Consider the following 72,089-nt stretch of genomic DNA (forward strand, 5'->3'; position numbering starts at 1 on the left):
TCACTGGAACGATTATCTTACCCTGTGTTTGTGTGTGTGTGTGTGTGTGTGTGTGTGTGTGGTTGTGGTGGGTGGGTATGGGTGTGAGGTTGTGTGTGGGTGGTTGGTTGGGTGGTTGGTTGTGTGTGGATGTGGGTGGGGGTGACTAGGGGTGGGTGACCGGGTGAGTGTGTGCGTGCGCACAAATGTGTATAAGCACATCTCCAACCTTAGACCTAATTCGCAGAGGTCACGAACGTTGCGACACCTCCTTTCGCTAGTGTGGCTCTCCGACGAAATTACAATTCTTACCCATGATTACCAATTTTTTCGCAAGAGCGTTTCTTATTGAGTCTTCCGGTATCACTGCCAATGTCGCAGAGAAAAGGCACGGAATGAGAAGAAACTGATCGATGGACTGCTCCAGAAAAGACGTCAAGCAGGTCCGGAAATTGGCAAAGTGCCTGCATAGCGGCATTCATATCGGAACGTTAGCGTTCTCTTTTCTGTGTGTGATGTTAAGGAAACTCACAGCTCATTCTCTCCATTCTATAGTTATCATGATGGCATTCGATGACTTTTCTGTCTATTGCAGGAACCTTAGCGTTCACCATGTTATATTTTCCCAACAACGAGGATCTAGTAAAATGATTTGTTTTACTCTGATTAACCTTCTGTACCTAATTTTTAGCAGCTAAGGAACGGTTCAGCTCTTCTTTGTGTAATACAATACTTTCATTTTTTCGTAGGATAGCGAAAAATAGTAAATAACTGACAATTAAAATTTTGTTTCTTTGAAGGAACGGTGAACGTTGCTCGCAGAAAGAATGGTAAAGTTTTTGAAACTGTTCCTTTCAATAGTATATTCAGCAAAGAGGGAAGACGGGAGAGCCTTCTGCGTACGACATTCACAGTTCCCCGACACGGTGTCAGCAGAGCACAAAAGCAACGCGACTACAACGCCCTCGCCTACAGCTGTGACATGGGCTACCGATAGCATTCTGTTACCACTCGCTATTCGGGAGCGCTGCATAGCCATTATCGTATTCATGATTAATTTTTTCTTTCCAGTTCCAGGCGTAACGCAGCCTCCTAAGAGTAAGTTTTCTTTCTCAGAGTATTAGTGTAACTAATACTGTTAGAACTATTGCTGAAACGACGATGCTTCACTTCGAGAATGAAGACATAAAAAAAGATTGTTTTATCATGTTTCAGATACCGAGGAAGACTTTCGGTTCTGCTTGATTTATTGCTTTTCAATTAGCGCTTCAATTGCAGGTACTGAATTTTCTTTTCTGGTCTCAGCAACATGTTATGAGGAATGCTGAGTAACGATTCCATTGCAGTCTCTACTCTCCATTTTCGCATACCCATACATCTGGCGATAAATGTGCCACAATGTTATTACGCATATTTATACTGTAGGTCACGTACGTCGTCAAGGTAACTACATTGTTATATGTTCGTATATCTGTTAAGCTTAGGTACGAAGGATCTGGTTTAGGAAACTGTTAACGAATATTGACAGGACTTTCCGAGTAAACGGAAGTATCCACACACAGAAAAAGATCACGGGTGTCAGAAAAAATGCAAAGTGGTTCCTTCATTATTGTTGAGATTTCTTGTGTTACGAGCGTCCTCTTAGACGTTTGTCATAAAAAAAAGGAATACAGGCGAAATTATAATGCACGGACATATTAAAATAAATTTTTAAACTGAAAATATTGCCTTACTAGTGTTCAGTTATCTCTATTACAAAATATTTCCTTTTGTAAAAATTTTGATAGACAGCTCCGGATACAAAAACAAAAATCATGCACCGAACGTTATTTTCAGTCTTAAAAGATTGCTCGAATTAATGTGAAAGGCGTGAATTATCTGTACTTGTAGACATAGATGCGCCGAGAAGGCTCATGGCATACGTAAAACAAAACATGGTATACAGTATTACAAAAATGAAGAAAAAACCTGAATGTCCTTCTACAAGTGACAAAATGATTTCAGGCAATTATTCGAGCATTCTAGGGCACAGAAACCTACACAGAATAGAGCCAGAGAGGAATATTCCCAATGAAGGGAACGGAGGAGGATGTGTACGTGGCCCAACTCACCTCTCTTTTTGCTCTGATGCTGTCCTTTCTCATACAGGAAACTACCAACTTCAAAAGATTAACCAACGCTACTATCACTTACACACATCGACTGTCATATGTTTCTCGGTTTTGTTCTGCGTTTTCTCTTGTTGTAGTAGTGCACTAAAGGCTTTTTATTTTATTGTCCTATGAATCTGAAAGAAGTTGTTTGGAAGTGTGTGAGCTCCCACCCACGCTTGTGTGTGTGTGTGTGTGTGTGTGTGTGTGTGTGTGTTTGTATTTGTGTGTGTGTGTGTGTGTGTGTGTGTGTGTGTCTCAGTCAAATCAAAGGATCAAAATTTCTAAATTCCATGCATTAACATAACACTATACTGCTTGAAATTAAATAAATCCCTGAATGACCGCGTTAAAGGAAGCCTATATTCAGTATCGCAGTTACTTACCTTTAATGAGCACTGTTGTGTATGGAACGTAACCCACTTAATTATCATATTGAAGCGACAAATACCTAAACAAGTAAGTCATTCACGTGGCTGATTGGCGTTCAGCCGGCGACCGTACACTTTGAATGAGGTATTCATGAGCTTTCATTAGCGTCATAATCACATAGCAAAAACGTCGCCTCAGTAAAATATAGCTGTGGAACTGAGACGATGCCTGCTGCGACAAAGATGCTGGAAGTCGTCATGGGCAGGACGTTCATTCTTCTGTAACTTCAGCTCATGAATAGTCCACCATTAGCAATTCGCGATTTGAAGATGACACCAAATAGTCGTTCGCTCCCGTTTCAATTTTATACTACTGAATGCATATAGAGCTTCTTTAACTCGTAGTTCGAAACAGATAACTAGCGTCGGGTATTGTATTAAGGGAATAAATTAGTCGAATAGTGGTGTCGCAATTTATGAGTAGTCGGCCTTGCAAAGAATCAATACCTGTCAATTACTAAATGAATGTCGCTTCTTACTGACGAATTCTGATAATTCGTATGTAGCACAACCAATGAGTTTTATTTAATTCGAGAAAATTTTAGGTTTTAATTAATAATTTTGTCGTTACTTAAATAGTGACATAATTTTGTTCAAAAAAATCTTTTGCTACTTTTTAGAGACAAACTATTCACGATTATCTGCTTGAATCAAAAGTTTCACACGCCTCTTAATATAGAAGGCTCGTTAACCTTCCACAGAGAACCATTTACATAAACTTTTTTCTTTTTTTAAAAATAACGAATCATCTGATCAGAAGTTCCTGCGATCCTTAACATCTCCCTTGAAGTCTTGCGTATCTGTACTTGGCACTTCTGTGACCTTACTTTCATCCCTCCAGAACGTATATTCTGTATTTTATATGCACACGCCCACTTGATGAATGTTTGAAAATGTTCTGTACTTCAGTTATGTACATTTGAGCGCAGCAGTGTTATACGACGGTGAAACTGATCTTGCTGAGATTCACAGAGGCCTTTCTTGTGGGGAGCTGTACAAATGATGAACTTCATGTATGCCGAGGAACTGACGTGAGGATTAGAATTCAGCGGTTACTAATGATTCCTGACGTTATTCCTTCTGGAGGCTGTGTAAAATTTTTTCTGTGGAGCCAATTAAATTAAGATAAAAAAATTTTTCACAGAAGGAATCCTCTGCCGACTGATATCCCAAGAAACAAATCAATATAAAGATACAAATCATTATAAGGCGCTAATTCTAAACAGCAATTTAATTCCCACGGCCGCTGACGGTCTTTTCTTTACAGCATACATATGTATAGTTTGACGCTTTTCCTCGCGTGTTGATGATTCGTACATGTACCATGTACAGAGTCACGCGATTATGGACAAGAAACCTAAATCTTCATACAACGTACTTCTACACGAGGCGCAAATTTCAGTAACTCAGTTCGGTACATGTTTGTACTTTTGTAAATTGTAATTCAGAATTTTTTCGACGAATATCCTCTACATGTAGCCAAATGGCATCTGTCATGTCTTTGTAATACTCATCGAGAGTTAGCCCCATAACTCAAGAAATACAGCAGCCACAAGTATACAGCGTCAAGTGAGGAACTGAAAAAAGAAGTAAAACAGTTGAAAACATCGCACTGAGAAGTCAGCGGCATCTGGCCTTCACAAAACGAGTCTTTTGAGGTGATACAACGGTTGCTTCAGATCTAATGTACTGACCTTTTTCTTGTCTCAAATGGTGCATTCGATTATTTCCGATTCAGGCAATCCGATAAGGATAAATAGAATGATGAACCTTTCATTACGTGACAGATACCAGACAAATGCACGAGGCGATCTCAACCTTCGAATTTTGCATGGAAAATGGAAAACATTTGTACAATTGAAAAGAACTCTCAGTACTGAACATTACAGATTAACACGTTTATTTGTGATTTGCTCCATTTCCATGACATCAACATAATATCACGCCACGCGAGTCAACCAAAACGAATAAGAAGTGTTGATGTTTGATAGTGTAGCTTGCAATTCCTTACTACTGGTGCCATTATGCCCATCCTGCCATTACGCGCGTCTAACAACGGCTGTCTTGGGTGGTACACTGTTAAAAGTTTCTGTGGTACTCTTCCGATTGCCTAAATTATTCGTTCCGTAGTGGCATTTGCTAAAAAAGAGGCATTTGATATGCATAATGTACTGTGATAATGGCGCTAAAATTATCTACAAACAAATCGAGTTTATGCAGAGTGACATCAAGAACTTACACGTCACCACAAGATGTTTTTCTCGGCGACTGAAGACACGGTTGCAATATATCTCGACTGATTAGTTTCTGCACGAAGAATAGGACGAGATTCTGGGACAAGGACAAGCAGAAGTACCGTCTGCATACTTCTACATGAGAGTGATTTTGGTTCTTATCACATCCAAGTTCATCAGATACTGAGCGAAGACAGTTTCCTGAGGAGAATCATCTTCTGCGTCTGATTTCTAAAACAAAATCTGGAATACACAACTGGGCTGATGAAGCCACTTTCTGATCTGATCTGAATGTCCATAAAGTTCTCTATAGGTCAGAAGAAAACCCTCACTGATTACATCAGCTGGTAGCCGACACGTCTAGAACACAAATGCCTGCTGTGGATTCATAGTTACCGGAACTTTGTTGAACTATTGGTCAGCTACGAAAAGAGAAGAAGAACAGTCCTTGATACTCAGACAGGTGGTCAAGGTGCAGCGTTAATCCTTCAACTCTTGCTGTCTCGTGGAGCTAGGCATGGGATTCTGACAAATCCTTCGAATCGTGACCTTTAGCTTCGCAGCGTTCTTGGTATTATTCTAAAGACAATGACTATGAGCCGGCAACAGCTCTCATCTTTTTCCGTTTTTCGTTTTTACAACCATCAATAATAACACTGCAAAAGTTCTCATCATTCATCAACATGGGAAAGATATAAACATGAAGAGTACGGAAAAAGGAAGAAGAAGTGATCCTCCTTAGTATTTCAGTACGTCTCACTATCATACTGGAAGTATAGTCACCACACTCGTATTTGAACAAATGACATTTCAGAGCGTATTGTTGTCAACTCAGTTTGGACACGATGATTTTCATGAAAGTTATGTAAAATGTATACATCCAACGTGTAGATGATGAAACATATACACCCAGGAAGCAATGTCAGACTGATACTATTATACATTTTGAAGAACTGTGTTCCGTCACTTGAAGATAAGAGTAATCCTACAATAATAGTTAGTGGAAGTCATCTGAAAAGGGTCTAATCGCCAGAAGAATCCACTGCTGAAAATATTATTTCGTTGATTTATAAGCCATATATTATACTTCAAACACGGCCTTGAATATTTCCTAAAAGCATGTGGCCTTTTGGTGGAACCAACGTCTTGAAAAGTCATGTAAATACGTTTAGAAACTTGGATGAAATTACTTTAAAATTTCTTTCCTTCTACGGAAAGGGCTGTGTACATTTGTGTTGGTTACGTTCCTGTGACAGAGTAGTGTCGCTTCTCGTTTAAAATGTTCGAGCTGGCACGTAATGTGACAAAATAGCTACCTGTGGCAGTAAAGACACCACTGATTATCGACCGCTATTAGATAACTGTGGCATAAGGCGGCGCTCCGCTGCGGGTGTTGCACCTCTGGCGTCGGATATTCGTTCAAACATAAATAACAGCTGCAGCAGCACCGCAGTCATTCTACATACCACTATGTAGACATCTTGCAATCTGGAGTACAGTCTATAGGAGTCAGAAAGACATCGAGATCATGATCGCTCAGCAGCTCAAGGATGGTGCAGTACGTTGTGACCTCGCTGATCCAGCCGCGGATACTTACACCAGCAATCCTGAAAGTTGTATTTTTAAAACTATATTGGTTCACAATGACTCAGGAAGGTGGCCGTACTTTGCTATCGCGCTTTAGGCTACTAGATTCATAAATGCTCGAGCTTCTTAGGCAACCCGAAAGTGCGTAACGTTAGTATTTCCCGACAAGGGAACGTTTTTGCACGGACCAAAAGTTCAAAATATAAATGAGACTTCAATTACGGATTTTAATGTGCTCGATCCGGAAACAATAATTACTTATCAGTAAAAGCCAACATTGATACGCAGTGAAAATAGCTATAGGAATGTTCTTCCGCGTTACAACTAAGCTGCACCGGAACTGTTCAACGAAAAGTCTTTCAATAGATGTTTTTCTTTATAGATGATGACTATATAAGAGGATGTGTTCCTGCTTACAAAAGAAATATGGTACATTTGGGCCAAATGACAAAATATACAGAAAATCTGCTTTCTCGTACACACCTTAGTGCTAGGTAGACACCTTGGAATATCTTTTAGACATATATCTGCAGAAAACATTGATAAAAGAGCTTTTCTCCTACTTGGAAGAATCAAAGTATGAATGTGTGTTGAATAAAGCTTATCTGATAAAGGGACAAGGACGAAATGGGTGCACTTTTCTTTTCGTAAATGGAGGTATATATAAAACGAATACTTGTCAGTTTTCAGTCTGAGCCTACGTCAACAAAAATTCTTGAGGCAATTTTAAAAACTTTTTTTTCTTTGTTTCAGGTAAAATGTAGACACTGTTTTGTCTATACCGTTCAATAATTCCATTGAAAATCGCCGCCATTTCCAAGTAAATACCCTGGAATAAAGTTTCTTCTGTCATTACTACCGTCCCATTTGGTGTGGGATGGCGTCGCAGCACAAAGCCAACGAAATCTCTCCTCGGCCTTTTGACCAGCTTACTCTTTCTCTGGAGCTTCTACTCAATTTCCATTAATTTCACACAGCACGATCGAGTGCTCTCTACAACACTTATTTGCAGTAACAGTCTTTGTACTCTATCACCATAAAAGTAACGTACAAACAATACAGTTTCCGCTACGGTGTTTTTCCACATTCAAGGTAATCAGTCCTCAGATCTATCACTAACCGGTTGTTTACAATTTTAAGCATTGTACATAGTTAACATGGGAAAACCTACATCAATGCAGAAATGTCAAAAACAGTGTCATGGGTTTTTCATAATTTGACATAAGAAATTACAATAACCGTATTAGCAACATGTTGGAAGAGATCACAGCGCAGAATGACGTTATTTTTGTAAGAAAAACACTTATTTTCTGACGAATTTACGTTGACTAGAGTTTCACAACCAAACGAAAAGCATTATGACTGCACCCACAAATGAAGGAAGTTTTTCCTGCAGCGTTACCAGGAATTTGAATAAATGGAAAAGTGGGCTAATCTAGCGGTGTCATGATTCCGCTGTATTCATTAAAACTTTAAACACAACACGTTCTACGGATGGATTTTACATATCTCCTTCCCAATGATAGGTATCTAGTGCTGTAAGTCTGAGCGATTACAAGACATGGGCTAGTCTAACAGTATCACGTCAGCCGCTGTATTCATTAAAACTTTAAACACAGCCCCTTCTGTGGACGTAATTTGACACAGTGTGAGCGACAACAAAACCAGAAATTACAGAAGTTTTCAACATCAAAAGAAAATGGACTGTCGCTGTAAAGAATAACAACGGACAAAACATAATCTGGACTGAAACAGCCTAACGTCACTGAGAAGTTTTCCTTACGTAAGTTTCACGTAGTAACACACCAGTGCGAAATGTCTGTCCTTTCACAAAAACACGAATATTATATTTGTCAATAAGTAGTAACAAAACTATTGAAAAATGAAATGGTGTTAACTGAAAGCATTACTTATAGACTACAGTTTACTGGAATATAGTTTCGCAACCTGAATACTCTTCCGGTATATTCATCTGCTTATTCGCTACTCATAAACTACGTTAATGTGCTCGTATAAAAAATACGTTAGCCGTCTGAAAGATTGTATCAGACGTGAAACACATAGCGTAAAATATTACGCCACGTGCGGCAGTTCAAAAGAAACGACAAAATTTTCGGGTTCGACGCGATATTCGTGTGACACGAAGAGCGAATCGCGAAAGCGTGGTTAGGGGAGTTATTTCAGCCAGTTGGCGTGCTACGAAAGGAAGTGGGTTACAGGAAATCGATTGTACGCGCCGAGCACGTAGAAACCACGGCCGCTAGTACGCTTTCCAAGCACTCTGCAAATGCAAGTCCTGCGAACAGGGAAGTTAAAAGCGTCGAACGCGACACACCACGCCATCCGAGAGTACTCCGTGCGTGACTGCTGAAAATCAAAATAAGCCCAAACATGCGAAACGTAATCATTTTCTTACCAGTTACTCAGGATCCGAGTGATTGTTTTCAGCTTCTTCGTGGATACTGAGATGCGTTCCTCAACATCAGTCTCAGATATTCGTTTGCAATCGATGGAATGTCTGTTGTTACACGAGGCTGTTACCGTCAGCACTTAGGGATTGAAAGTGTTAAATAGTAAATTATCTGAATGGGGCAACGGGTTAGAATACGTCATCCGATCAAATGTCATGATTCATTAGGAAGAACCGGGTGGAGTGGCACGTTGATTAATGCACTGTACATATATTCAAACGAAGTAAAATTAAAGACTGGCCGTTCTCCATCTGACACTGAAGCGATTGCTGGCAGTGTCACTTTAGAAGAACTGCAGTAAAATTCCTGTGCTGTCCTTGCCCAATTCAGCTAGAGCTCCATCTATAGTGATCTCGAGGCGAACTGAACGTTAAGCTCTAACATTTTTTCCTGCGTTTTTTTCTTGAGAAATAAAAAGAATAAGTTTCATTTCAAACGATATATCATCCATTCACGCAGGAGAGAGTGTCAGATGTTTCATAAGTTTTTTGAATAACTCTTGCTTAAGCATATTTTGCCAGTATAAGTGTCTCATTCACAGTTTCCGATTGCTAAAAACGGAGAAAAACAAAAAGAGTCGCAGCGTAGATACAGTTTCAGAAAAACAGACCCTACAATTCAGTTTACGATGGTATGCATCCCAGTGAATCGCGATCACTCTTAACGAGTGCCTGAAATTTATATATATCACTTCAATTAAAATATTTTCTTCCCGTAAAGATGTAGGCCGTGCGGTTAAAGGCGCTGCAGTCTGGAACCGCAAGACCGCTACGTCGCAGGTTCGAATCCTGCCTCGGGCATGGATGTTTGTGATGTCCTTAGGTTAGTTAGGTTTAACTAGTTCAAAGTTCTAGGGGACTAATGACTTCAGCAGTTGAGTCCCATAGTGCTCAGAGCCATTTGAACCATTTTGAGCCAAGATGTAGGCCTTTGATGCACTTCGGCTGATTTTAAACAAATATATGTCTCATTTGCCTGCAACACAGACACAAAAAAGCGGGAAGATTAAAGTACTGAGAGACAGAGCACATCGGGGAATGAAATCGACCGATTCTTCACTTTAAGGGAAACCAGCGAAAGCGTAAATCTGGATGGCCGGAAGGGGATTTGAACCGCCGTCTGCAGGAATACGAGTCCTGTGTTTTACGATTGCAGCACGTTACACAGGTCCAGAATTTGCGTCACCAAATACACTTAATCTTCTGCTGACAACGCTGGACTCTAGAAGACACAACGTACAATCCCCCATGTCATTGTAGGCCTTCCATTACCCGTCAGTTTTCATTAGTATTCCTTTCCTGCACTCGGCTATTCATAAAAATGATATGCCATAAAAAACATGCTTTTTCACTCGTCCTCGCACCTGCATTTCCATTCTTTCGAGCATTACATTGGAGCCATAACGTGATGTAATGTTACTGTGTTCTTGAGCATCAAGTATGAGACACGAAGCAGTAGCGCACAAGACAGGAAGAGGTGGGAATAAGGTAAGATCTGAAAACGAAAACATATTCCCGTTTCATTGAAAAACTGACCACATGGCAACATTTACTGGAACACAGACCTCCCAGACTGTTGCATGTCATAATGTTCTTGAATCATAATACCTGTGCTCTAGCAACGTCACGCGTGTCATCTATTTTGATTTTCTGTATTACTTTAGCGGACTTTATTTTTTGCTTCTCAGCAAGTAATATATGTACATAAATTTTCGAACTTTGTTTATTTGATCTTTCTACTTCAGTATGGCAATTCTGAAGACGTCATCATTTGTTATTGCATCAATCCACGATGTTGGGAACATTCATGTGGCTAGTCACAATTAGAAAGTCGCTAGTCTTCTTAGGGTGGACGGTCGATGTAAAATTTTACCTGAAGTCATTTGGGTTTTATAAATGAGCTCAACTTTCACCAAGTAACTCTGACATCAAGATTCGTATTGATCTTCAATATTGTCTACTATCATTTAATTTGGTTTACACGCTCAATTTTCTTGATTTCGACTTGATATAATCATGCTTAGGTCTCATAAATATCATTGTTACTTTTCGTTGCCGTTCTGAAGGGTAACTATTCCAATTCTCTAAGGCGAATTTCACTGAGCAGCTCTTATGAGCCTTCAGTTGATACGCAAAGATTCAGCGCTTGATATTATTAGTCATTGTTCTATTAACTTTCACACTTACACAGCATCTTGGAAAAACAACTTTAAAAAATTACGAGTGTAGAGAGTACATAGCGACTTAAAAATCTCGTTTCCTTTATGAGACAGTCACCTACTATTGTACTTCATTTTAGACAATACCTTAAATTTTCCATTATGCGTATTTCCATGTATTAGTTTCTCATAGACTATCTATAACCGTTTTCGGCGTTTTACTGTGTTAAGACCGCCTTGGATATATGAGACGATGACCATCAGACTGACTGTTTGTAACTCAGAAGAAATGCAAGTCGATTCCACATTGATTTCTTGCGTTCGTCAACTACTGCGAACGACTTTTGACTGTTTGAAACATGCTACATTGTCACAACATATAGTATCCCCATTCCCAGCAGCCTCTATAATTTATTTGTTAGTTTATTTGTAGTTTAGTAAACAACTGGTTTGGATTTTTTTTCTACATCGTCAGCATCGTTGCGCAATTCATGAGACACTGCAAATACCAGGCTGTACGGTATCCGATCCAAGGAGTCTTGGCTATCTCCTACAAGTTAGAATACACTGACTGAGAGTTTTAATGATATCTAAAACACCGCCGTAGTGAATGGAGTTTGAATAGCTGCGTTAAAATATATAGCTCCGTGCACGTTATTCAGACTAACAGGGAAATGGCACGTCGTGTTCTACCCTCCATGCACTCCGGATTGCGTCCGTTATAGCGTGTATCGATCTCTCGTTATCAACGAGTTGCGCACATACTACAGATAACGACTACTCTCACTTGTGCGTATAGAGGCAAAGAAAAAAACAGTGCAAGATTCTGGAACTGAGTAAATCTACTACTGAGGGGACAGTATTTTTGTGATTGTACTGTTCGAAAGAGAGATTAACACAGATATTATCCATACGTTCTTTAACGCGTAACTGGACGTATTTTGTGAGTTCACTCGTTCTTATTCGAAACCGTAAAGAATTTATTTCAGTGATAGTAAACGCTTGAAGGCCGTAAACCTTGTCATTTCCGGTAACATTCAGAGTCAAGGGTAAATTTGGTATAGAAGAAAAACATATTTCGTTTATACAGAGTGAACATTAATAGGAGCCACAAACCGCAGGGACGGGTTCCTGACTGGTAATGGAAGAAAAAAAGTCCTATGAGCATGTGCCCGGAGATGCATCGTAGTCACGGTAGATAGCGCTGACCAATGAAAGTCCCTCTGACCACGTGCCGTATTTTGCTCACTGTGTGACTGACACAGCGTACTCTAACAAGCGTCACTCCCCATCGCATCCCCCCTGATTTGGTGGTAAGATGGCCCAGTGAATAGAGCGCCAAAAACTGAACACAGATCAAGCATGAAAGCAGGAAAAAGGTATACTGAACTGTGAAAAAAGAAGCAAAACAGAAACAATGAACGGTTCAAGCTCAAGATGTGCAACATCGAGCGAACTGCAAGAATTACGGCGTCGTGGTTGTGTGTTCACTGTGTTGGATTGCAGAGCGGGACATTCTTGTTCAAATCTCTCTCGTGCCCATTTTCTTTCACAAAATTATGAACTTTCCTTCCTGTCATTGACTTGTCTGTTCTCCTTCTGCAGTTCTGGTATTTGTCATACTACATATTGGCATGGAATAAAAGTCTCTCCTTCTGCAGTTTTGGTACTTGTCGTACTATATATTGGTATCGAATAAAAGTCAAGTGGTAAGAATATATTACCGTCGCAAGTAAATATGAATAGAGAGAGCAGGCGAAATGCCACATAGACCCCCCTCAGAAATGAAAACAACAAATAACCGGGTGCAAAGTATGTTACAACATAGGAATCCATGAGTCAAAACTTCCAATAATGAACGTAAGAGTCATAACATATGGTACTTGTGTAGAAGAAGTAGGAGGTACGAACATCTGGATATCCCCTCCATACACTTCGCACCGGCCGCTGTGGCCAAGCGGTTCTAAGCGCTCTGTACGGAACCGCGCGACTGCTACGGTCGTAGGTTCTAATCCTTCCTTGGTCATGAATGTGTGTGATGTCCTTAGGTTAGTTAGGTTTAAGTATTTCTAAGTTCTAGGGGACTGATGACCTCAGATGTTGAGTCCCATAGAGCCATTTGAACCATACACTTCGCTGCTGCAAGTTACACCACGACATGGCCGCAAATCAGAATACAGCGAGTAGATACGTCAATGATCGGACGGAAAGTTCATAATTTTGTGAAAAATGGGGCATGTGAGAGACTTGAACACGCTATGCAGTCCAACCCATGAGCACACAACTTCGACGCCGTGACTCTTGCAATTCGCTCGATGTTGCACAGTTTGAGCTTGAACCGTTCACTATTTCTATTTTGCTTTTTTTCATAGTTCATATACCTTCTTCCTGTTTTCATGCTTGATCTATGTTCAGTTTTTGACGGACTATTCACTGGGCCATTTACCACAAAATCAGAGAGGTATGCGATGGGGAGTTTTCCTTGTAAGTAGCAGAACGGTCCGGTATTTATGTCGAGAACAAGTCGAGACGGTGTTTGTGTACGGCCAAGCAGATGGAAATGGTCGAGAGGCAGCACGACTATACCAAAACAAGTACTTGCACAGACACGAACCCTATCACACTACACATCAAGCCTTTTTGAAGCGTTTGTGTGATCATGGATCGTTTCAGACAGACGAACGTCCAGGGAGGAGGCGGACTATGCGTACACCAGATCTGGAGGACTGGGTTCTGCCTCTCGACTGTTCCTATCTGCTTTGCCGTACACAAGCACCATCTCGGCTTGTTTCCCATATAAACAGCGGAACATTCTGCTGACTACAGTACGCTGCGTCAATCACACAGCCTGGAACACACGGCACGTTGTCATAGGAACTTTCATTCGTCAGCGCCGTCTACCGTGGCAGCGATGCAGCTCCGGACATATGTTCATAGGACCCTTTTTCCTCCATTTACAGTCAGGAATTCGTCCCTGCTGTTCGTCGGTTTTACTAATACTCACCCTGTATACAAAAGAGAGAAACGTCTATCACTCTTTTTTTATTTGCGTATTGATAGAAAGGAAGAAACTGAAAGAAAATTTGGAAGCTCCATCGATAGGGAAACAGCTAAATATATTAGAGTGCATAGGTGATATTGCCTTTCCAGGAATACATAAGGTGATATTCGAGAACTGAAATGAAAATTTTGCGGAGAACTCTAGGGATATGAGCCAAAGATAGCTACATATATTATGAAACAGCACACAAGTATTTGAAGAAACCGAGTTTTGAGAGTAATAATAAAAACTAAAAGTTGTTTGTTATTTAGTAACTGAAACCATTCGAAACGTCTGAGGAAGAAACAAATGAAAACATACGTGGCATTGGACGGCCTTAATATCTGAAATATGCGTCTGTGTTACCACAATACTCAAAATGAAATGTAGGGATGATAAAGAAGAGGGGCGGTAGCATCTTGATGTACTGCAGAAGAATGGACGACAAAAATAATGGTTTAAGAAAGACGCCTGCACAAAATTTATCCACCAAAGCATTCTGATAGTACCTATCATAATGTATTCAGGATTAATTAATTTGGTAAAAGAGACCATAGAACAATAAATGGGACTGAGGACAGGATCTGCTGAGTTTACACTTAACGGTTTATCTTTCCATCGCAGAAACTTTTCCGGGCAGCAGAAAAATAATTTTAGAAAGAAACCGCTCCGCCAAAAATCAATACCTTTATCTGATACTTAGAAGGTAGTTAGCTGCGAAGTATTACATTGTTTGACAATAATGTTATATTTGCTAAAATATGTACCTACATTATAAGATGAGTGAATCTGATTATAAGAGTTGTAGTTTCATGTCGATTTTCAATCACTGAACCTTAAAAAAATAGCAATATTTCTTCCTTGTTCATTTACAAGTAACAAGTAGATAATGCTTAATCCCAAACAACATATGTCAGAAAATAAAAGTTCGAGCCATGCGAGTGCAGAAGCGGAGCTTCCACGAACGAAGATGTAGTATCGAAATGAATGTTAAAAAATGTCACTTGCAGTGCAGAACAACATAATGTAGTTGTTTTAGTGCAATACTCATATCCGAGAGGAGCAGAACGCGGATCTATATTTCAGATTCCGTATGTACAGTTTCCGTGGTTTCCTTAAAATAATTAAGGCGGTTGGTTTCTTTAACTGCTTCCTTCTCCAACAGAACTAGTTCCAGGCTGTAGCGACCTTGACGTCGTGAGTGCTTTAAACAGTAACCATCCTAGTTTTTTTTTCTCGTTATAAGTTGCCGTGAACTACATAGTAAATGTGGAAATGCTTTGACCACACGATAAGAGTAGCGGGGATTATTGTTTAGGGTTAGAAGAGTCTCATATTCCACATCAGAATAATGATATAGTGAAGGAGGTCTTTTATTGGTTCTTGACGTTAATGTCCTCCATCTCGCTACTGTCCTCACTGCGTCATGGATCTTACCTGAGAAGCACCACTTTTGAAGACGTTCCATGCGCTCAAGGCTCACCGCGGTATGGAGCAGTTTCTCTCATCTCTTTAGAAGCACCACTCCTGATGTCGCCCTCCCTGCAGAAATTGTGCAGCAAACAGAAAAAAAGGAAAAGAAACGGGAGGACATTGAAATTACGCAGATTCCTACGAGAGATGTATGGGAACCACATTATGACAGCCGAGGACAGAAAATACCTGACTTGTATTTGGGCCGGATGGGTAGTTTGAAACTGCCAATGCCTGCAAACAGTATTGGTTACTCGGGCCGCAATGTTTTAATTCTCTGTACGAATTAAATTTGTTTCTAGGGCGTACTACGTGTATTAGTAATTGTGTGTACATGGAATTATAGTCTCTTTCCGTTCATTGCTGAATGTCACGTCATTAGACCTCAAAAGACGTCGGACTGTCGATATGTCGAAAGATTGAGCCCGTCAAACAAACTAAGCCTCGTCGTAAGCTGCTTACAGAGCAACTGTTTGAAAGGTGGAATGACATGCATACAGAGGCCATTTAATTTGAAATGTCGAAACATATCGTAAGGAAAGAACATCCATAAGCGAAGTTGTGTGTGTCAAAGAGAGTTATAACATTGGCGCCATCAGTTTTCTACGAGGTTGCGCTGCTTTAATTGAAATCAACACTCACTGAGAGAGACCTATGCAGGTTCCTTGATTTCTTAAACGTCCAAAACTTAAAATCTCCTTACAGCATAGATGAGTCACAGTTTTGTGATCTTTGTGATGTCTGATTCCAGCTTGTCCTTATATCTCTGACTTCAAGTGCGTTCGATTTTAGTGTGGATTTTTTTCCCTCTTCATACTGGAGTACTTGATTTTAAAGGGTTTCATTGCCTTATACAACAGCTATTCTTAATTTTATTCAGACGGCTGGCCGGGGTGGCCGAGCGGATCTAGGCGCTACAGTCTGGAACCGTGCGACCGCTATGGTCGCAGGTTCGAATCTTGCCTCGGGCATGGATCTGTGTGATGTCCTTAGGTTGGTTAGGTTTAGGTAGTTCTAAGTTCTAGGGGAGTGATGACCTCAGAAGTTAAGTCCCATAGTGCTCATAGCCATTTGAACCATTTTTTTTTATTCAGACGCTTTGCTTCCCACCATCGAGATGTACGATTTCATCGAATTCCTTAGCCACTCACAACAGGGTTTACTGATTTCAGTGCATCCACTCTTCTATCACACAGGGGTACTTGACTTCATGCCGTAATAGTGGTTGATTTCCCTCAGTTTGCTTAACTGTCATCAAAGTGGTTCTTGAATTCAGTAAGTTCCATTGTCTCCTGTGACAGGCACGGACAATTTGATTTTTTGCGCTACTTATTTACCATAGGAATATTTTTTTTAAGGAAACTATTTTGCCTGACACTTGAGGGATGGTCGATTTCAAAGATTTTACATGCCTCTCTCTAGAATTGCTTTATTTGATCAAAGTTACTTGGCTGTCATCAAACGTATACAGTAGTTCAGCGACATTCCTCACCTCGCAACACACAGTTCCTGAATTTCAATGACTAACTTTTCCTCTTACAATACGATTGTTTGATTTCTCTGACTTTCGTTGTCGTTCAACGTAGGTATGATGGATTTGAGTGAATTCGACCCAGTTCATAAGCCCTTGGTTTTAAATCCTTTGCCTCTCAGCACAGAATGTTTTATTTCAGTGAGTTACCTGGACCTTCGCGCACGAGCAGCTCGGTATTAAAAAATGTTTGGCTATTGTGATAGGCGACATTGATTTCTGTAAATATACTTATTTCACGAGAAAGGGTTGTTTGATATCAGTGCGTTACATTGCCACTTAGCACGGAGAATGTAGATTTCAGTGAATTGCTTGGTGTGTCACCGTATCGATGAACTTTCTTGACTCCCACCAAAGTAGCTCTTTATTTCAGCGATGTCCCTTGTCTTCCGCCACACAAGAGATCAGTAGATCTTAAATACCTTGTTTTCTCCATGATGCTGATACCACTGAGTATGTTTGTCCATTGATTTCTGTGGCCCACGTTTGCTACTCACTACAGACGAGTCTGGGAGTTACCTGGCCTCTTACGGCATATATTCACTGAATTTCGTAGGGAAACATTATTTCCATTAGATACACTGCTAATCTTTAAAAATGTAACGCTATGAAGGACCCATGCAGCAGATATAAAATTGCCGCGAGCTGTACTACGCTTTGGCTATGCAAGTGATTAAGATCACAGTGCAAATACACAATAAAGGTGGGAGCGATGCCATCTACAGCAGATATAAAGAGGGTTCATTTTCATTTGGGACAACTAAACATCTCGAAAGAAAAAATATTCCAGATGAGAAGTTATTTTCGAAGGACGCATCTGTGTATGTTAAAACTGGCCACGCCCTAATCCCCTCCAACCCCCAATTAGAGGTCCCGTCAACTCTTTATTTTCAAATGGGAACATCCCCTCCATTTTATAGCAGATTCGGATTCTGCGCCGAAAACTACCGAGGGTTTATCTGAAACAATTTTTTTCCATTCGTAGTAGACTGCTCTGTAATAGGTGCTAGAGTTACGGTTGTAGGACGGAAGAAGACAACGAAATTAGTCACCCTGATGATAAGATTCGACGAGACTCACCGAAATCAAACATTCCTGATGGTGTCGGGACTCCCAGAAATCAACCCCGAATGGAACACAAAACTACATTACGTTAAATGCGGCTTATTTGCCAATCTTTTAAATACCTGAAAGTAAAAGATTTGCTCCTCAATCAAAGTTACAAAACTATATTAAATTTTTAACAATAATTTGTACTTTTTGGATAAAAATGTTTACTTTTTTCGAAATGTGAAGTAAAATCAAACGAGTCAGTTCTTAATGTGTCAGAGCTTTTTCCCTCTTTATGCTGAAATGCATACTGTATGTTTACTATACGTTCAGTGTTCATTCATTACATACCGTCTAGTCGTAAACGTCTTTGAAGATTTCATTTACGTTCTTTAATCGGGATTCTAGTGCTTTACCAGTGACAGTGATGTTGTTGTCATAATCAAAGACAACTTTTTCTCCATGTCTCCTACTGACGGTAAAATCACTGATATGTACCAAGAATAGAAATGGGCCATATACCCTACTCTAAGGGACGCCTATGTTTATATGTTTCTTGTCTGACAATTGTTTTACTAAACTTATTTTGTCAGCAGTCATGTGAATTGTCTATTCTTTTTGAACGTTGTTTTCGAGGCAAGATAGAAACCACAAGGTTGTTATTCATCTTATACATAGTGCTCCTAGCTTCTTTAGTAGTACTTTATGATCAACGGCGTCAAAAGCCTTGGACAAGTCTAAGAATATGGCGATAACGCAGTCATAGTTGTCAAGAGCTTCAAGTATCACTTTTGTGAACTCTGTAATGGTCGATATTCTATTTTCCCATTTATGAAACCAAATTGTGCTTTGTTAAAAATTTTGTATTCATTCATGTAAATCATTAGCCTATCTTTCGCGAGTCATTCAATTAGGTTTAAAAATGAACACAGTAGTGCAACTGGCCCGTCGGTTTCAGTATTTTCCTCATTATCTTCCTTTACAGGACTCATTTATTATACACTGAAGCGCCAAAGAAACTATTATAGGTATGCGTATTCAAATACAGAGATATGCAAACAGGCAGAATACGGCGCTGCGGTCGGCAACGCCTATATAAGACAACAAGTGTCTGGCGCATTTGTTCGATCGGTTACTGCTGCTACAATGGCAGGTTATCAAGATTTAAGCGAGTCTGAACGTGGTGTTATAGTCGGCGCACGAGCGATGGGACACAGCATCTCCGAGGTAGCGATGAAGTGGGGATTTTTCCGTACAAGCTTTTCACGAGTGTACCGTGAATATCAGGAATTTGGTAAAACATTAAATCTCCGTCATGGCTGCGGCCGGAAAAAGATACCGCAAGAACGGGACTAACGAAGAGAATCGTTCAACGTGATAGAAGTGCAACCTTTCCGCAAATTAGTGCAGATTTCAATGCCGCGCCGTCAACGAGTGTCAGCGTGCGAACCATTCAACAAAACATCATCGATGTGGGCTTTTGGAGCCGAAGGCCCACTCGTGTACTCTTCATAACCACATGACACAAAGCTTTACGCCTCACCTGGGCACGTCAACAGCGATATTGGACTGCTGATGACTGGAAACTGCTGATGACTGGAAACATGTTGTCTGGTCGGACGAGTCTCGTTTCCTTATGCTTGCTGTGTAAGTCATTATGGGTGCTACATGTGCTTAAGGAAGATTTCATTGCAAGTTCTCCTGAGAATTTTCTATTGTCCAGCCTACAACTTTGATTTATATTGTTATTATAGTTATGCTGTTTCCAAATTCATGTTTAATATTATCCCTTCCCTTTTTGCTTTCATATCCTGCATTATGTATATAACTAAATAAATTTATTTTTAATTATTAATATTAGCTAACTATTTGATTTCTTTTCTTCTGCAGCAGACAGTGCCCTCCAGCATATTTTGTAACCTGTGATAGTAATCTAAGAACTTTGGATTACTCTAGTGCTTTTGTAAAGAACTAAGAAATTTAAGTTTCTAGGAGGGCTTTCTAATACCCGCAGTTATCTATCTGTTTGGTTTGGCTGCTGCTGAAGTTACTATTTCTGGAAAAGTCTCCTCTAAAGGGAATTTAAATAGCGTCCATTTACACCCCCGAGTTGAGTTTCCAGTTCCCTAGAAATGGTATGTATTTTGCATTCCAAGAAGATCCTTTTGCACGTCTACAATTTGTGGAAGATTGGTTGCTATTATTCTTCTGTGTTTTAAGTTAATATCTGTAAGCTTGATATCGCTATTTAGTACGTTTCAAGTTAGTAAGTAGCCAAGGCCGCCAAATACTCAAAGTATTTATATGATAATACATTTTTCTCAATGTTAAACTACCGATTTGGTGATGAAGTATGTATGAACTGGTTGAAATTAATGTTTAATTTGAAGCGAACTGAAGAAATTTAGTGGTTAAACTTCAGAGACGTAATTTTAAGTACCATAAAACGGTTTTCAGTAACTGAGTACTTTAAGCGAAGAATTTCACAGAACAGACAAATTGAAACATCAGAGATATTTTACTTCCTGAGGTATATCTTCACCGGCTATCTTCACTGTCGTAATATGCTCTAAAAAAGTGATGCATCGAGTATGAAGTTTTCATAAATTTCTGCAAGCGGTGTTGGAGAACAGGGCTAACCGGACGACTTAAAACCATCGTGCTGGGAGACTGTTTGCGTGGCGCAGACTCTGCTTCTGTATTCCTGGCGGCAGGCTCAGATTTCCCCCTCCTCGAGTTGCTTCAAAGTATTTACCGGACACACAAGGAGACGGCAGGGGATTTGTATGCCCTTGAAGTCGCTTCCTTTGTACAGTTGCGTAACACCCTCAACCGACCGGCGACCTTTTGTGAAAAAGAAAGCTCCATTCCCAAGCACCTTTGAAGGATCGAAAGCCGTTTATCAAAGCGTGTAATACGGTTTGAAATATTGGATCCACAGAGGATTCTACATCTGAAACATATCACTAGCATATACGCATGAAGCTTTTACATACTGAAAACAAGATTGATCTCTAAGGGACTCACACGATTGCTCTATGGTATGTAGTTGAAAATTTGTGCCATGTACAACTAAATATCATCATACTTTGAATAAAAAATGAAATATCGTCCAACTACTTTCGGCTATGTACAAAAGTGAAACTTACTTTATTTCTTTAAAATCCTAAAATTATGTTAATGTCCACTGTGAGTGGACTAAGCCCGTATAGTCATCTGCTTAGTCCTAAACATCACATTTTACTCTTCTTGGTAGTCTGTTATTCTCTTGAAAGGAATCGCCTTGAACTGTATGTTGCCCATCACTTTTAGAACTGAGGATACATTCCTTTCAAGAGAATCGAAACACGACGATTCTCTTGAAAGGAATGTATCCTCAGTCCTAAAAGTGATGGGCAACATACAGTTCAAGGCGAGAACAGATGTTGGATGATGTTACCAATACATGCATACAATTTTCGTGCTATGTTCTGTGTAGCAAGCACTGACGAACATGCTTGCAATCACACTCCCATTGTACAACAGTCTCTTTTTGACTGTCTATTGGTTTCCTTTGTTCAGTAACATAAACCGAATTATTGCTCCTGCTGTTGCTCTAGGCAACGCCTCAACAAGAGGTTATTTTTAAAGAAAAAGTTAATAGTTTTCAATAACGACATTAACTTTCTACCATCTGAGATACGAAACATATACTCTTGAAATATCCACTTCGCTCCAAAAATTGTGACCTTTACGTTTTTGTGTCGGCGCAAGTAATCTGATAATGTTTGGTCCAGTGCAAAGTTACGTCGAATATGGTGCAGTGAGCTAGGAGGGGATAGTGAAAGGAAATATAAAAGAATCAGCGTGACAGACACGTCTACAAGCGGTTATTTATTTTTTTAACCTGATCTGATTAGAGCCACCAGGCCCTCTCTTGCATCGGACCAGGGTTTCACACATACCGAACCTGTTTTACATTATAGTTTCATAAGAAACAAAGATTTTAATATTACAAATAGTATTAAAATAATTTGAGTGTCTGAAGTGGAAATGTGAGTAAATAGTACTGACTATGAACTAATAAAGTTAACACTGGCAGTAATTGTACCACTGCAGGTGCTACCACTAATAGTGATAATAATAGTAATAATAAAGACAGTAATAATAACAATAACGACAATAATGATAGTGGTACACATAAAAAGAATTTATTGGTGCATAAGATGGAAGTTTTCTAATACAAGGAGTTTGAGGGAAAATAAATTTAAGTAGGCCGCACCAGCCTGAGAAAAGAGGAAGGTCTGTTTGGTAAATAAATGTAAATGTCGTGTGACAAGGCCTCCCGTCGGGTAGGCCGTTGGCCGGGTGCAATTCTTTCGATCTGACGCCACTTCGGCGACTTGCGCGTCGTTGAGGATGAAATGATGATGACAACACCCAGTCCCTTAGCGGAGAAAATCTCCCACCCAGCTGGGAATCGAACCCGGGCCCTTAGGATTGGCGTTCTGTCGCGCTGATCACTTTTTTTTATTTCATTTTTTTCGCTTTTGTTCGTCGCATCTCCTCGGGGCGAACGTCGTAAGACATCCGTTTAAGGTGGTTGTTGATAGATTAACTCAGTTTTTTTTTTTATTAAAGAGGGCAGGTAACCCTCTGACCGAACACGCTGAGCTACCGTGCCGGCTAAAATCATCAGTGGGATCTATAACGCTACAGTTTCGTTAGTTTTAGATTATTAAACAGTTCACTTCGTGATTTTTTTTGTAAAAAAGCAATTACTTGCGATTTGCTGATCTGCGTTACCTCACATCTGGCCTGGAGGTTGCACTATCACTTTTATCACTGATATATAATCACGTCTTTGTGTTCTCGCCTTCCACACACTGTTCACCATGTTTCTCACTCTTTTTTGTGGTGGACTATTGTTCTTTTGTCACTCAATACAACTATATCGTCGTACACTGTTTTTCACAACGTAAATTTGCGACCCCATTATGTGTTTCATCTTCTTTAGTATTTTTACCTATTTGTTGCCAACCTACCGAAGTATATGTTCGAGACTAACTTCGAAAGGGGGTATTCGTGTAACAGCTAACGTATACAGTGCACGTGAGGCAACTTTGGGTTATGGAAACACGAAGCAAATAATCAACCTTATCCGTGGCCACGTGCCTCAATTGTTCAGGGGAACATCCACTTTGCAGCAACGAGCGTCACGTTTTAATGGTAAGGGAAGATACAAGAAACCAAAGATAGCCAAGAATTCCGTGCTCTGAATGGAAGAACATATTTAACGCCACTGATTTCGTGTTGTTGTTCTCAGTAGTGAAGCAGCCCATTCCGAAGACGGTTGTTGTCACACAGACAACGCTAGTTCTTGATGACATGAAAACCTGCTGCTGCACATGCAGTAGGAAACACGCGGCCCAGAATAATCCAACTTTATCGAAAATTGAACTAATTGTGACTGAAGAACATAATGTAACAAAGCACTCACACATTACGACCACCACTGCCTTTCTGCAGTGTAATCTAACGACTGTTGCACACAGCACCTGATGACTTATTGAGGGAACCAAGTAGTGCCTATCCACTCCCATGCCTGTCACCTCTCTTCTCACTTGGGAGGAAATATGGCGATTAAAAGAGACAGAAGAACAACGCTAAGATTATAGTATATGGATTCATGACACAAATGGATGCATGTAAATTTATAATGCGAGAGAGATCTTCAGACGATACAGGAGATACATTCAAAACTTCTTGACACTGATTTGTTAATGTCTATTGTTACCACACGCAGTGAACCTAATCAGGAGGAGAGCTAGAGGCGGAGTGGCTTTTTTAATTTTTTTACTTTTTTTACTTTTTTGAACAATCCGTTCAACATTTCGCCTCTGCTCCTCAATATTAACTCACAAGTAGCTGCTGTGCCAGTAAACGTGCCTCATACAGCAACCACGTTGAATATTATGCCGCCTGGTAGCCATGACGCAGCGAGGAAAGTACAGACTGTCGCTACTTGAGGCAGTGTAGGCGGATAACTATTTACAGTATGGGTAGCCTACTTTATACGAATGATTTCCAGACAGGGCGCTGCGGAACTATCGTTGTTAGTAGTGTTGGTGTCGCCCGAGACTTTCATCGATTGAAGCAGAATTTTCATCTGTGATGAGTCTCGTTTCGAAATGAGCCCCAATGACCAGCGAAGACGTGTCTGGAGGCGCCCCGAACAACGGTCGGATACCAGCCTGACTGTATCCTCCCATTCGGCCCGATATCCAGGAGTGATGGTCTTGGGTGGCCTTTCTTTTCATAGTAGGACCCCGCTTGTCATCCACGGCACCCTTACAGCACAGCGATACGTCAACGATATTCTACGCCCTGTATTGTTGGTCTTTGTGGAAGGCCATCCTAGGCTTACATTTCAGCAAGATAATGTCCACACGCACACAGCGAAAGATTCTACTGCTTGTCTTTGTGCTTGCGAAATCTTACCTTGGCCAGCAAGGTCACCGGATCTCTCTCCAATTGAGAGCGGTTGGAGCATTATGGCCATTCCCTCCAACCAGCTCGGGATTTTGACGATATACTGAACCAACTGGACAGAATTATCACGAATACCTCAGGAGGGCATCCAACAACTCTCTCAGTCAGTGCCAAGACAGGTAACTGCTTGCATAAAAACGAGAAAGAGCCATAGCTGCAAACTGCCCAGCAGAATGTCCCAAAGGGAATAAAACTACCAATAGGTCGGGCATAGGGATGAAATCGTTTCGCTGTTATTAACACTTACAGCAGTTTTATCCAACTTCTTTTCCCATAGCTAACGTTTCTTAAATTTTCTCTTCCACCATTTAGTAGCTAGTTAAATTCGCATTCCCTCTGAAATTCCTAGCACCTCGAAAAATTCTATGCTTCCCGTTACGTTAAGCGGGAAATATCACCGTGTCCCAGCTGCTCGCTGAACATGCCGCTACTCTACCAACATGTTCTTCTTTCCCTTCAGTTTTTCTTCGCTCTTCTCTACATGTCCCAGTGTCACTATAAACTATTAGCGATTCCTGGTCCAAAAATCCATTCGTAAATCAGCTCTTTCTGTCATTTAAGTCTTATTTTTCTATGTTGGCCGCACATCGATACCCACATCATCTCTACCCACTTTTAAGATTCCACCTCCATAACGATCACGTCATAAATTTGTTATAGTCTTATGACAAGGCCCTCATCAAGCGCCTGATACTTTCATACTTTGCATCGCCTGTCTTCTTGTAGTGCAATCCATCAATTTTAGCAGGAGCAGCTGCTTGCACAGCCATTAGACAGCTCCACGTCCTTGTAAACACCACCAAGTGCATTATTACGTCTTTCGCATGTAAATGATCTATTTTGACTTCCTTTATTAATATAAACAATCAAGTAATTTAAAAAAAGGTTACGAAGCCTTAAGAGCGCATACATTGCTACCGACAGCCCGCCCAAAGTGGGACAGTCAAAATTACGAATAAAGAACAATAAACAAATTAATGAATGGAAACACGGTTTGGCGGTACTGCATTCACGTGGAGATCCATATGGTGGAGTGTTTGTGCAGGGGTGAATGCCCGCAATGCAGCCGCTTACGCACGCTGGCGCGATCGACAAAACTGGGCCGCAGATCAACTTGTTACACTCTCAATAACACTCGCCCATCCACTGTGGCGTGCTTGCTCGGGCTAAGCAATTATGTAAAAGAAGAACGAACTGTTTAGAAATCCTAGAGACCAATGAACTATTTCTTCTTCCTACATAAGGTTCCACTGTCTTACGGCCTTTGCATTGAATAGTCAAAGTTTAAGAAGAACAAACTGTTAATTTTGGAAATAATCTACTTCTACATTCTAATCTACATCACTACTCTGCAATCTGTCGACCGCTCCACATTGGTGTAGCACGTGGGGTAAATACGCACCTAAATATTGATTGGAAAGCGCTCTATCCTTGTATATTTAGATAAATTGCATAAATTGGAAGATTTTTGTAATTGTAGTAAATTTACAGATTACAGAAAAGTAATGACATGAAAACAATGCACCTGCTCCTTTACACGGTAACTACGATACGTTTCGTTCCATTTTCATTTAACTTTATCTACTGTATATTGTAGGTTCATACTCCCAACAATTCCTCATAAAGTAATAGCCGCAAACGCATCGACAACCAGTCGGCATAACCTAGACGACAAGGAATCAAATCATTTTATCGCAAATTGATGGCTCACATCAATATTAATCAATGTTTTAGATATTCCAATTCAGCAATATTAATCTAGTGCTATTTTTCGAAACTTAATCTGTATAGTATTAAATATTTTAAAGCTAATAAATTTTGCAAATTAATCGACTTCGTATTATTTTAAGTTTTTCAGTGAATATTTTTGAAATTTTCGATGAAGTTGTGGAATAAATAAAATTATTTCTATCTTGAACTTTATTTATTAAAATAATGAAAAATAAGGGAACTAAGTGGACACGTCAGTAAGAAAATACATTATTTATGACATTCCTCATAAGACTTCACCTGGCAATGTTTAACACAGGAAATTTTCAAGCTACCTTATCATACAAGCAATGGGTCGATCGAAGCCCCGTGTCGCTACACTATGCTGACAGTTTTCACTGTCACACACGAATCATTAAACCTCATATATACCGAATTTTTATGTGTGCTGCAGCAGGAACGATTGAGTCAACGAAGTTAGTCGGATAACGACACACCAACTCGCTTTCTAAAGACTGCTATTCTGACAACCCAGAGCCCAAACGACCTGAAAGATGGCGTCCTCAAAACTACGAAGAGAAGTTAAACTGCATTGACGTCGGAGGTAGAATTATTTAAAATTTCGTTTCATTTTCATAAAAATAAAAAAACAGTAATTCAGTCTGAAGATACGGCGTCCAAGATAATAGGGCTAAGCGCAGCCAGTGCTCTACCCAACGTTGAAACAGAGTGTTGTTTAGAAACTGTTCAGTACTGGCGCTTTAAAGCGTGATATTCCGTCGTACAGAAGGATGAATTTTCGGGTCTTATAATTACACTGTAGCAAAAGACAGTACTGAAAATTTACCAATAACGTTACCACGATGAAAAGGTGTATCTAAATAGCCGTGCGTATGGAAAAAGGCAGAAAGCGTGTGCACTCGTCGAAAACTTCGCTTATCTCGTTAATTTTGTTAGGGTTTTGCGGTCCTAGTACTGAGACATTATTAACATTGATTTTCCCGCTTGAGTGGAATATTGCCACCACTCTAAAATAAAACACACAAAGTGACTTTCATTTTCTATTTCTTCTGAGGAATGGTCACTGAAATTGAAGTATTTTGTTCTGTGATCTACATGGAAAGCTTACTAAATTTACAATTTCTATGTTTCACAACCCTACGTCAGAAATCTGTGCGGAGGATCGTATGTTCTAGGAATTAACGCTACTCTGATGAGTGGACTAGAACAAAATACGCTAAAAGTCTCGGAATTCTTTCTAATTTTCAGCTGAAGTTTGTGTTCGTACAGAAATTCATTGTGTCTGCATTGCTAGGTGGTGGATACGAGATAGATATTTATACTTCAGGCACAAAGACAAGCTTTGCATGGGTAAAATTCACACAGTCTCCCTGCAATACACTGCTAAGCCAAAAAATTATGACTGCTGCCCACCCCGACGCTGGATACCGCCTGGTTACGTTGTGGGCACGTGTCGCGTGTCGCGGGAACAAAGGAATATAAGCGGATGGGGAATCACCCTATCTACGATATGGGCTGCAAATGAGGAAATCCATTGAGATAAGCGACTTTGTTATAATGCAGACCCTGTGAATAAGTATCTTGGAAACAACGAAGCTGGTCCAATATTCACGTGCTACTGTCGTGTGCATCTACGAGAAGTGAAACTACCACTAGGCGCTAAATGGTTGGACGTCTACGACTCTTCACAGAAAGTGGAATTTGGGGGCTCAGTAAAGTGGGACAGAGGTGATTTGTGGCGTCTCTGCCCAAAGAGCACAATGCTGGTACACGCACAAGTGTTTTGGGGCACACCGTTCATCGTACAATGTTGAACATCGAGCTCCGCATCAGACCTCCCCTATGTGTTCACATGTTGACCCAACGACATCGTCAGTTACGATCGCAGTGGGCAGAGGACCGTCACGATTCCAAAGATGATCAATTGAAACTGTCGGCACTTCGGCCGAATCACATTTTTGCTACACTAGATCGATGGTCGTCTCTACAAATGCCGTCATCGAAGTGTACGGCGCCCTAGTAACGTGCAGCGCGCAACGGCTGTATGCTGGTGGGAGCAGTATCATGGTATGGGAGAGATTCTCCTGCGCTTACGTGAGACACGCTAAGAGCTGCGACTCGGAGCCAGAATCCTGCCACATTGGTGTGAGGAGCATTATAGTGAACTCACGTTATGTCTCAGCGACCAAATTCTCCTGACGTAAATCCTATGGAACCCATCTGGGTCGCTATCGGGCGCCATTACCACTTACGCAAACCAGCGGCCCGTTATTTATGCGAATTACATGACCTGTGCGTAGACATTTAATGCCACAAACCTACTAAGAAACTGTCGGAGCCGGCCGGAGTGGCCATGCGGTTCGAGGCGTTACAGTCTGGAACCGAGCGACGGCTACGGTCGCAGTTTCGAATCCTGCCTCGGGCATGGATGTGTGTGATGCCCTTAGGTTAGTTAGGTTTAATTAGTTCTAGGTTCTAGGCGACTGATGACCTCAGAAGTCGCATAGTGCTCAGAGCCATTTGAACAAACTGTCGGGTCTCTGATAAGCAGGGTTAGTGATGTATTTCGTCCAAAGACGGACAAGCTATTAAGCAGGTGTTCATAATGTTTTGACTCATCAGCGTACTTAAATGTAACCAAAACTGGAAAAGACAAATATAGGGTGGTTATAATTAAACTTTCGCTATCTGAGATGGCCTCCATGAAAGGCGAGTCATCGTAGGACAATTAAACTTTGTGGAATCATTTGTAAGGACATGCGGAGGAGAAATAGTGAATAAACGGTTGAAACAAACACTCTTTAGCTTGCACGTGAGTGAGTAACATTTGTTTATTGGTCACCATGTTAACGTTCCCGGTTACAACATTTGCTCAGTGTGGCAATCATCTACATCCGCGACACTCTGGAACATCACAAGAGATACCTTTCCACAACTGTTCACAGCACTTTTCGAATGGTGGACCAAGGAAATTCGGCTGTCATGACACAGGCCGTGTACAGCAAGAAGATGCACATTGCGTCCATCATTCTCAGACGTTAAATGGTTCAAATTGTCCTGAGCACTATGGGACTTAACTTCTGAGGTCATCAGTCCCCTAGAACTTAGAACTACTTAAACCTAACTAACCTAAGGACATCACAAACATCCATGCCCGAGGCAGGATTCGAACCTGCGACCGTAACAGTCGCGCGGTTCCAGACTGTAGCGCCTAGAACCGCTTGGGCACCCTGGCCGGCATTCTCAGACATGGCAATAGTAATTTCTTGAACAATTTTTGGCGCAGTTCCAACAGCAATTCCCAAATCGATAATCATTTCGGACTTCTGAATTATGTTCTTCAAGCCCACTGCGGAAAGAGGACCTCACTGTATTCCTCGAATGCGTTGATACTCGCGTAGAGCAGCAGCAGATTGCCGTTGTTTTAAAAATTATATTTACAAGTAAAACCCTGCGCACAGTTTGAACACCATTCCTATAAAGTTGGGTATTCATACGATAAATACACTGACAGAAAAAAATCGCAACACCAAGAAAGAGTTGTGTGACATAAACGAAAGGTGGTAGATGCGTTTCTACATATAGAAGATGACGTCTATTCAAATTTCGCGCATAAGAGTGACGCTAGTAGCGCCACTATGAGGATGCAAATCAGGTTTGATTTAAAAATACAATTTAACGTCGTGAATGTTAGTTACCTTCGAGATTGGGCGTGGTGAGTTGATGGTTAGTCAAGAATGCCACTAACGCTACAAAGACACCATTATCAGCACCTCACTAATTTAGAATAGGGTTGTGTAATAGGGCTACAAGATTCCGTATGTTCCTTCTACGATAGTGCAGAAAGACTTGGCAGGACTGTTGCCACTGAACCTGATTGCTGGCGGCAGTGGTCACCAGGCTGTACGGTCGCAGGAAGACCGGGCTCCGGTCGGCAGTGTAGCACTACCGAAAGAGAAGATCATCGTGTTCGACGTACGGCATTAGCCCATCGTACAGCATCAGCAGCAGCTGTCTGAGCACCAGTTGATACCACAGTGACAAAACGAACTATTACAAATCGTTTACTACAATGACAGCTCCGAAACAGACACCCTGCAGCGTGTATTCCACTGACTTCAAACCGTCGCCATTTGCGACTTCAGAGGTGTCATGCGAGAAGTCATTGGAGGGCAGGGCGGAGGTCTGTTGTGTTCTTTCATGAAAGCTGGTTCTGCCTCGGTGACAGTGATGGCTGTGTGTCGGTTAGGAGGAGGCAAGTTGAGGACCTGCACCAACCTGTCTACGTGCTAGATACACTGGACCTACACATGGGGTTATGCTCTGCGGTGCAGTTTCGTTGACAGCAGAAGCACACTCGTGGTTATCTCACACACACTGACTGCAACATTTTACGTTTTCTGGTGGTTCGACCTGTTGTGCTGTCATTCATGAACAGCTTTCTAGAGGGTGTTTTTCGACCCTATAACGCTCGCTCACATACCATTGTTGTAACCCAACAAGTGTCTACATGTTTCCTTGGCCAGTTCGATCACCTGATCTGTCTCCCATCGAGCACATACGGAACATCATCAAAGGACAACTCCAGAGTCATTCACAACCAGCATTCACGTCACTGTATTGACCAACCAATTTCAACAGCCATGGAACTCCATCCGACAGCCGGTAGCGGTGGGCAAGCGGTTCTAGGCGCTTCAGTCCGGAACCGCGCACCTGCTACAGTCGCAGGTTCAAATCCTGCCTCGGGTATGGATGTGTGTGATGTCCTTAGGTTGGTTAGGTTTAGGTATTTCCAAGTTCTAGGGGACTCATGACCTCAGGTGTTAAGTCCCATAGTGGTCAGAGCCAATTCCATCCTACAAACTGACATCCGGCACCTATACAACACAATGCACACACGTTATATGCTTGCATTCAACATCCTGGCGGTTACATCGGTTCTTTAATGTACCAGCATTTCGCATTTGCATTGGCTTATTTCGGGCTTAGATTAACTTGTATTCTTGCAACGTTGAACAGTTAAATACACTACTGTCCATTAAAATTGCTACACCAAGGAGAAATGCAGATGATAAACGGGTATTCGTTGGACAAATATATTATACTAGAAATGACATGTGATTACATTTCCACGCAATTTGAGTGCATTGATCCTGAGACATCAGTACCAAGAACAACCACCACTGGCCGTAATAACGGCCTTGATACGCCTGGGCATTGAGTCAAACAGAGCTTGGATGCCGTGTACAGGTACAGCTGCACATGCAGCTTCAACATGATACCGCAGTTCATCAAGAATAGTGACTGGCGTATTGTGACGAGCCAGGTGTTCGGCCACCATTGACCAGACGCATTCAATTGGTGAGAGATCTGGAGAATGTGCTGGAAGGGCAGCTGTCGAACATTTCCTGTATCCAGAAAGGCTCGTACAGGACCTGCAACATGCGGTCGTGCATTATCCTGCTGAAATGAAGGGTTTCGCAGGGATCGAATGAAGGGTAGAGCCACGGGTGGTAACAGAGCTGAAATGTAACGTCCACTGTTCAAAGTGCCGTCAATGCGTACAAGAGGTGACCGAGACGTGTAACAAATGGCACCCCATACCATCACGCCGCGTGATACGCCAGTATGGCGATGATGAATACACGCTTCCAATGTGCGTTCACCGCGATGTCACCAAACACGGATGCGACCATCATGATGCTGTAAACAGAACCTGGATTCACCCGAAAAAATGAAGTTTTGCTATTCGTGCACCCAGGTTCGTCGTTGAGTACACCATCGCAGCCGCTCCTGTCTCTGGTGCAGAGTCAAGGGTAACCGCAGCCATGGTCTCCGAGCTGATAGTCCACGCTGCTGCAAACGTCGTCGAACTGTTTGTGCAGATGGTTGTTGTCTTGCAAACGTCCCCATCTGTTGACCCAGGGATCGAGACATGGCTGCACAATCCGTTACAGCCATGCAGGTAAGATGCCTGTCATCTCGACTGCTAGCGATACGAGGCCGTTGGGATCCAGCACGGCGTTCCGTATTACCCTCCTGAACCCACCGATTCCATATTCTGCAACAGTCATTGGATCTCGACCAACGCGAGCAGTAATGTCGCGATACGATAAACTGCAATCGCGATAGGCTACAAACTGACCTTTATCAAAGTCGGAAACGTGATAGTACGCATTTCTCCTCCTTACACAAGGCATCACAACAACGTTTCACCAGGCAACGCCGGTCAACTGCTGTTTGTGTATGAGAAATCGGTTGGAAACTTTCCTCATGTCAGCACGTTGTAGGTGTCGCCACCGGCGCCAACCTTGTGTGAATGCTCTGAAGAGCTAATCATTTACATATCACAGCATCTTCTTCCTGTCGGTTAAATTTCGCGTCTGTATCACGTCATCTTCGTGGTGTAGCAATTTCAATGTCCAGTAGTGTGTGTTACCCAGAGAAATGTATTTCCGAAATTTCATTACCCTACATTAATCGTTTTTTGATGCTGCGATTTATTTCCGTCAGTGTAGTTCACCGTCTGCGCTACCTCAAGCCGGTGAAGTCTAAGTACGACCACCCTGTACTTAAGTGCTTCTGTTTGATTTGCAGTTGTTTGCCTCATTGAACAGTGTCCTTGATTCTGAGTAGTTGCTTGTAGTAACTGATGTTCTTGGCCCTGGCATCGATGGCAGTCCTCCGAGGGTTGGCGTGTCTCATACGTGTCTTCTGCCGCTCTGCGTGCACCGACTTGTAAAGAGGCGAGGGAGGATACAATTTGCTCCTTTGTGCGCATGCTGATTAGCGACGACCTCTGTCTTCATACACAAGGCCGGCCACACATCGCTCTTGTGGGGAGTGACGGAGAATATGGAGCTAGCCTGGCGCCAGCCGGGGTTATAATACGCGGCTGCCTTTGGAGCGGCATGCTTGCAGCGTCGTGTGCGGTCGCAATGAACACTGCCGAGCCCGCAAAATTTTCATTACACACAAATTTGTCGTCGATACAAGCAATACGTGATACACTTGCTCTTCAATTCCACAACACTTCTGAAAGGAAAGGATAGAATAGTAACATTCACCTGTAATTATGTTGTAAAACTATTTAAACTGTGATCATTGGCTGGAATGGACTGGCGTGCACAGAGCCCTGACCGGAATCCTACAGAACACCTTTGGGATGTTTAAGAACGCCGACTCGTGCCAGTCTCACCGACCGACATCGATACCTCTCGTCAGTGCAGCACTCCGTGAAGAATGGGCCGACATTCCCCAAGAATCCTTCCTGCACCTAATTGAACGTATGCCTGCGAGAGTGGAAGCTGTGACCAAGGCTAAGGGTGGGCCAACACCATATTGAATTCCAGCATTACCGATGGAGGGCGCCACTTGTAAGTCATTTTCAGCCCGGTGCCCGGATACTATTGATTACATAGTGTATCTAAGCAGAGTTGTCGTGATATCCATTCCACCCTAAGAGTTTAAAATCTAACCTATTTTATATATAGAATAGATCCTAACTTAACCTCCTTGACTATGCCAAAAACTGTTGAAGGAGATCGGACGCACTGTGACCACGCTGTCGGCCGATGTTCTCGGGTGACTTCTGGCGACGGTGTCTGACGACCGTTGTCGGTGCCACTGTGAACGCAGCCTAAATGGAACATAAAGTACCTGGAAAATATCTGGAAAACTTTGATCGTCGTTTTTCCATAAACAGTCAAGCATCTATGGATAAGCCGAAACACGTGTTCGCTAATTTTCCCTACTGCAAACTCAAGTATTTTCGCACCAGCATACAATGAGAAATCTTCTGTCTGTTTTTTTCCTTTCTAAAATTATATCATACGTATAGATAAAACCACTGTTAAACAAGATCAGGATTTTTCTGTGGGTAAGAAACGTAACATTCGCACCACGCTTTTGCCGCAAACCGCAGCGTGAGAAATCCGGAGTTGGGGGACGCGCCGTGACCGCCAGTCGGCGGAGCAAAGTTAAGCGGGAGCCACGTTGGCGGAGAATTGATTGAGGGGAGCGGCCGTGTCTGCTCGCCTCATATCCCGCAGCCGTAAAACAGCTCCAGCCGTCTCCTGCCTCTCACCCTCTAAACGCGTTTTCCGCATCGACTGACAACTGTGTTCCTATTCACTAAACTTCCCCAACTGTGAAAGACAACCTGTTTCATCACCAGGCCTCAAAACTGACAAATGACTGAGTTAATCTTTGTACTCGACCCTGAAAACAATGGGATACCCATCAATATGCTCTAGGCAAACCGCTAGTGGATGTAATCTACCGTGCATTGGTTAGAGAAGGATGTGACAGGAAAAAATGTTCAAATGTGTGTGAATTCCCAAGGGACCAAACTGCTGAGGTCATCGGTCCCTAGACTTAAACACTACTTAAACTAACTTGTGCTAAGAACAACAAACACACACACACACACACACACACACACACACACACACATTCACACACACACACACACACACACACACACACACACACATGCCCCATAGAAGACTCGAACCTCCGGCGGGAGAGGCCGCGCAATCCGTGACGTGGCGCCTCTAATCGCGCGGTCACTCCGCGCGGAAATGTGACAGATATTTAATTGAATTGTGCTGATGCTTGCTATATGGGTTAGATCACTGTAGCGATCTCTTCGTACTAGGCCGACCGAGGTGGCCGAACGGTTCTAGGCGCTCTAGTCTGGAAACGCGCTTCCGCTACGGTCGCATGTTCGAATCCTGCCTCGGGCATTGATGTATGTGATATCCTTAGGTTAGTTAGGTTTAAGTAGTCCTAAGTTCTAGGGGACTGATGACTTCAGAAGTTAAGTCCCATAGTGCTCCGAGCCATTTGAACCATTTTCTTCGTATTATTTTGGTTAAGTACGGTTTGAAAGAAAAATGGTTCAAATGGCTCTGAGCACTATGGGACGTAACATCTATGGTCATCAGTGCCCTAGAACTTAGAACTACTTAAATCTAACTAACCTAAGGACAGCACACAACACCCAGTCATCACGAGGCAGAGAAAATCCCTGACCCCGCCGGGAATCAAACCCGGGAACCCGGGCGCGGGAAGCGAGAACGCTATCGCGCAACCACGAGCTGCGGACGTTTGAAAGAAAGAGAGAGGGTAGAACTGTATTCTCTGCCACGATTAAGAAATGTCACCTTCTAATGCATATTGAGGGTTCAATGCATCCTATTGGATTAACCGCTGTTTAAAGGTATGTTTCCCCACCCTATGGATGCCAAGTGTAAAGTATTCATGAGGATGCGTCAAGTTTAATTCGCAAAAGAAGCAAATTGTTACCCTTAGTGGATTCCTGAGTATAACACTTCCCACGAAAAAAGACGTGCCAGGATTAACAAGCACAATGGATTTCAGTAAATAATGTCCGCACTCACTATCCCTAGCATAATTGGAGGCAACTTGCTTACCTCTCGTCTTTTAAAGAAGTAGCTGGCGTCCCAACTGGTTTCCTCTCCGCCGACTGCAGGCACTGAAATGTGTGGAGTAAATAGTGTATAATGAAGTGGCAAATGATTAAGAATTCATTGTTGTTAAAACTGAAGTTAAATGTACTGGGATGCCACTGGATTTTATTTCTTGTTTATAGGAGTCAAAAAATCAAGGAAATGGTTCTGAGAGCCATTCTATCGTTAATATTCACAACAAGATTCCCGGTCATTAATCATTAGTTCTCGAGCACCGCAAAAGTTACAACAATACTTCACCCGATCGTAGAATCAACATGAGATGGCACCAGTAAGCTTTTCAAGGCAATTTCACAATGAATTCCGTGTTTATGCAGAGTTGCACTTCACACACAAGTTCGCGTGTTGCCACCTCGAAAACCAACCGTAGACTGCCCTGGATTAACACAAAATCGCAAAAGTACGTTATCCGCTGTTATTTTTCAACAGACAGACCAGATTTTGTAAACAGTTTCATGTACTATCTCCTCAGAAGCCGAGGTGCTGGCTAGTAGTTCAAACGGTTCAAATGGCTCTAAGCACTATGGGACTTAACATCTGAGGTCATCAGTCCCCTAGACTTAGAACTACTTAAACCTAACTAACATAAGGACATCACACACATCCATGCCCGAGGCAGGATTCGAATCTGCGACCGTAGCAGCAGCGCGGTTCCGGACTGAAGCGCCTAGAACCTCTCGGTCACAGCGGCCGGCCTGGCTAGTAGTGAACTATCTTAGCAGTTTTGCGCCTGCCCTCTCAGGGCGCATTTGTGATTGTCCCATCCTCTCTATCGATAAACACCGACGGTAACTAAAATTTGTAATTATCATTTCCTAATGAACTGAGTAATGTTTCAGTAATTACTAACAAGCTCTCAGTGCAAGTAACGTCATCAGACCTGTATATTACTATTTAAACAGCAAATATAAATAATAAAAGATTCGCTTCTTGGTGCTAGCGTTGGTAGATGAATCCCCACTTTCTCACTCCGTTCATCATAAGAATAAACCTGATTTAACAAACACAAACGCGATGATTGGTCAGAAGCCGTAGCACACGTACACTGGTGTTGTTGCGCTCTTGCAAGTAGGTCCTACTTATGTATTAGGTACATATATTATTACTAAGTTACTTTAAATGAAACTTTAAAATATTCAATTTTATTAGCATCCATCAACGTTTTTCTTAATCACGCTTTAGTTATGTAGTTTTTGTTTTTTGTTTTTCAAAGATCGTGTACAGTCAGAGTCACCATACTGTTGTGCTCTTGACTGTCGCGCTGTTGATACGCAGTATGAAAATGGCTGAGGCTGCTTGCTGTTCCGTAGTGTGGAACACAGATAAAAAAGTGCCGAGAAATATGTTGTTCTTAATCTTTTTCGTAAATTTACCGAGATAATCGACTTTGAAGTTTTTAGAGGAACTGTATTAGATGCAACTGAAACACAATAGCACACTTATTTATAGCAGAATCAGTAGCATAATAACTTGAGAACTCAATGCAGTACGTGGTTCGTTGGCACAACTCTCGCGTGAGTCAGTTTTTTTTCTAGTACAATTTGAAATACCTACATCTCGTAACTGTAAGATTCGTCATCAATTTTTATGAATTCTGCACGTCTTCTTGAATTTAATTACATATTGCACGCGAAATTTATGTTTTCACTTTAAATATAAATTCTCGGTTATCGATATTTTATGAAAGACTACTAATACAGGTTGCTTCAATTAAGAAAACATAACAATTTAATTTTTTAAGGCAAAAATGAAAAACCAAATACTCTTTATTTGGACTAAGTCCGTTGTTTTATACAACAGTTGTAAATATATGTCGCAGGAACATGAAAAACAATCATTTTCACAGTATCGAACACACCAAATGCTGCATTTTTACATTAGCCACTGCACCATTACTATATGAACCTAACAGAACTGATCTGGAGCCAAGTTACGGGATTTGGCCCGAGAACTAAGAAGACTGTTAAGCTGCCAGACGTGCTGGAAGTAGCGCACGCAGTTTTTTCACATGCCACTGCCGAAGGTTGGCGGGATATAGAATGGTACGTCATAAAAGCAGAGGAGAAAATGCGGTGCTGGGTGGCGTCGTGGATTTTGTTGTTGATCGACTCGTTATCAACGTAGCAGATGGCAGTTCAAGAACTGAAATGCTTCGGATAAGCAAGGAGCTAAGAGATTACCAGATGACTGATTGTAATCAATACCTTTAGTGGCTTCAGTATTCAAAAATACGATGAAATCCATCCAGTACGCTTTTGCGTCACACCTAGCTCGCTCACAAAAATTACCCTGTGTTTAAGTTAGGAATTTTCAACTCTCTTGTTTGTAACTAGAACACTGTATCAGGTGAGAACGAAAGCATTTTATCCTTTCCGTTTGGTCACCTAAGAAGCGCGCGGTGGTACTCGAGTTTTGGCAAATATTATTTCATTCTCTTTAAAAATTAAATGTCATTCGAAGCTATATTGTTTCTCTGCCCGGCTCTTTTTACGTCTGAACTGCAACTGCTCACATCATTGCAGGCTAGTTGGGCAGCTGGTTGGCCAGTGCTGTCCAAGTTTAATGCGACGGTAAAGCTGTTGTCCCGCACATTATCGCTCTGTTTATGTCCGTGTAACACAGCATAAAACGTATCCTTATGATCGCACTTGATTATACTGACCACAGCTTGGCTTCCGCTCCACGTGAAACGAAATCCAATGAGACTCAAGCGAACGCGGAAGAATACATGGCGTAATGTTTACATGAGGGTTATTCTTATGAGTATAGTACGATACGGCTCGGTGGTTCTCCCGCTTGTGGCCACCTGGCGCGTCGTTCGATGAGTCTGCTGTGTGATCCTACCTACTCTCTAGCCTCCCGTAGCAAAATCTTTCTGTACTGCGCATTAAAACATAGCATCAAAAATGTGATAAAACAACCTCGACGCCAGTCGATGGGGTTTGGTGCCTCAACCGGTCCATATTGAAACTAACGATATCTACATCTACATCTACATTTACACTCCGCAAGCCACCCAACGGTGTGTGGCGGAGGGCACTTTACGTGCCACTGTCATTGCCTCCCTTTCCTGTTCCAGTCGCGTATGGTTCGCGGGAAGAACGACTGCCGGAAAGCCTCCGTACGCGCTCGAATCTCTGTAATTTTACATTCGTGATCTCCTCGGGAGGTATAAGTATGGGAAGCGATATATTCGATACCTCATCCAGAAATGCACCCTCTCGAAACCTCGACAGCAAGTAAGACCGCGATGCAGAGCGCCTCTCTTGCAGATTCTGCCACTTGAGTTTGCTAAACATCTCCGTAACGCTATCACGCTTACCAAATAACCCTGTGACGAAACGCGCCGCTCTTCTTTGGATCTTCTCTATCTCCTCTTTCAACCCGACCTGGTACGGATCCCACACTGATGAGCAATACTCAAGTACAGGTCGAACGCGTGTTTTGTAAGCCACCTCCTTTGTTAATGGACTACATTTTCTAAGGACTCTCCCAATGAATCTCAACCTGGCACCCGCCTTACCAACAAGTAATTGCCGGCCGTGGTGGCCAAGCGGTTAAAGGCGCTACAGTCTGGAACCGCGCGGCCGCTACGGTCGCAGGTTCGAATCCTGCCTCGGGCATGGATGTGTGTGATGTCTTAGGTTAGTTAGGTTTAAGTAGTTCTAAGTTCTAGGGGACTGATGACCTTAGAAGTTAAGTCCCATAGTGCTCAGAGCCATTTTGAACCAACAAGTAATTTGATATGATCATTCCACTTCAAATTGTTCCGTACGCATACTCCCAGATATTTTTCAGAAGTAACTGCTACCACTGTTTCTTCTGCTATCATATAATCATACAATAAAGGATCCTTCTTTCTATGTATTCGCAGTACATTACATTTATCTATGTTAAGGGTCAGTTGCCACTCCCTGCACCAAGTGCCTATCCGATGCAGATCTTCCTGCATTTCGCTGCTAATTTCTAATGCTGCAGCTTCTCTGTATACTACAGCATCATCCGTGAAAAGCCGCATGGAACTTCCGACACTATCTACTAGGTCATTTATATATATTGTGAAAAGTAATGGTCCCATAACACTCCCCTGTGGCACGCCAGAGGTTACTTTAACGTCTGTAGACGTCTCTCCGTTGATAACAACATGCTATGTTCTGTTTGCTAAAAACTCTTCAATCCAGCCACACAGCTGGTCTGATATTCCGTAGGCTCTTACTTTGTTTATCAGGTGACAGTGCGGAACTGAATCGAACACCTTCCGAAAGTTAGGGAATATGGCATCTACCTGGGAGCCTGTATCTAATATTTTCTGGGTCTCATGAACAAAAAAAGCGAGTTGGGTCTCACACGATCGCTGTTTCCGGAATCCATATCCAAGATTGCCTTTGACCTGTGACGTAATAATGTTGTGGAGTATGACGTAATATGCGAGTAAAGAGAGACAGACCACTTCAACCGGGAAAACGATAATCCGAAACTATATTACTTGATTACACCCAACGAAATACTACAGATAACTGAAGAAATGAACGGAAGACTTTGGCGCACACAACGGGACCTGTGACTGTACGACACCACCATTCCTCTAGTTTCCAACATCTTTGTGGCGATGAAAATATACTAATTTCCATAATACGCAGAATAATTAGCAAAGGCCGGCCGGAGTGGCCGTGCGGTTGTGGGCGCTACAGTCTGGAGCCGAGCGACCGCTACGGTCGCAGGTTCGAATCCTGCCTCGGAGATGGATGTTTGTGATGTCTTTAGGTTAGTTAGGTTTAATTAGTTCTTTAAACATAGCTGCGCTACAGCAATGGTTCCACGTAAATCAGACTAAGGACAGCCGACCAGTTGCAAAGGATAAAGTAATCTTTACCTAGGTTTCAATAGATATAAATCTATCTTCTTCAGAAGACGCCTGGGGACAATGAACATCGTAATATATATTAAGGTATGAAACATGAGTCAAGTTTTTTTTTTTTTTTTTTTTTCTTTATTGTATTTCAATTCCCCATCGGGGCGGGCTGGCAGCAGCATATGCGCTGCTCTTCAGCCGAAAGACATAGAACAAAACAATAGAAGACATTTAAAAACAGCAAAGGAGAGAAGAAGGCGAACATAGATATACAAAAGGGAGAACATCATGGAAGGCAATATACAAAAAAACGGGGTGACTGTAAAATGGAGATAAAAAAAAAAAAAAAAAAAAAAAAAAAAAAAAAACTGTTTAAAAGTAGCACACACAAAAAGCCACACTCTGCGACGATTAAAAGAACACAAGGCACAGTATGACTGGAGCATGAAGGTGTTGACGGATGGCATAGCACACTGACGGCGAACCTCAAGGCAGCACACAATTAAAATCACACCTCTGGACGCACACGAGAAATAGCACGAAACACAACACTGACGTGGCACACTGATGATGATCAATACAGAGGATCTGCCAGGTTCAAGGAGATGAGGGAGACCTGAAGAAGGGAGGGAGGGGAAGAGATGGGGGAGGGGAATGGGGGTCGCTCGGAAGAGGGCCAGGTAGGGAGGGATGTGGGAAGGAGAGAGGCAAGTATGGGGTGCAGGGTCTCAGGGGAGGGGGGGATGGAGGAGAATCCGCTCTGGGGGAAGGAGGAAAGAGGAGAAGGGGGCCCTGGGGAGGGGGGGGGGGGAACAAGGCCGGGTTATAGTTGGAAGGAAGGGTATATGTCACGGCGAAGTTCGTCATCTGGGAGGGGGAGGCGTTGGAAATTGCCCTGATGAAGGAGAAGGAGGGTGTGGAGGTGGAGAGAGGGAGGGATACAGCGATAGAGGCGCGGCAACGGGCGAGGGGTGGAGAGGAAGGAGGAAACCAGAGGGTGGGGGGGATCAAGCCTGCGAACAATGTAAAGGATGCGGAGATGTTGGAGGAACAAGAGGAGGTGGGGGAAGGGGATCAGTTCATACAGGAGCCGTGTGGGGGAAGGAAGGCGGATACGGAAGGCAAGGCGGAGCGCATGGCGTTCAAGGATTTGGAGAGCCTTGTAATAGCGGGTGGGGGCGGAGATCCAGGCGACGCTGGCATAACAGAGGATAGGACGGATGAGGGATTTGTAGGTGTGGAGGATGGTAGAAGGATGCAATCCCCATGTCCGGCCGGACAGGAGTTTCAGCAGGCGGAGGCGGGAATGGGCTTTCTGCTGGATGGTCAGGAGATGAGGGGTCCAGGTGAGGTGTCGGTCAAGGGTGAGGCCAAGGTATTTCAGGGTGGGGGTGAGTTGGATAGGACGACCATAAAGGGTGAGGTAGAAATCTTGGAGGCGAAAGGAGCGAGTGGTACGGCCTATGATGATTGCCTGGGTTTTGGAGGGGTCATGAGTCAAGAATAAAGTTTAACATATATTAGGAAAATATTGTATTACAAGATGTGAGAAAGATTCTTGGTACTTACAGTATTGTAACAACATGAAGTGATATGTCCTTATCGTTTAGGCAAACATCTGCATAGTTACATTAATCATATAAAATATAGCCCTGACAACAGGGTTTGTCAAACAAATAAAATAGGTACATAGAAGTTGCAGAGCGCCTAAGCGACTGAGTAAAATCGGCCAGCGTAGTAGCACAGCGGCCAGGGCAGGTGGCGCTCATGTCGCGAACTATGTGCCGATAGGCGTACTGAAGTAACATTTGAAACATCAATTTTAAATGCGTTCTTAAATAGAGTGATAATAAATAAATTGGCAAGCATTTGACACTCCCGTTATGACATTGTGGGAGGTATAGGAACAATAACGTAGATACATACATCAAAAAGACAGGTGGCGCTTCCGCCGTGAGTTACATGCAGTGGTCTATATAGCCAAAATATAAAGTTATATTACCATATTAGTGAAGCCCATAGAGCGTATATAAGTCAAACCATCAAGAACAATCAGTAATGGCTTTTAAGAAAATTACGAGACCTGGTCTACAATCCAGTTACTACGTAATATAGAATAAGAGAAAATTACATGAGGGCCGCTGTAGTGGCAGCCATATATCGTGAAAAGAACACATTATATAAACGATAGTAAACTGGAGGATTTGAAAGTGCATTATAGCTTCCTGAGGAAATAGACTACTGAGGTTACTAACATTAATGTTATATATTACACAGTACGGGTTTAAAGCCTTCGAAAAATTGTTTACAGGCAAGGTTCAACTGATCATTCAGAATATTGCCGTCTTTGAGCTCTAGATGTTTAAAAATAAATAGCTCTTCCCACAGATCTAGTCTCCGTCCTTTGACCTGTCTACGTAGGATAACCGTGTCTTCTAACTGTTTAGGCGTATGGCCGGTTAACAAGAGGTGTTCAGCAAAGGTAGAGTTGCGAATATTCGTTCCTTTTTTACCTAACAGATGTTCTTTATATCGTGTTTTCACAGCTCTGCCGGTTTGACCAATATAATAAGAGGGGCAGTTATTACAGGTTAGCTTGTAAATACCTGAATTAGAAAACCAATCGCTGGCAATCTCTACTGACTGTACAAGATTTCTTTTTAAACTGTTATCTGTAGAAAAGGAGACGTTACAGTTATATTTTTTATTCAGAAGACGTTTAATCCTATACGATAAGTTACCCAGGAAAGGGATGGAAATAATTTTTTTAGTTTCTGTGGTATCCGTGGGGAGAATATTTCTCAAAGTCGAACATTTTTGGGAGATTTTCTTATTGAGCAGGTAATCGATCATATTCTGGTTATACCCATTACTAACCGCAATCGCTTTGATGACATTCAATTCCTTTTTTTGATCCGCAGGTGATAAAGGAGTGGTTACCATTCGGTGAATGGCGGAATGAAAAAATGCCAATTTATGAGCTTTTGGATGGGTTGAGTCAGCAGGAATGACATTATCAGAATATGTTTCCTTGCGGAAGATATTAAAATGGAAGGAATTATCTTCTATAGAAATTGTTAAATCAAGAAAATTAAGTTCACGTTTATCATTTCGATAGAAACGTGACTGTTGCAGAGTTTCCAAAGGTTCCGTTGTAACGCTGACATCGTCGCCGTGCCATCCCAAGTCGTGTCGAACTGGGCCGTACTTGATACGTAAATGGAGAAAGTGCTCTTGAGATCAACAAATAAGAAATCGATCATTTCTTCCGACAGCAGCCTTGAGCAAATTGAAGGGAATTGTTCTGGAACATGACTGCTACTTTAGTTTGGTGAGAGGGGACGGTCGTAAAAAAGCAAATAATTCGTCCAACTTAATACAACAGCAAATCACAGGAGACAGGCCACAGCAGATGTTGGACAACACCCAAAACTTGGGCCACGCTCACACATGCAAAACACAAGTGATGCACTAACGCAGTAGCCGTTATCACTGAGCTATTTCATTATTTCTCGATGTAGTTGAACGTATATCAACTGTGCGATTCAGTATTAACGGCGATGAAAACTATACTATTACTCGTTGAGCAATCCAGCATCGCAGTTTCTACACATATCGCGATACGGAGTTTTCTGTAGTGGGAATAGTCTGACACTACGTCTGTTTCACCTGTTGCTGAAATCCAAAACTCACGTATGTCAACACAGGCTTAACTTCCATCTAGGCAGCTGTTTAAACTCAGGATTCTCAGGTACACATCACTGTTTGGAAACAGTTGCAGAAACAAAAATTGTGCAGTATGGTGTTAACGTCACAAGTTCACATTCATATCCAGTATCCTGATCAGGTTTCCTTTGGTTTCATTAACGCAGTTCAGATAAATGCCAGGATGGCTGCTAGGAAGAGTCTTTGTGAAACATAGTAATTACTTCGTGTCTAAAGACCTTAACGTTGATTAGATATCAAACGAACTATAGACTTCCATCCTTGCATTTTTTAAATAATTAAAAATCTAGGCTACAAGACTTTGTAACTAAAAGTTTAAGATGCGGACCTTGCTTGGGATATTGAATGGGTCACAGGTGGCGGATAGTGAACGTTCCATCATATATGGTGGACAGCTGCGAATACAGATCAAGCAGTCCAACACCAAGGCAAAATAAAACCAAATCCACTTTGGGTCTATCTTTTAGTAAGCGGCAAAGTGGTCAGCGTCTGTTCACCAGTGATGCGGCTGAAATATATATTCTGCAACTAAACCTTCCAGTCTTAACACTCTGAGTTCACTCAATGAGTCTACTCAACCCCACCTGATTCCAGGTACAATCATCATAGCGTATTTTGATACTCATAATAGTACCACAGGTGGTTAACCCACCGCCAGTATTACTGGCGCAACTGGTCTTTCGGATTCTGGGGTGACCAGTTAAAATGCAATGTGATTCAACAGAGGAAGTCAGAGTCTTCTGGTCACCTTAAAACCAGAACAAATACATTTTTTGCAACACTTAACATACAAACACTTTTGCAACCAAGTAAGTTTCGTCAGTTGGGGGAGATACATTAAAAGAACAGAAGATTCAAGTTTTGGCACTGCAAGAAACACGAATGACGGACAATAATACCATGGATCTCGCAAATATCGTCTTTTTAAAAGTAAAAGTGAGAAAAGAATACTTAATAATACACCACATCTGGGAGTTTCTTTTGCCGTCTCCAAAAATATTTTAAATTCTTTAACAAGACATTAATGATACAGTAATGCCAGTTTTTCTAAAATGCGCAAATAAAGCATACACTTTAATAAATGCCAACATACCAGTCAATAAGGGTAACCGTAAAAAAATGAAGAAATTAATCAAGCTTGGGAAACGTTAGAAAGCATCACCTCGTAAATTCCCTCAAACAATATTAGGTAAATAGAAAAAAATATAAGAAAACGGTTAGTAGATTTCTTGCGCATAAATGGACAAAAAAAATGGCCAAAGACTTGTTGAAACGTGCAAAAATTTTAACCTTAAAATCATGTCAGCATATTTTTTAAAAAAAAGTCCCCTCTAAACGAAAAACTTGGCGGGCACCCAATATACTTACAGGGGAATTTCAAATCGATCATGTAGCAATTGCATACCCTAACTACAAAGAAATTTTAAATTTCCAAGTTAGGAAAGGGGCTAATATTGATTGTGACCTGTATTTAACGCGAATAACAGTAAAAACTACCCTAAAAAACTTCAAAACAAAAAATGTTATCCCAAAATTTGACAATGCTACAAAAAACCCTAACTCTAAGAAGTGAACTTGACAAAAACAACCCAACAATTGGCAAAGCCTAAAAATAAAAGCGCGTCAAAACAGAACAGAATTTAATTCCGCTTCGGAAGGAACAAAAAACCCCTGGTGGAACGCGGATTGTTAAACAGCAGTTAAGTATAGGCATGAGGCATTCAAAAATTGGAATAGTAACAAAACTGAAAATACGTATAACTCATTTTTAATTACAAAAAAAGAAACGTCTAAATTATCCCGACAGACTAAAATAAAATATGAAAATGCCCAACTTTTAGTAATGGAGAAAGATTTCCTAGAGAATAATACAAGAAACTATTATAAAACATGCAGAAAGAATTTAACCGGTTGCCAGCCTCAAAGTCTTTGATTCAGAAATGAAAATGGCGGTTTGGTTCTTAACAACAAGGAAAATTGTAAGGTAATTGCTAATTATTTTGAAAAAGTATTAAACTGTCCTGAACCAGCGATAAATTCCAAACACAGCAAACCAAAACACTAACCCTAACTCTAAAGAAAATGGCGAAATCGAAATAACTAAAGAAATTAAGAGACTTACAAACACTGAAGCATCCGGAGAAGACGGTATCATTTCAGAACTACCAAAATCAGCTTGCCATAGCATTATAAAAGAAATCACTTAACTAATGAGACATATCTGACAAGACGAGGAAATACCCGAGGACTCGAAAACTGCCCTAATTCATCCATTGCATAACAATGGATCCTGAGGAATTTCTCTTCTACCTGTCGGATACAAAATTCTCTCGCAATGTTTACTTGATAGAGCCCAAGAACAGTTAGAACCCAAAATTGGTGAATACCAAGCGGGGTAGGCTTTAGACCAAACAGATCCTGTCCGGAACAAATTCTTAATATAAAACTAATCCTTAGGCACCAAAGGATTTCTAGTAGCAATATTGTATGTACGTTTATGGATTTTAAAAAGGCCTACGACTCAGTTGATCGTAAATCTCTTCTCCAAATTTTAAATGAACAAGGGCTAGATAATAAAACTCGATCACTGATATAGGAAACGTTAACCGACACTAGCTCTAAACTTAAATTCATGGGAAAAATTTCTGAACCATTTGATATAAAGACTGGTGTTAGACACGGAGATGGACTCCCCCATTACTGTTTAACTATGTTTCGGAAAAGGTAATTACAGAATGATGAGAGCAAAAGTCAAGTAAAAATGTAGATCAATCAGTCAAGTTAGGTGGAAGTAATATTGAAGTATTTTGCCTCCGCCACGCACCGTCAGGTGGCTTGCGGAGTATGGATATAGATGTAGATGTAGATGATCTGGCAGTTTTAACTAGGGATATTATCACACCTCAAAGACTAATTGAAATTCTTAAAGAATTTGCGGAAAAAGTGGGACTGCAAATATCATTTGAAAAAACAGAATATATGACACGCAACAAACAAGGATCAAAGTTTGAATATGAAATACTGAAAAATAAAAAGGGTTCCTCAGTTTAAATACTTGCGGAAAATCATACAAGGAAACGGTCTGGAAAAGACTGTTGTCAAAAAATTTGTCAAAAAAGTTGTCAAAAACTGACAACTGTATTCACATTAACACAAAATATTTATAATGAAAAATCACTTTGTAAATTCAGTAAACCTATGCATTACAGCACTGTAATCAAACCTGAATGACTTTATGGAGCAGAAACGTTAATTTTAAATAGAAAGAGGGATATTGAAGAAATTCAAAAGAAAGATAGAAGGATTATTAGGAAAATATTAGGCCCCAAAATTACTGATGGAGGAACTTACGGGCTGAGAAGTAATAAGGAAATAGAAGTATACACAGACATACATGGTGACATTAGAAAACGAAGCTAGATTGACAAAACAAATAGTAGAATTCTACGTAAACAGCAGTTAGGCCAAAACTGAGCCAATTAAATGGATAACTGCGATTAAGGAGGATCATCAAGTAGCAGGTATAGCTCAGGCATACGATACAGATAGAAAAACATTCATACAAAAGCTATTTGATTGGAAAGTTGGTCACAGGGAAATTAGAAAACGGACTGGAACATCTTGGTCTGATGAAAGAAAACGACTTCATTCTGAAAGGATGAAACAAATTTGGACACAAATGAAGGCCAGCCATCAAAAATGATATTGACTGACTAATTGATTGGTTGTACCTTGAGTGGCGTGGTCCTATTGAGACCATACGTGAATAATAATAATAATAATAATAATGATAAACAATAAACAATAAAGAAGTACTCATAAATTTCCTGCTGCTTCACTATAGTCGTCACTTGGTAGCCACGAAGAGTTGGTGTGTCAAACTGCTTGATACTAATGGAAGAACAACAGAATTTGGACTCACTTGTATGTCCTTTGTGGAAGCGTTTATTACTTCGCTAAACCGATTCCACCGTTAATAAAAATAGAGCCACGTATATGTGTGTGTGTCGCAGAAACTACATGTAAACGAAAATACTAAGCAGCTGTTGTTATATTCACAATTTTAATGTACAAGTTCATACCAATGTTTCAGATGTTGGTTCCATTTTTTGTGAGAATCCGCTCCAGTTTATGTCCATATAAGGAATAAACATAAACAAATTATATTTTCGTAAGATGGGCCTAACATGTAAAATGTAAGTTATCAAAACACCGTTAACAAGCGAGGGTAATTATGTGTAAGATCAGGGATCCAAAAGAATGTACCGTTTCAGCATTCAGTCACACCTGTTCAAAAGCCCAGAGAGTGATTACGAAAGTAGCTCAAGACTAAGTCGCATATGTTTGCCGCATGCAAGCTGCTGTTGCGCCGTGTCCACGCAGTGAAGTACCACAAGAGCCAAGGCTTTTCCTCTGTGAAGAAAATTTGTTCTCAAGAAAAATGGTTCAAATGGCTCTGAGCACTATGGGACTCAACTGCTGAAGGCATTAGTCCCCTAGAACTTAGAACTAGTTAAACCTAACTAACCTAAGGACATCACAAACATCCATGCCAGAGGCAGGATTCGAACCTGCGACCGTAGCGGTCTTGCGGTTCCAGACTGCAGCGCCTTTAACCGCACGGCCACTTCGGCCGGCTGTTCTCAAGAACTCTGAACTCAGTAAACGGCGAATTACAACACGAAGCTCGAATTAACTGAGCAACTCATTTTCTCGTAAAACAAAACTAATTATTAATAGAGGTGAAAACATATTAATTAGAAAGACGAAAAGCTGCAAACTCCGAGCTCCTAAAGTAGCCAGAAGAACTGTTTCCGCAGAATGATTAGAAAGGTAGCAGCTGAAACTGTTGGCCGCGCTAAGAGAAACGGTTGCCGTAGAGAGGTCCCTCATTAGTGAAGCAAATAGAAAGAAGAGATTCCAGCCTGCACCTTTCAAGGTGAATGTAGATGGAATGACGTCACGTTTGCTAACGAGAGCGAGTTCAATGTTTTGGACTGCGACAGCAAAGGAAAAGCGAGGCGGGCAGCGAGACGAAGAACTGGAAAAAGGTAAAGTTACCGCTAACTGCTCTCACTGTAGGTCTCAGAAATTGCACCATGTGATGATGGTGCGACGAAACGGGAGAAGTCACCATCTGACAGGCGAATCAGCTCGAGGCTGAGAACTGGGCATTAGATATACTTCTACATAATTTCAGGATAATTTATGCTGTTTATGCTGAATAAATATTTCCTTTGCACAGATTTTGTAAAGCAACTGAAATATAACAGAAGAACTAAGGCTGAGTAAAGGAATGGAAGAACTGTAGTGAACTTAGAATGCGTCTAATCAAAATGTTGAAGTAGGAATGCTCTCAGTTCGTCATCAGAATACGTGAACTTTAATGTAAGTTCTGCCTAGCCACCGGTTTTTATAGTATTAACTAAATTAAACTGTTGCAGATTTCTAAGCTGTCTCCTATCTGATTCTCAGATGAAACGGTTTGTTATTTTTCATAATCCAATCTTTCAGGAAAATAATTTTACTAGTTTGTTCGCAAAAAGGGATAAATTCTTTATATCAATATATATCGTTGGAAATGTGTTTCAACTTACAGTTGTTACTCCTCTTGTTTTGCTTACACCTGGTACACCTGTAAAGACCTTATATATCTTTTGGCAGACTTAGTTCTCTTTTTCTTGACTTACAAAGCGCAGTCTCAACTTTCAAACGCCCTTGGTGGGTTATACCAAATATTTATAGACTCATGACTAATATCTGAAACTTGTGTATTTGTCTACATTTTTGACGTATATTCAGACAAAATTCAACAATCTTTGAGGCACGTGTTGTACATGTTGCCACTTGCTGTATTATTTTCAGGGTTGGTAAAATCTCTGCTGTTACATGGCACCAAAAAGTTATTTTCCGCATATATACCGATCGCAACTTTCGGTTTCAAATTTAAGGCAAGCCACACAGTATTTATATCGGCGGTATCACACAACACGGCTTGTATTTCCTACGATTGGCCTTAATATCTGGAGATGAATACTTGATATTTCCGTACGAAAAGCCGATACTGTCTTCATTATATTTCTATCGAATTCATATAAGTTAGAACACTGATCCAGTAGAATAAATTGATCACGCCTACACAGGCTTATGGGGTCTATAATACTCGAGAAGTGTGTTCAACTGAGATTTTCAGATTATGAGTATATTCGAAAAACTGAAAGAAAAACAGTGCTATTGCAAAACTCGTCAAGCAATCAAACTGAAAATGTAATTACTTAGCCCAGTACCACACAAATTGTAGTGCTGACAGCAGTGGCTATTCCTGTGTTACACTGCTGGTACAACACTACCAATGATGCATAAATAAAGCAACAGTGTTTCACACGACATTACAGTGTGTTTATTGTGGTTTCCATGCACTGTTTCCGTAATGTATGTTCATTCTGCAATAACGCTACAAAATTACACTATGTGATCAAACGTACCCGGACACCTGGCTCAAAATGACTTACAAGTTCGTTGCGCCCTCCATCGATAATGCTGGAATTCAATATTGTGTTGGCCCACCCTTAGCCTTGACGTCAGCTTCCTCTCTCGGAGGCATACCTTCAATCAGATGCTGGAAGGTTTCTTGGGGAATAGCAACCCATTCTTCACGGAGTGCTGCACTGCGAGAGGTATGGATGTCGGTTGGTGAGGCCTGGCACGAAGTCGGCGTTCTAAAACATCCCAGAAGTGTTCTATAGGCTTCAGGTCAGGACTCTGTGCACGTCAGTCCATTACAGGGATGTTATTACCGTGTAACCACTCCGCCACAGGCCGTGCATTATTAACAGGTGTTCGATTGTGTTGAAAGATGCAATCGCCATTCCCGAATTGCTCTTCGACGGTGGAAGGCAAGAAGGTGTTTAAAACATCATTGTAGCCCTGTGCTGTGATAGTGCCACTCAAAACAACAACGGGTGCAATCCCACTCCATGAAAAAAGCGACCACACCATAACACCACGGCCTCTGAATTTTACTGTTGGCACTACACACGCTGGCAGATGACGTTCACCGGGCATTCGCCATACTCACACCCTGCCATCGCCTCGCCACATTGTGTATCGTGATTCGTCACTCCACACAAAGTTTTTCCACTGTCCAATCGTCCAATGTTTACGCTCCGTGCACCAAGCGAGTTGTCGTTTGTTATTTACCGGCGTGATGTGTGGCTTCTGAGCAGGTCCTCGAGCATGAAATCCAAGTTTTCTTACCTCCCGCCTAACTGTCATAGTAGTTGCAGTGGATCCACATGCAGTCTGGAATTCCTGTGTGACGGTCTGGACAGATGTCTGCCTATTACACGTTACAACCCTGTTCAACTGTCGGCGGTCTCTGTAGGTCAGTAGACGAGGTCAGCCTGTAGGCTTTTGTGCTGTAAATACGTTTCCACTTCACTATCAGATCTGAAACAGTGGACCTAGGAATGTTTTGGAGTGTGGAAGTGTCGCGTACGGACGTATGACACAAGTGACACTCAATCACCTGCCTACGTTTGAAGTCTGTGAGTTCCGCGTAGCGCCCCATTCTGCTCTCTCACGATGTCTGATGACTACTGAGGTCGCTGATATGGAGCACCCGGCAGTAGGTGGCAGCACAATGAATCTACACTCCTGGAAATGGAAAAAAGAACACATTGACACCGGTGTGTCAGACCCACCATACTTGCTCCGAACACTGCGAGAGGGCTGTACAAGCAATGATCACACGCACGGCACAGCGGACACACCAGGAACCGCGGTGTTGGCCGTCGAATGGCGCTAGCTGCGCAGTATCTGTGCACCGCCGCCGTCAGTGTCAGCCAGTTTGCCGTGGCATACGGAGCTCCATCGCAGTCTTTAACACTGGTAGCATGCCGCGACAGCGTGGACATGATCCGTATGTGCAGTTGACGGACTTTGAGCGAGGGCGTATAGTGGGCATGCGGGAGGCCGGGTGGACGTACCGCCGAATTGCTCAACACGTGGGGCGTGAGGTCTCCACAGTATATCGATGTTGTCGCCAGTGGTCGGCGGAAGGTGCACGTGCCCGTCGACCTGGGACCGGACCGCAGCGACGCACGGATGCACGCCAAGACCGTAGGATCCTACGCAGTGCCGTAGGGGACCGCACCGCCACCTCCCAGCAAATTAGGGACACTGTTGCTCCTGGGGTATCGGCGAGGACCATTCGCAACCGTCTCCATGAAGCTGGGCTACGGTCCCGCACACCGTTAGGCCGTCTTCCGCTCACGCCCCAACATCGTGCAGCCCGCCTCCAGTGGTGTCGCGACAGGCGTGAATGGAGGGACGAATGGAGACGTGTCGTCTTCAGCGATGAGAGTCGCTTCTGCCTTGGTGCCAATGATGGTCGTATGCGTGTTTGGCGCCGTGCAGGTGAGCGCCACAATCAGGACTGCATACGACCGAGGCACACAGGGCCAACACCCGGCATCATGGTGTGGGGAGCGATCTCCTACACTGGCCGTACACCACTGGTGATCGTCGAGGGGACACTGAATAGTGCACGGTACATCCAAACCGTCATCGAACCCATCGTTCTACCATTCCTAGACCGGCAAGGGAACTTGCTGTTCCAACAGGACAATGCACGTCCGCATGTATCCCGTGCCACCCAACGTGCTCTAGAAGGTGTAAGTCAACTACCCTGGCCAGCAAGATCTCCGGATCTGTCCCCCATTGAGCATGTTTGGGACTGGATGAAGCGTCGTCTCACGCGGTCTGCACGTCCAGCACGAACGCTGGTCCAACTGAGGCGCCAGGTGGAAATGGCATGGCAAGCTGTTCCACAGGACTACATCCAGCATCTCTACGATCGTCTCCATGGGAGAATAGCAGCCTGCATTGCTGCGAAAGGTGGATATACACTGTATTAGTGCCGACATTGTGCATGCTCTGTTGCCTGTGTCTATGGGCCTGTGGTTCTGTCAGTGTGATCATGTGATGTATCTGACCCCAGGAATGTGTCAATAAAGTTTCCCCTTCCTGGGAAATTGAATTCACGGTGTTCTTATTTCAATTTCCAGGAGTGTATTATGAAAAACGTATGTTTTGCGGGATGTCCAGATACCTTTTGATCACATAGTGTATTTACTATACCTTCCCATGCACAGATTCACGTATTCATAATTCAAGACTAAAATATTTTAGATGTGTCACCTGTTGTACTTGCCGTCTGATAGAGGAGATTACTAAATAACTTAACTTCGTTGAAATGCTATCGGAAATCCGGATTAGTGTCATTACTATGTCTTTCACCGTATTGATGACCATTGTCTTATTCAGTGTCGGTGTGGCCGAACGGTTCTAGGCGCTTCAGTCTGGAACTCCGCGACCGCTACGGTCGCAGGTTCGAATCCTGCCTCGGGCATGGATGTGTGTGGTGTCCTTAGGTTAGTTAGGTTTAAGTTCAAATGGTTCAAATGGCTCTGACTACTATGGGGCTTAACATCTGTGTTCATCAGTCCCCTAGAACTTAGAACTACTTAAACCTAACTAACCTAAGGACATCACACACATCCATGCCCGAGGCAGGATTCGAACCTGCGACCGTAGCAGTCGCGCGGTTCCGGACTGAGCGCCTAGAACCGCGAGACCACAGCGGCCGGCTAGGTTTAAGTATTCTAAGTTCCAGGGGACTGATGACCTCAGATGTTAAGTACCAGAGTGCTCAGAGCCATTTTATTCATTGTTGACGATTTTGTCACTGTTGTCGAAAAAAATGTTGTAATTATTAGTGAGTATTTAGTGGCTTAGGATATACCCAGTACTGGCAGAAGATACGATCGTCACCGTCAGTAGGCTGCTTGAAACGCAAACGGTGGCCATTAATCGTGAAGTAAGGTGAAGCGGTCTGCAGTTGTCATTAAGGAGAGTGCGTCGAGGGAAGCCCAACGCTGACAGAGTAAACTGCTATTGTGTCACAGAGAATAAGGATGCTTTTCAGCTTTGGAAGGCCTTGCACTCTGTACGTGAAATGTCTGCAGAATACATCACACTCCTATCGTACAGTATTAAAAAAGAGGGAACCAGTTAGCGTAAGTACGATGTGGAACAGTGCTTGCCATCTGCTAACATAACTTTTCCATGCTGCCCATCTGTGACACACGCACATACACGCAGATACGCAGATGATAAGCAGGTAGGGAGGGTGGGAGGGAGGGCGGCAGAGAGAGAGAGAGAGAGAGAGAGAGAGAGAGAGTGAGAGAGAAAGAGAGGGGGGGGGGGGTTAGGGAGGGAGGGACGGAGAAAGGGAAGGAGGGACAAAGGAAAGGGGAAATTGGGTGTGGAAGATGGAGACTTAGGTACATATGCATGGAGGATGTATGATAGAAAGTTGATGGGACTGGAATAATGTAGTTGAATTAACATATTCAACTCGTGTGAGCTAATGTCACATTGGCTTCCTCGAACAATAAATTAAGTGAATGAAGCGAAAAATTGGTCATGTGAGTTATGTTGAGTATGACGTTTTTTCTTATTACATCATTATCAGCCTGGCGTGATTGGTTCTTCAGGCATTATGGGGACCACCTCCCGCATCACCAGATCCTAGAGCCTACGGAAGTCGCAAGTTTCCTTTTATGTTTGACCTACATGTTCCCGCCAGTTGCCACCACACCCTTCCTTCCCCTATTCTGCGTTTCCATTACCAGTTTTGTCCCCCACGTACTCTCCATTTAGGTCTGCAACTCACATGTTACTCATTTCATTTCACTTACATATTAAATAAATACATATTAATTAATAGTTGTGTATTAGATATAGTACAAAACTCATAAGAAGAGAATTTTGTTATGATAAAATGGAAACGAAAACTAGCGGCTAAGTTGGCAGCACGACGCACGCACACACACACACACACACACACACACACACACACACGTTTAGCCGTTTAGCCAGGAGCACGTAAATAAACACTAATGGTGCTATATTGATCGTATTTCGCGTAAGGAAATGCGTTGTCCCGGAGACCGTCATGAGATAAGGACAAAAACATACGTGCTAAATGAAAGCATGTGCAAGCAGATGACGCTTCTAGATGTCGGGGAAAAGTGGGCCAAAATGCCCTGAGTCAAAATCACACCTCAGGATCTTTTGCAACGAACTGTTTTACATCTAGAAAACAAACAAAAACTGTAACTGCATTGCAGTCCAGTCCACTGACAATGTTTTAAATGAATTAAACGATACGCGTGGGGTGATATAAATACTCATATTTCGTAGTTGTGCTGACTGATTTTAAATACCTTTAATAACTGTAAAACAACTACGGACACAGTGATTTAATCAGATGAGTCATGTAGTCATACTGTTAACAAATGTTTGCACTGTGACAATGTGCGAGGCGTGCTGTGAATCTGAAGTGTTGATCAATATGTAACTGTTGCGGTATGCAGTACACTGGCATAGACGAGACTAGCGCTCCACTAGTCAATGAACGTTATTACCTGTTCATTCACGAGGGTCACTTCCATGTCAGTCATACAAATATTTCTCAGAGCAGTTTTATTTTGCCTATCCTGTGTGTACTCATTACGTCTTCAAGACAGCTATTTTATTAATGTGTTAATTAAAATGGCCTTTAGCGGGCCTGACTTAATTCACATCCATGAGGACCACTTAACTCAATATCTGTGGAAGAAACATTAAATACGAGAACAAAAATTTTGTTTATCTTACGTATAATAAGTATAAAACTTCATGGTCTGTTCCAGCAAAGCTTTATCGAAAGTTTACTTATAACTTATGTCAGGGAAAAGAATAAATATCGGTGGCCACGTGTCACTGCAATAGACATTGTACTGTTGATTGCGTGACATTTGATGTCAAGGGAAGAAGTCCAGTTTTGCTCAGGACAAGTGTGTCAGGCAGAGCTCAATTTATGTGACGATTGGCGGTTGTTATCCCGATTTACAAATGGAAAGAAACTGGTAACTTCCGTGTCCTTATGGACGTGCAAACGTTACCTGTCGTAGCTCTTCGGCAGCTGTACACTCAGGTGACAAAAGTCATGGGGTACCTATATTCACATATACAGATGGCGGTAGTATCACGTACACAAGTTATAAAAGGGCAGTGCATTGGCGGAGCTGTCATTCGTACTGAAGTGGTTCATGTGCAAAGCTTTCCGATTTTGTTATGGCCACACGACGCAAATTAACGGACTTTGAACGCGGAATGCTAGTTGGAGCTACAGGCGTGGGACATTCCATTTCGGAAATTGCTCGGATGGCCTTCACTTAACGACCGAGAGCAGCTGTGTGTGAGTAGAGTTGTCACTGCTAACAGACAAGGAACACTGCGTGAAATGATCGCAGAAATCAATGTATGACGTACGAGGAACGTACTCGTTAGGACAGTGTGCCGAAATTTGACGTTAATGGGCTATGGTAGCAGTTAACAGCACGACATCGCCTGCAGCTCCATCCTGGGCTCGTGACCACATCGGTTTGACCCTAGACAACTGGAAAACCGTGGCCTGGTCAGATGATCCACATTTAAGTTGGTAAGAGTTGATGATGGGTTCGAGTGTGGCACAGAGTCCACGAAGCCACGGACCCAAGTTGTCAACTGTGTAAGTCCGTGGCGGCTCTGTAATGGTGTGGGCAGTGCTTACATGGAATGAACTGGGTCTTCTGGTCCAATTGAACCGATCACTGACTGGAAATGGTTACGTTTGACTACTTGGAGACCAGTTTCAGCCATTCATAGATTTCATGTTCCCAAACAACGATGGAATTTTTATGGATAACAAGGCGCCATGTCATCGGACGTCAATTGTAAGCGATTGGCTTGAAGAACGTTCTGGACAATTCGAGCGAAAGATGTGACAACCAATCGAACTTTTATGGGAGATAATCGAGAGCTCAGTTCGTGCACAAAATCCTGCACCGGCAACACTTTACGTAATTATGGACGACTGTGGAGGCAGCATTGGTTAATATTTCTGTATGAGACTTCCAGCGACTGTTTGAGTCTAAACCACTTCGAGCTGCTGCACTACGCCGGGCACAACGAGGTGCGACACTTTATTAGGAGGTATCCCATGACTTTTGTCACGTCAGTGTACTATCTACATCGTTACAGTGATTCGGGTGTATGGGCTATAGATGCACACTCCTTAACGGATCCAGTCACAATGTCGACTAAATTACCTGTATTATTGGCTTCACAAGCAGCAAAATGACACAGACTGATGCATTCTGAAAACACTTAAGTGTTGTAACTAGTCAAACGGGCGATATTTTAAAAAGTGTCAAAAAGCGTAATTCTTTGCAACTTTCTGTAAAATCTGTATAATCGTATAACAAAAACACGCGGCAAAACTTTGAGAAGGTGCAGAGGCTATCTTGAGGAACAAGGTACGCATACGAATCTACTTCCAGAATCCTCTTCAGACGAAAGATAGAGAGCGAGAAGTTGCAGGTGGCAAACGCGAGCAACTACGCCAGCCCTCCGACTGCGTAACTGAAGTTGCAACGCTGACGGACCGCAAGGTGAACTCCTTGCAAAGTATTTGACAATATTCGGCTCGTCAAATGGCGGTTAGCGAACCACGCCTGTCACAGCACTGCTGTGGAGAACGCTAAGAGCAGCTGCGACGTGAATCCTCCATGTCACGCCACATCTGATTAACTGCTGTATAAGCAGAACTATGGTACAGGTAAGGCAATCCACCCCATTTCAGTGCAGATGTAGGAAAAGGGAATGGTTTGAAAGATTAGCGTACGTATCGGTTCAACACAAGAAGACAGGTGGTGCACTAGGTGACAAGCAGAAGGTGCGGCGCCAAGACGCTAAAACCGCTACATGTGGGAAGCACCAGGAAGCAGGCAGCGTCGGCGGCGTCACAGAACGAGAGTGGCCCTGTGTGTTGAGAGGATTGGACGTTGACAGGGAATTCGGAGAATGAAATGAGACGGATGCAGCACAGTTTAAATATTTTACAATTTTAGAAGGAATACTGAGGGTATATAATAGGAGAGACGATTGGTTAACAAAATTAATGAACTAGTTCTAATTTTACAGAGAGCTGATCACAGTGAAAGAATGTGGTGCAGCCCATGGCAAGAGTGTATGATATCAACTGGTGCCAAAAACATCAAATGGGGAATAATAAAAGATACGTCAAAAAGAAATAATTGTTGGTCTATTACTTCGGTGAATCACTTACACCAGCAAGAATCTCAAGAAAAGATTGAGACACTGCAGTTGAACTCGCCGTCATCTTATAGTTAACCCAGATCTTACAGTTAACACAGATTAGATTTTAAGCATGTGTAGCAGAGGAATTCCTAGATAAAGGCTAGCGAATTTCAGTGATCAGTACTAAAAGTTCAATGCAGCATAGGCGTTCAGTAACATTTTATAGCATTCAGATAACATCATAGGGAAAGATGTCCAATGTGCGAATGGACATTAAAAAAGTTACATTTAAAAGTGCATAAACAGCCTAATAAAGTAACGAGATATTATACTTGGCATCGCAGACCAGGATTTTCACAGATAAGATCAGTAAGACATTTATAACGTAAAATTTGGCTACCAGTGCCAGGATAATATAACCATACTTTCTATAGGGTGAACATTAATAAAACCGATAAACTGCAGGGACGGATTCCTGACTGGAGATGGAAGAAAAGGTCCTATGAACATGTGTCCGAAAATGCATGAAAAAATGGTTCAAATGGCTCTGAGCACTATGGGACGTAACTGCTGAGGTCATCAGTCCCCTAGAACTTAGAACTACTTAAACCTAACTAACCTAAGGACATCACACACATCCATGCCCGAGGCAGGTTTCGAACCTGCGACCGTAGCGGTCTCGCGGTTCCAGACTGTAGCGTCTAGAACCGCACGGCCACTCCGGCCGGTGAAAATGCATGATTACCACATTAGATCACGGTGACGAATGAAAGGAACAAGCCGTGATGGTGTTCGTGTATAGTCAAGCAGATGGAAACGGTCAAGAGTAAGCAAATCCTGTAGAACCTGGTCCTCCAAATCTGGTGTACGCACAGTCCACTGTCTCTCTGTATATTCTTCTGTCTGAAAGGACCAATGATCGCACAAACGCCCAAAAAGGGCTTGAAATGTTGTTTGATGTGGCTGGTGTCTATGAGAGTACGTGTTTTGGTTTAGCCGCGCTGCCTCTCGACCGTTCCCATCTCCTTGACTGTGCGTAGACACCATCTCGGCTTGTTCCCGACACGAATACCGGACCATTCTGCTGCGTCAATCACACAGTCTGGAACACACAAAGGACACACGGCAAGTGGTCAAGGAACTTTCATTAGTCGGAGCAATCTACCGTGGAAACGATGCATTTTCCGGACACATGTTTATAGGACCTTTTTTCCTCCATTTCCAGTGAGGAATCCGTCCCTGCAGTTTGTCGTTTTTATTAACGTTCACCCTATGCACAACGACGGCAGTGTTACAACTCACGTTTGTAGCCTCTCAGCAGGCATGGGCTTCTTATCCTCAGTTTTTTTATGCAAGACACCCTCTAAGACTCCTCAAAAGTTCCTGGATTTAGTTTTGTTACCCATTGCATACGTATCGCAAATCTTTTAACATCAATGAACAACACAAGTAAATGTTTACCAGTTTGAGCACTACATACGGTAAATATGCACTACCTCAAAGATAACCACAATTTTTTTTTGAAACCGTATTTTTATCCGATTGTATCTCGTGATACTGATATTGTTCCACATTATGAAAACTGACAAGAACGATCTGTTGCTTGAATCTAAAAAATTCTACACCTTCTGACAGGTCAACTACAATGGGCAAACATTACTGAAATTAGATGCTGCCTTGTAACGTTTATTATTTAAATTTAATAAATAAATACGACCCCAGCGACCATAATATTATCAATTCCTTTCTATTTCAGAATTGTGTATTCCTGCGGGTAGGAGTCTGGCGTCCCACTGACAGTGTGACGCAATAAGAACAATACCGGTGTTTGCCCTTTCGGTAATGTGGGGGTTTCAACGTTCTTCTCGTTGACTCATTGGAGGTTCCAGAATACGTTACAGTCCCACAGCCTGTCAGAATTTCCTAATGACTCATACCGTCGTTCAGCTGTCAATAGACCAAGTACTGCGTTCAGCGTCACGCATCTCACGCACTCGTACTGACAGTTCAGGATAAGTCTAGCTATATTGCCTAAGTTTTTGTTTGCCAGACCGAAACTGTTTTTGCTTTTTGTAAAACGCTTCGATACCTTATTTAATTTGTTACATATGGCTTACTAAAAGTTATTCTGTAGTCTTTCTTGGATTTTGTTCTTTTTTATTTAGCGTCTAACAAGGAATCCCATGAGTGCGAGGTCGCAAGTTCAATCTTTAGTAAAGTTCATTTGAAAGTGTTGTGCTAATATTTATGACAGGAAAAATATTAGGTGCTAATGATTCACGATGTGCATGAGATGCCGGCCGGAGTGGCCGAGCGGTTCTAGGCGCTACAGTCTGGAGCTGCGGGACCGCTACGGTCGCAGGTTCGAATCCTGCCTCGGGCATGGATGTGTGTGATGTCCTTAGGTTAGTTAGGTTTAAGTAGTTCTAAGTTCTAAGGGACTGATGACCTCAGAAGTTAAGTCCCATAGTGCTCAGAGCCATTTTGTGCATGAGATGGGCGACAGAAAATGAGTGTCCGGGATGTGCAGAGATCACCTTCTACGAGATTTATGTATTCCAATTCACATACTGGACATCGTCGAAATTCAAAAAAATGTTCAAAAGAAATCATTAACTCGCACCATGAACACCGAATGAAAAATGGCGCGCCACAGTTATCACAAAGGTTCGCATCATCAAGATGGCAGGCGAACTCCTTGGAAGTCACAAACCGAGCAGCACGTTCAGCTACGTATCCACTCTCAAAGAATGCATATAGAATCATATTGGTTTAACGGGGTGATGAGAGCTGATGGAATGTGTTGGCACGCAACCGAGTGCAAAACAGGCTATCCTTCAACGCACAGATGCAGATAGTGCGATAATATGTTTTATACGCACGGAAAAACCAAACATCCAGAGGCTGAATTTTTCCAGTGGTTCCAGGTGGTATGAATTGCAATGTCACACTTTCTCAGGAGAGATAGTTTGCTCTAAAGGAGTATGATTTGTATACGCAGTCCAGGAATCAAGCAAAAACAAGTTATTTTGACCAGCTATTGGGCAAAAGCAGTGCTCATACCATGGTTGTAGTTCTCTTACGTCCATTTTCCCACTCTTGCTTGCTGTGACATAAATATTCCCTACTGCGCTTGCAAGATCACGCACACGAGAAAGAATCGTAAGGGGCAGAGCACCTCCAACGCTTTGCAGCGCCATAAATGAGTTTCCAGCCAATTTACCATCCACATTAAAAGTCGGTATAATTGTACACGAATGCGTTAAGGCGTTGACGTTAGGTGATCTTGATACAACTCTCTTGGTACCTCTAATTTCCAGGGTTTCTTTCATATGCATTTTTTTTTTTTTCAAATCCATATGGTCGGAGTTGACAAAGTCCTTAATGAACGAAGGGATAAGTTTGTTTATCTCACCTACAAATTTTCGGGTCGATTATGCAGTTTGCTGTGAATCGTCAAGTTGACGCTTTGTTTGAAATTTCGTTGTCGTACGTTTTCCAATTCCGTAGCACTGTTTGAAGGTAGTAACCACCCACTGCTTCCTTTAAATGATTGTGACGAATGTCGCCCGCAGTGTGGTGCACATAACGTAGTAGCTCACTACCATGCACATCTTGTAAATTATATCGCGCATCCTTGAAACGTTTTTGTAATGTGCGCCTTGTTCTCCCTTGAATATCCGTAGTTTTTCTTACACGCAACACAGTCATATTTCTGCGAGCTTGTTCGAAATCTGTTTTTTCTTTTTTCCTGCGCTGTGCATGATCTTTCATGTACGTAATTATATTCAGTACGCGCTCCTTGGACAAAGATTGTCTTTTACTACCACGCTTCCCGTTTCCCTGCCGACAAGGATGATAAACTACTTATCCTTTGAAGAACTATCGAATGCTACAAAGAAAAGTAGACTATATCCCTCCATTCTTAAAGTTAATTGCTGCCTCGATATCTCGGTAGACAAAAAGTTACCAGTATCATCCACATTACATAATATAGGCAGATTTGCACACTGTCATTTGCAGATAGTCCGTATCACGAATGAAACGTTAAATGTATGGTATCTGCGTAATGTACGCGCGCGCGTGCGTTCGTGTGTGTGTGTGTGTGTGTGTGTCTGTGTGTGTGTGTGTGTGTGTGTGTGTGTGTGTGTGTGTGTGTGTGTGTGCCATCGTGCGCATGTGTGCGCGTGCGTTGTTTTTCGTTGTGTTGCGTTCCGCTACACTGTTATGCCGTGATAGCGTTAAAAATACAGAAATTTTGTGAAATAAGTTTCTCTACAATCGGTGACGATCATTCAAACAACATCGCTGTATAAGAAGTATTTACAACTGACTTGGCGACTGTATTCTTAGAGATCGGAAGTTCTACACTAATCGCCCCCGTCAGTACCCCAAATCTATTGGGATTCGTAAGCAAAACCTAAATATGCACGCACCACGTTCGTGGGAATTCCCCTCAGTTTGGGAGCCCTGATGGTGCGATATTTAGCTGCTAAGTGCGGGTAGCAGGTTACCTCGGAAACTTAATGGAAATATTCGATAACCGCAACGAGGTTTACTGGAGGCGGAAATAACATCAGCAGTGGCGGGCGGAAGAGGCCTCGTTCCCACCGAAACCATCTCGCGCCAGTTACGCTAACGAAGACTGAGTGCGCTTTGCGTACCGATGCGACTGCGTAATGACATTAGGGAATGCGTGTGTTCAACTGAACTAAAACTACTTCGGAAAGGTCGTCCAAATTAACAATTCGAGTAAACCGTTTTCCTGACACAGAAAGTCTAAGGATGATTTTTTAAGTAAACGGACTCCATATGATTTACTGATTTTGTTATATTTTTCCTTTTGCAGTTTTTTACACCCTGAATAAATATTCATTTCATCAAGCGACATTTTTCATATTCGTCAGTGCAACTCACTAGACAAAGAAAAGTAAAGCAGTCATCAGTCCGAAGATTGTTTTGACAAGCACAGCGCTTTACTAGAAATAGTCATGTTAGAGACGATATACCTTTGCCTTCCTCCGACCACTGAGCTGACGTACACAGCAGGTTATAGGGGGACCTAGAGTTTAAATTGGTTTCCAAATCACGGTGCAACTCGGCATTTTTGACATTAACAAACATTGCCGCCGGCCGAAGTGGCCGTGCGGTTAAAGGCGCTGCAGTCTGGAACCGCAAGACCGCTACGGTCGCAGGTTCGAATCCTGCCTCGGGCATGGATGTTTGTGATGTCCTTAGGTTAGTTAGGTTTAACTAGTTCTAAGTTCTAGGGGACTAATGACCTCAGCAGTTGAGTCCCATAGTGCTCAGAGCCATTTGAGCCAAACATTGCCAAAGGGGAAAGAAATGGTGACAGATATACATTTATTTATTTACTACCTTGACAACAACAATAAACAGTTACATGCAGAATAACATTTACGTGAATATTACGGTAATCTCTTTTACTTTCTTTTTTTTCTGTCCTGAACAATGAACTAAGTTTACAGTGTTTATCAAACTATTATTATTATTATTATTATTTTTATTTTTAATTTTACTACTATGGCTCCAACATTTAGATGGCTACCTGTACCCTACTCATAATGTAATTTTCCTATGGAATGATTTTCCGCTCGTGGCCGGATGTTCCTGTAACAGAAAAGTGGCAGAGGTTTTCGTTATTTCAAGCTATTTTGACTAATTTTACAGGTCTTTATAACTGCTGCTATTAATACTGTTACAACAGCATATACTACTACAGTAACAAACAATACAACTATTAGAAGCACCTATAAAGAAGTCCCTATTACTATTACCACCACCACGATGTTTCTACAAGAGGTACTCCTGCTGATAATTATTTTACCAATATTATCATATAATACTAATACTTCTACTACGATTAATTTTGATAATGTTAGGCTCACTGACCCTTTGAGAACAACAGTAAATATTATACTGCTTCCGTAACTTCACTGTTTCTCTTAAGTGTAGTATGAGATGGAGACACACACACACACACACACATACACACACACACACACACACACACACACACACACAATGTGCTACTATCGGAATGTATCTAGTTTCTCTGTACGTTCCGTACCAGATCGGCCACGCTGTCGGCTCTGTAATATCTTGCTGCCTCCACACAGTATTGGCGACGTATTAGAGCGCATCACTTATCTTTCACTGGTTCTCCTCGTTCTTCTTATGTACGCTTGTGACCATGTCCCTACACACTTACGTTACTGCGCTAGCCGATCGTACCGATACCGGGCTTCGTTCTCGTTTCCTTGGGTCGTCCACAGGACTGACTTGTCTCTGCTATGGTGTAAGTTGGCTACACTCAGGGACGCTGAACTATCGATTCTCTTACTTTCGACGATGGAAGACTGTCGGAGCGGAGTTAGATGGATCAATTATATCAATGTCTAAGTGTTTCAGTGTACCCAAAGTAACAGCCTTCTAGATCGTGACAGCACACACGATCGTTTAAAAGATATAATCAGCGATTAGCGCCAGTAGACAAAAGTTGGTCCTCAGTTTTAGAAATCGCTGGGAGTGTAGAGAATTGTTATGGCTGGTTCCACAGCTAATTATTCACGACTGCCTTTAGATCTCATTCAGCTTTTCTCGAATTTCATACCTCCGCAATCAGTCCGACACGAACTGCACAAACGTGACATGCCCGGCCGAGTGGTAACATTGAAATTTCTAATCGCAATCAACAATTGATTGACAAGGGTCTAAAATGAGTGGGTATTACAGTCGAACATAACATCGCCACAAACAGCTGTCTTCATATGCAGTTTGGTGAATCTGTGCTTGAACTTCATAACTGCCCTGGTTCGCTCTAATTATCGACCATCTGTGGTCGGTAAAACATAGGAGAATACTAAGCAGACATCCAACCTCATAGCTAATGGATCTAAGTGCTGCATAGCAAACAAACTGATCCAAAAAATCAGTCGAAATTGTAGATTTACGAGAGACTAAAGGCGAACAAACGCCTCTTCCCATTCTTTCGAGTGTTTCTTACCTTTTATAACCACTTTCTTAAAATATTATTCAGCTTATGCATAAATGCTGTTCTTATTAATGGGGGAATTGATGGAAAAATGCATGAAAGTTCCGACTCGTAATGTCAACTACGTCTTGATATAAATAGTTTGGTTAACTTGTTATTAACAATCAATGGTAGGCTAAAGTTAGTAGGTAGAGCCTCTACTGACTAAAAGATATAGTTAAAACACGATAAGTGGCGAAAGAGACGATGTTTACCATGAGACCGCTGTGAAAATTTCCTGTGAAATTTAAGTGCACCAGATAGTTCCTTAATATATCCACACATTATATTTTGTCGAAAAATAGAACTGCTCTCTTTGCCGATGTGCAATTTGAGACTGACATAAATAATATACTACAACAGCAGCAACAATGACATTCTCAGTAAACTGGATCAGGACTCAAATGGGCTAGGATTGTTTAATTCAGACGATGGACGTGTAGACGAACAGTAGTTCAATTTCGAATGAATAGTAGCTCTCGTTCTAGAAGTAGAAGCACCTAATAGAATTATTAAAGATGACAGAGTTCCCCATGGCACTTGAAACAAAATCGGGAATATTCTTGAGAAAGAGTACTGCATAAACGTACATCTCAATAGATTATAATGAAAATACGCTTCTCTTTCACATGGGCAATGCGCGAATCCATCAATTAACGCAGCAAAATCTTGTTATAAGATCTTTCCAATACTCTAAAAATATTATAGAAAAATTCAAGATGCCAGTGACACAAATATTAGTGGACAGACATTTGTTTGTAACACAGAGACCGAAACAGAAATAGCATAACGAAAACGATAATATTCAAATGGTCCAAATGGCTCTGAGCACTATGGGACTTAACTTCTGAGGTCATCAGTCCCCTAGAACTTAGAACTACTTAAACCTAACTAACCTAAGGACATCACACACATCCATGCCCGAGGCAGGATTCGAACCTGCGACCGTAGCGGTCGTGCCGTTCCAGAGTGTAGGGCCTAGAACCGCTCGGCCACTCCGGCCGACACGATAATATTGTTGAAAAGCATGTGAGACCATTGAAACAAAACAAGATCTATGGAACTGAATTCCAGTTATAATTTCTAAGTTAATTCTCTCCACTCTTACATGAATCAGTGGAGTTCGCTTCAACCGAGAACTGATTTCTGGTTTCGCGTAACAACAATAAGGCAAGCAGAACTGAGCCACAGAACTTTGTTCCTGTATCATTCATCTACATTTGTAGGAGAGTTCCAGCACATATTCTGATTTCGAGAATAGTGACCAGCTTGAAACACAATCTAAACTAGCGTGAACTTCTAAAATAATGATCACGCGATACTCTGCTTACTTCCTTCGTATATTTTATCCTAAGAATCATTAGTGATGGTAACCAGGTGGACACGGTATTTTCTGGCTTTCGAAGAGACTTGTATTTATTACCATAACGACGCCTGGAAGACAAATATGGCCATTTCGGATACCTAGCCAGGTTTTCAACTGGAGCGAAAGTTTATACACATGTAGAAAGCAGCAAATAATCTTAGAACGGAATTTATTCACAAGGAATGTGTTCCAGAGTGGCGTAATATTCTTTTTGCAGTGTCAGGCTTTCCACGGATGACATGGCGGTGCCTATGTGGGAGTTTTAAACGGTAAAAATTATAACAATATTGCATCACATCTTGCCAAAATGTTAGCTTAACACAAAGATTAACAACTCGCATATAACGTAGAAAAATTAAACGTGAAATGTAGTAATTTGTGACTTCACGACTAATGAGTCATATGCAGGCTGTCTGAGGAGGAATGGTCCACATTCAGGGATTTGGCTGGAATGATCATTCGAAGCAAAAGGTCTCGTAAAAATGGGCTCTAAAATGCATACCTTAAGAGCTATCAGGACTACTTTATCTTCTGTACTGTGAAACAAATCTTCTCCACTGCAATCTCTTTGCTTTTCATATTTTAGGACGAGATAATATGGACCAAAACAAGAAAAAATAGTCAGGTAAACATGAGCTCTAAAATACACATCGGCAGACACTCAAGCCGTTTTAATACTGTTTGTAATATTAAAACTGTTATTTTTTAGGAATCTATGATGTAAAAAAGATATCGAATGTGTGAAAACATGATATGATGTAAGAGAGGGCCTGATAGCCATAATCCGATCAGGTTAAATTAACTAATTAATTAATTAGTCAAGAGCGATGAGCATTTGCTCAGTAGAAGAGATGTGCTTCGTAGCAAAGATGAACAAGTGTTCACACCCCTTAACCCTTTAGTGAGCCGTGGGAAACATGCTTCCCACTACAATGAACTCACTCCTAATCCCGTGGGATTCCCAGTTCCCACCGTTTTTGCTGTACCTTCGGGCAGAGGCATTGTATAGCTGAGTGTTCCTCTGTAGATGATCCTTTCAGTGCTGTTTGCGTGACATTTTGTGATTTTTCCTCAAAGCTATAGTGTAAGGTAAATACTTTTGATTTTTGCTATGGTGTCTTATTATTTGCTGTTTCCTGTTCGTTGTAAAATTTGTTTTACTGACTTTACTTGTGGACTTTACTTGTAGTATTTGATCTTGTTGGTGGAAAGTATCCGACCTACCACCTCTTTGGTAGCCCATTGTTTTACGTCTCTAGAATGTCAAGTTTACCATACCAAACAAAGTGCTTGCTTCCGTTGAATCTGTCATAGTATTTTTTACACTCCCCAGTTCTCATTTCCGAGACCTCAGCAATCCCAAACATGTTGACGAAATTTGCAATATGTTATTTTCATTACCTGATGAAAGTGATTCAGAAACTGAAGGAGTAGAAGGTGCTGCAGATGAACTGAATGTTCTAGATAACACAGTCACCAGTGTTTCAAGGCATGTTTCTGTGGATCAAGACATTTACGGTGATGAACATGACAGTGAATCATTCGTGCTTCCGACTGTTGCCAGTAGTGATACGTTGGACAGTGAAAGTGAAGAAGAATGGAACGGTGACTGTTCTTACTTCAACAATGTAAAGAACAACTTTGAAACACAAATGGAAGGAAAACCAAAATTTCTCTGTAGTGCCAATGATCGGGACCTCACTTATTTTTCTAAGTTCTTTGAGGATTGTGTTTTCACTCTCATTGCAAATGGAACAAACTTGTATGCAAAACAAAATCGTGGTAGTAGATGTCCATCAAACACCTGGGTTGACACAACTACTCAAGAAATGAGAGCTTATATAGGATGTCTTATTCTAATGGGAATTCTTCAACTTCTTGCTCTATCTAACTTCTGGAGTTCAGACCCTATACTAAAAGTAGAGCCAATTGCTAATGTAATGACAAGTAAAAGATTTTAAAAGATTGTAGAGAATGTTCACTGTAATAACAACGAAACTGCAAAGCCAAGAAATAATCCAGAATATAATAAATGCATAAATTGCCATTGATTGAAAAGCTTTTGCAGAGCTGTAAGCATAATTATGAGCCCTCATCATTTACGTGAGTGGATGAATCGATGATTTCTTTCAAAGGACGATCATCTATGAAACAGTATATGCTAATGAAGCCGGTGAAACGAGGCTACGAAGTGTGGTGCTTGTCAAGTTCACTCACTGGATATATAATGCACTTTGATGTTTACACAGGCAAGTATAGGCAGTTAGTGACTTTACATTGAGCGAAAGGGTGGTAGTAGGTCTAACAAAGGAAATAAATAATAAAAATCAGGTAGTTGCATTTGACAGATTCTTCACCACCGTGAAATTGATGTCAACACTTTTAAAGAAGGGTGTGTATGGATGTGCGACAGTGAAGACCAACTGGAAAGATTTACCCAAATTTATGAAGGAGAACGTAAAATTGGAACGAGGAGAATTCCAGTTTGAAACAAAAGGAGCCATTTCTGCAGTAAAATGGATGGATAACCGCCCAGTCACTTTCCTGTCCTCAATTCATGACCCAAGATGAACGGCCATAGTGAAGAGGAAAAACAAGGATAGTACTAGTACAGAGATTTCTTGTCCTGAAGTTGTGGCTGAATACAACAAAATCATGGGTGGTGTCGATAAGTTTGATAAATTACGAGAAAGGTATGCTATTGACAAAAGTTCTGTAAAATGGTGGCACATAATATTTTATTTCCTGGTGGACGTTGCTGTAGTGAACAGTTTTATCCTGTAGGAAATAAGTAAAAGAGAAAGTGGATAGCATGATCAGCTCACATACAGGATCCATCTAGCCAGACGATTGATCGCTGGCTTCTCATCCCGAAAAAGGCGTGGACAAAAACCTGTCTTTCTGGCAGAAAGAGGTAAAGTACCTGAAGATGTTCGTCATGTGGCTGTAGGGGAGCATCAACCCGTTTTAGGAGAAACCTACAGGAGGTGGCGTCATTGTAGTACCAAAGCTGCGGAAAAGCGCACTCGCTGTGTTAGTTCATATCGTCAAATACTACTCTGCATAGACCCATGTTTCAGAAAATTTCATGGCAAGTAATTGTGAACAAGCATAGTAACAAGAGAAGTAAATTTATCAAATAAATATGACGTATATTGAAAAAGTTGTTTTTGTCATTTAACTCCAAGGAAGGGCAGTGGGAAGAATACTTCCCACCATGTTGTGTGACCTCACTTTCACAGTTGGCGCAAATTTGTTATTCTGTATGAAAAATTTACCTATCTATTAACTACTATATGCTCTCCATTCATTAAAAAGAATTGCTCAATAATTTTGCCCACGAAAGGGTTCAAATAGTTCAAATGCCTCTGAGCACTATGGGACTCAACTGCTGAGGTCATTAGTCCCCTAGAACTTAGAACTAGTTAAACCTAACTAACCTAAGGACATCACAAACATCCATGCCCGAGTCAGAACTCGAACCTGCGACCGTAGCAGTCTTGCGGTTCCAGACTGCAGCGCCTTTAACCGCACGGCCACTTCGGCCGGCCACGAAAGGGTTAAGGTATGCACTTTAGAGCCCATGTTTCCTGGACATGTTTTTTTGTTTTGGTTCATACTGCCATCTCTAAAAATATGGAAATATTGTGTCTGGACGACGACATGATCCGGCTGCAAACCCGTGAAGAATATCAGAAGTTATTATGCCGGGAATGTCTACGAAATCATCTCTAAGGTGTTGTTAATCATTTTGCAATAGATAGCTGAATATGTGCTAAATGCGAGGTCATGTCTGCCGATCCGGCCGCGCGGGGTAGCCGAGCGGTCTGGGGCGCCTTGTCACGGTCCGCGCGGCTCCCCTGTCGGAGGTTCGAGTCCTCCCTCGGGCATGGGTGTGTGTGTGTGTCGTCCTTAGCGTACGTTAGTTTAAGTTAGATTAAGCAGTGTGTAAGTTTCGGTTCAAAAATGGTTCAAATGGCTCTGAGCACTATGGGACTTAACATCTGCGGTCATCAGTCCCCTAGAACGTAGAACTACTTATACCTAACTAACCTAAGGACATCACACACATCCATGCCCGAGGCAGGATTCGAACCTGCGACCGTAGCGGTCTCGCGGTTCCAGACTGTAGAGCCTAGAACCGCTCGGCCTCGTCGGCCGGCGTAAGTTTAGCGACCGATGGCTTAAGCAGTTTGGTCCCACAAGACCTTACCACAAACTTCCTTTTTTCTGTCGTACAGTCAAATTACCTGACTCTCCTCTGCAATGCAATGCATAGCACTGCAATGAACGGTCAAGTGCGTGCTCACACCGACAGGAAATATTTGTGTGCGATGTGGAATGTTATAGAGTTTCGTCAGCGGGAAAATGTTACACTTTTTCCCATCTCTTGTTTGGCGTTCCAGTCATATAGTGTCATTATGATCTTTCTGCAGAGTGAACCACCACAAAACAACGTTACCTTAGTAAGAGACATTTATCGATGTTCGAAAATTCAGCAGTTCGCGGGCTGGGGACAGATTACCTTAACAAGTGGTTTGCTGTGTGTCGGTGGTGCATAAAGAAAGCCGGAATGACATCGAATGAGTCGCAGTCTATTATTTACAGTTGGTATACACATAAATTGACACACTGAGGAGAATAAAACAAGTTTGTTGATTAGGTATTCATTCACTTAATGATATCTAACAAATCTTTTTTTCTTTCTTCTTCTCCTTCTTCTTTTTGTTCTTCTCCTCAAAGACAGGTGAACACAGCTTTTCTCCAGAGGGCGGCTGAATGCGCGCCAAGTTGCTTGACCTTTGCATGCCGCGCCGGTGTCGCACAACCCCTGGCATTCAAAGCCCCGCATGCGATTGAGAACGTGCGCTCTCACCGTAAAGCGTGTAAGTACAGGTGTAGCGCATAGAAACATCTGAGAATGAAAACTTATATCAAAGCAATTTTTCTTCGAATTCACATTAAAAGCATTTGTGATTTCTCTACGATTTACAATCCTATACCGTATTAGGCATGATGGTGTGTTGGTTGGTTTGGTAAA

Source organism: Schistocerca americana, chromosome X (assembly GCF_021461395.2).
Source record: "Schistocerca americana isolate TAMUIC-IGC-003095 chromosome X, iqSchAmer2.1, whole genome shotgun sequence".
NCBI classification, from domain to species: domain Eukaryota; kingdom Metazoa; phylum Arthropoda; class Insecta; order Orthoptera; family Acrididae; genus Schistocerca; species Schistocerca americana.